The sequence below is a fragment of the Pithys albifrons genome, chromosome 2, assembly GCF_047495875.1.
Source record: "Pithys albifrons albifrons isolate INPA30051 chromosome 2, PitAlb_v1, whole genome shotgun sequence".
NCBI classification, from domain to species: domain Eukaryota; kingdom Metazoa; phylum Chordata; class Aves; order Passeriformes; family Thamnophilidae; genus Pithys; species Pithys albifrons.
The window spans coordinates 94,224,549-94,290,990 of NC_092459.1; the positions used below are offsets into that span (position 1 = coordinate 94,224,549).

Here is a 66,442-nt window from a genome sequence, read left to right on the forward strand (position 1 = left end):
AAATAAAGAAGTCAGAAACATTATCACCATGGAACTGTTTTGGATGGACTCTGTCTGAAATTGAAACCAAATCAGGAGCATTTTCAGCATGGTAGGCATTTTTTTAGCTTCCAGAAAAGAAAAATATGAGTCAACAGGCTAAAGAAATCACAGAAGCAGGTGGTGAGAGATGCTGTATGGAGTTCAGTATTTGTACAGTTGCTCTGGTCCTTACATAGGCCTGTTTTAAATGAACCAAAATACCTCTCTGTGCTTCTGGTTGGTATACATTCTCTGCCTTACAAGCAATGGACATCTACTATAGTTTCACTCCAGTGGTGTTTATTCCTTTAATAAGACAGTTCCTTAAATCTCCTCTCTACAACCTTTAGGAAAACCAAAGTGTGACCAAATTAACAAAAAAAAAAAAAAAAAGAAATCCCCCACATTCTTTTGGTTTGGTTGACTTTTTTTTTCTTATTCTTCTGGACATCAAAGAGAACAGAATGATGAAAACCCTTGAGCCTAACTGTTTCACTATCCCTCCTAATTGACTTGCACAGGAGTCTGTCTCTATGTCACTTTCAAGCTTCTTTAGCTAAATAGCTTCAGGATACAAGAGGTTAAAGCATCCTGCTGGGCAGAAAGCTTTTACTTTAAAGGTCTAACAGCCTTTCCCTTAATCTGCAGAGTGGAGCTGTGATCATACAACAGCTAAAGTCATGAGCTTGTTAATGGTACAATGACAGATGTTATAACAACAGGATATTTATTAAGTTTCCCATTACCCTGCTGGGTTCTCAGACCCCGATTTCTTTCCAAGACTGCTTTTTGGTTTTTTAATAACCAAAAGTTAACAGAAGTCTGTTTTCAGCTTTCTAACAAGAAGCCACACAAAAGAAAAAAATAAAAACCTAAACAGAAAACATTTAGAAACTGTCTCTGTCTCAGCTTGACTCCTGTTAAAGAAGGAAGCAGTACTAATTTTATCTGTCTTTTCTGCCTCCATGTTATGGTATAGATTTGGTTTAGAGTACGTGTAGTTTTAACCTTGTCTTCACTTAAGAATAGGTCTCAATGATCCTCATAGGTTCTTCCAACTCAGAATATTCTGTGATTCTGTAAACACTATACAGCATTGCATGAAAAGTCAGAGTTCATGTAATGCCAAAGTCCTGGAGACTTTAGTATCTATTAGCTATTTAGTGAAGCACTGCACACTCTCTTGTGGTGGGTGTTTTTTCCCCCATTACCAGATAAGGAAGCATCCAGCAGCCCTGCCTGGAGAAACCTCACCTGCATGCTCAGAGCTCTGCTGTGAGGGGACAACCCCTACCCAAGCAGTGCTTAGAAGTCATTGTGGGAAAAGTGGACAACCTAGAAAAGCCACCAGCACAAAGAAAGAAGAAGCAACCAGGTTTAAGCAGTTATTTCTGCATAAATTATGTTTCAAAACTCATTCATCAGTTCTAAACTCAGTAGCAGCACTAATCCTAGAACAACTGGAGTGGCTGTCCTGTATCAGAGTTGCTCTATCTCAGGTGGTGCCATTTTTGCCAGCCCATTGCTTCCTTTACACCTGAGCCACACCTGGATTTGGTGGTCTTTCACTGAGGGACAGTGCTCTGTGTGCACTTGTTAGATAGGTGTTTTGTCACAGGGGTTGCTGGGAGCACAAGTTGGCTGCCCTGCACTTGTCCCAGCTCATGGCTGTGATGCCCTCACTTCTCCTGTATGCTGTGGCCCTAAAATTGGGGCAGCACAAACAGGATTAGCTGACAGCAATCCAGGCCTCTCCTAGGAGGACTGCTGGTTTTCCATCCCTCAGGTTGGGTCTGCTTAGGGTGCAGTCAAAGGGAGAGTGACTTCTTTCCCTGGCATGGCTGGACTCCTGCTGGATACCTCTTGAGATTTCCACAAGCCACTTCCTATGCCTATTTTCAAGATCATCCTTAAACTGAAATTTTGGTTTATTGGGGAAACTGAAGTCCATATGGAGACAAATGAGACCATTCAGAGAACCACAGGTTCTACAAAGAAAGAGGTTACATTTTCTAGTTTCAGACAGTACTTTGTATTTCTTTAAACACTATCTAGCAATGTTTGATGAAAGAAAAGCATAGCAGAGGACAGGGCCCTGCATGTGCTATGAACAGAGAGCACTTTTCACCTGTCAGAGTCCCCAGTACTGTACCAGGACAGGCTCTTTAAATCATGATCTACTTATCACAGATGCTAAGAGATGGAAAACATGCGCTAAGGGGTCCTCTAACAACCATTACCGTCCTATTTAATTTACTTAGTAAACATCTTAGATCTACGAAAAAGCAGCTCATTGAAATTTCAGTGAAATTTCTATGAACCTTAAGCTTCTCTCCCTCTAAATATGAGCATCTCTGTTTGGGGTTAGTCACATTTACAGAAAGTAAAAAAAAAAACAACCAAAAACAAACAAACAAAAAAAAACAAAAACAAACCACAAAACAAACAAAAAACCAAAACAACAACAAAAACAAAACCCCCAAAAAACCAAACCATCATCAAACCAAGAACCCAACCTTTCTTAACAGAGGTTAAAGGTGTTGAGAATTAATCTAGCCTCATCTTCAGCACATTCTTCCACATTTCCAGGTCTTTGATATTCTTCATCTAGTTCATGACTTGGTTTAGTCTTTCCTACTGAGCACAGGAAAATACAGTGTTGCTGGCTCAGCCAGCCAGCACATGGCCCCTGAAGGCATAGTCATGGCAAGGCACTCTGAAGCCAGTCTGGTTAAAACATCCTCCTTCAAAAAGAACCTGTCAGCACAAAGTTCCTGTCAGAACAAAGTTGTTTGAAAATTAGGATGATTGTGTTTGGGTAATACACTGAACACTCTCTCACACTATTAAAAGAAGGAATGCATGTACTCCAAGGAGTAGCTGAGTGATGTACAGTCTGCAATTGCATCTAGCATGCTCTCCTCTCTTCCCCTACCATACTTTCACTGGCGGGATAAACCACTGCATAGGACAGGACCTAATTTGGTATTTTTGGAATAAAGTTATAATCACATGACCAGTATCTTGAAGGATTAGTTTTATAGGATGCTATGTATAGTACAAGATAAAAAGAAAGAACTGATACATTTTCTTATGTATCACTGAAGCAGCTTCTTCTTTGTGAAGTTCAAGCAAATATTTCTCCACCCTAATTTATTGCTGTGGTCCCTGTTCCTACATGTTTTACAGCTACTCAGAGCTCTACACAGTGCTGAAGTACTTGTTAGTTGTGAGTGACCTGCTACCAAAATTGTGTGGTTAGCTCACCTCTTTCTGAACTGAAATTTCCTTTCTTTCTATCTGATGTTAAAAAAACCCAACAACCACCATGTTAGGAAAAATTGGACAGGTTTTTGAAAGTGAAGTTTATTTCTATGTCCTGTGAACTACTTGGATTAGAAACAAGGATACAGAATTAGTAAATCATTTATAAAACACTTTATCAGAACTACTTATTTAGTTTGAAAACATCCTTAGTAATATTTAGTAATATCAAAAAATACTTGCATTTGAACATTAAAAGCATAGAAATATTTCTGTTACCTAGAGGAACTTTCGAACCTTCATCACCATCAAAATAAGTAAAATCTATTAAAATGTTGCTGGTTTCAGTAGTTGCAGATGCACTGCACTGCATTGACCTCAAATTTGCAATTTAAGGTTAAGGTTAAGAGATAAAGAGAAAGATGGCAGCAGTCCATCCTTGTTTATCTTGTTTAATTTTTGTCCTAGCCCAGACCAATTACTTTTACTCTCCAAAGCACTATTTCAAAAGGGGAATTCTCATATTGCATAAGGACTCCCTGCATTTGACTTTAAGTGATTTGGAGAAATACTGCTCTATCAGGGCTTTAACCATTGCCAGCGACAAAGCCTCGATGCAAAGACATTATTGTTGCCAAGCTGCATTCCCTTGCAGAGAAAGACTACTCCTCATATGCATGAGTGTGAAACAAAACTACTGTTACCTGACTTTCTACACCATTTCTGCGGCAGTGAGCTAAGCTTCATACTTGACCCTATTGTTTCCTGGTGTAACTGCTGAGGCTGTGCTGGCTGCCTTCTCAGTCTCAGGAAGGTAAAGGTCTCAGTTTCAGCTGTGATCTGTTTAAGCTTGTTTTCCATGTGTTTCACCAGCTTTGATTTGCACAGACACCACATGTAGGTCTCATAGTAATAAGCTGTTAAGCACTGCAGAGCTCTAGAGGAAGACCAAAAGAACTTGATTCCCTCACTAAAACAGCTGCAGGAGGGGGAAGAAATATAGCCACCCCAAAAGCAAAACCCATGCACACTCCATTGCTCATCTTTCTCCATTGATCCCATAATTTCATTTGCTCTCTGCTAATCAGTGACCACCACAGAAGTGATCATCCTTTCTGATCCTATCAAAGCTGACAGAACTTTTGCCAAGGACTTGTATATCATATTTTCTATTCTTATTTAAAAAAAAATCTAAAGAACTCCAGTGCCTGTCCCATTCTTTTTGCATATCACACTAATTGTTGGATGCACATGCCGTAATAGCTAAGGCAACTGTCCCAGCAGAGGCCAGCAAATAAGAGCACCACAGAAGGCAACTGCAGAAACTGTGGACTTCAGTATCTCACCAGTTTTTCAATACAGAAATCCTATTTTGACATTACCTTGGTTTTGCAGATACTTTTAGAAAGGGCACACAAAGTGCAATGGCATTCAAACTCTGGGTTAAATGGCACATTTATTTTCAGAGCAGCACACTGTGTTACAAGGCAGTTCAATTTCACACTCAGTAGTCTCCCTTCAGCTATGTGGTAAAACTTCTCTGCATTAAGGGAATGGGAAAAGGGGAAAAAATCCCATGAAAGTTTCAGCAAATGTTACTGAGCTTTTGAATAACACCTGCAGCTTGGGTGGTGCTCAGCTCTTCACATACTGCTGGTGACGTCACGCTGCGACTGTGACATCAGTGCAGTTCTGACAGAGGAGCTCTGCCCACGCAGCCTGACTCAATATTTAGTACTGTAGTTTTCCTGCTCCTTCAGAAAAAGATAACTGGGACATCATGGTGCCAAGTGTCATTCCACTTCCAAGCTCAAGCATATGCACCAAACACCTCCTTTTTAGTGATAGCTTGCTGACTAACTCAGCAATGTCTCTACTGTGCATTTACTGTATGCAAGGGAGAGTTTCGACTAACTGGAAACACACCTACCAAGGTTGGTTAATAATTCTTGTGATAATTAAACACAATTCTTACCTTCCTTTCTTTTTTTCTTTTTGAACAGCAATGTGAAAAGAGAAAAATCATTTCAAAACAGCATGACATAGAAATCTAAGACCTCTGCCATTATGGATATTTAGCATGAACTGCTTGAGCCTAGATTTTACCTGGTATTTAAAGCCAAGTGCTCCTAATGCTTAGCTGGAAGCATCCAGAATCAACACATCCACTTGGGTCAGAACCTTCCCACATGCCCACAAAAATACAAGTGAAAATTATCCCCCAAAGTTTGCTAATTCACATAATCCCTTTCTCAAGGGAAAAAGTGCTTGTCTGCAACTGACTGGGGGAGAGTCCCAGAGCACCCCATGATAAGAAAGATGGGCTGTGTCTCCAGACAACACTGCCTCATGAAAAACTCTTCAGGGAACAGCAATATGTACAGCCTCTCTCTGTGGCAGTGTTGTTCACTCCTAAACTAGGGTATGAGTGCCCAGATCAGGTAAGCAGCAATGACCCAGTTACCTGCAGAGACTCACTGTGCTGTACTCACTGCACTCGCAGCCAGAAGGATCACATGGTAACATCAAACCAAACCCTGACGCCAAATCCAGGTCTGCAGCAGGCCAGCAGCATCTGCTTACACTCAGCAGACATACTCTGAAGTAGGAAAGACTGGCAGCAAGTAAATATTTCACTCAGCTGAGGTTTTGCCTATAGTGCAGAATGCAACTGAAACAAGTGTGGGCCAACTCACAGCAGAGCTAATCCAACAAATTAAATATAACAGATCCACCCAGTGAGTCCAGCAGCGCTAGCAGGGGAAGATGAGGAGAACAGGCTTCAACCCAGGCCAGCAACACAAGCACAAATGCAGGAAGCCCAGCAGGTTGCACATCCTGTTCCACAGCATCACCATGGTTATTCTTAGCTGCAGGAGCTGGTGCAAGGAAAACGCTGGGAAGCCAACCAACACTGTAACTAGAAACAGAGCTTGGGTGATGGCAGGGGGTGGGGATTGCAATTTGGTTTCAGCACTAATTTAAGGTTTATGTGGATTGTCACCAAAATCAAAACCAAAACCACATATATATAAATGCTAAGCAAAGTTTCAGTGGCAGTGGTTTTATGCCAGGTTTGGGATGGATCAGACTGAGAAGGTGCCTGCTGAAAGAGCTTGTCTGCCTGGAATCAGACACTATTTCACTCCCACCCTGCCCTTCTCCTGTGGCATCAGCTCCTCCAATGCAAAAGCAGCAAGGAGTTGTTTTTCTGGGAGCTAGATCTGGTCCTTGAGGTGGTCAGGCAACTATCTGGTCTAGGAATGACATGGGTAAAGTTAGGTGTAAAAGCAAAAGTAAGGTACAGTTCTGAGGCTTTCCTTCTTATTAATTAAAATTTTCCAGAACAGAATGTCTCATAAGGGATGTTCATATTAAGTTTAAATCACATCTTTTTTATTATGAGGTAGAAGTAGCTTTGGAAAACAGCGAAACTCGTGCTCATGTGCAATGCTTACAGCACATCCAAACGCACCCTCCTGAGCATACAACTAATAATGTGGAATCACTTTTCCCTCTTGAAGCAGAAAAAGGAGCTTCTGAAGCTGCACTGGTGAAGAGCTCCAAAATGAACTCATCAGTGCAAGCTCATTAACAGCTCAAGACAGTTATTAGTAACCGTCTTGCCCTCTTCAGTACCAGTGCCGGAAGCTGCAGTCAGTTCTTTTCTCTCAACAAACTTTACAAACTGCAGTGTTTCTGAATTAAAACAAACGAAGTTGAAAAGCACTAACAGTAGCTTTCTTCTAAAGGCATTAAACAAAGTAGGACCAACTTCCATGAGGAAGCCTACCTTATTGACCCTTATGTTAGATATTTAACCACGGCCAATTATTATTTTATTCTTTTCTTTTCACATGATACCAGAACTGAGAAACTGTTATTTTAATTGCACCTGGAATCCAGACAGTTGGAGGCCAGCATTTCACAACCCATTTACTAACCTCCTCTTCTATTTGTGCTCTTTCGTTTCTGAGGTTCTGGGAGATGGTGAAAGTGCATTTCTACCAGTTAAATTCTTTCCTAGGAACTGATCTGAGAAAGAAATCCCAACTAAAAGCATTTGATATTCAGGAGCTACATTTATTTTCTCAGCACTTTAATACTTAGACAAAAAAAAAAAAAAAAAAAGAAAACCCCAAAAAATCCTAACCAACCAACACCCCCCTCCAAAAAAAAAAAAAAAAAAAGAACAAAACCCCTGAACATTATTATTTATTTTAAAATAAGGCAAAAAGAAATATCATCAATGAACAAGCTATGCCAATTATATTTTAACATTGTTCAGAAACAGGATCCAGGACATGAAAAAAAAGAAGGCAAATTAATCCCATGTGCTTTTTGGAGACATATAGATGAAAGATATTTTTCAGTTTTGTGGTTTTGCTCATCGACTAATTAGACCACATGGTGAATACAAAAAATATAAATGTGAGCCTGCTAAAACATAGTGCTGTACCTCATGGGCAGCTAACCACACAAAGCAAAGGTCACAAGGAATAATCAGACCCTTCTGTTATCAGCAAAGCTACGTTTGATTTGGAAAATTGTCAAGTCTGGCTTTAGCTCAAGCAAATGAAGCATCCACCTCTTTCCATCCAGCTGAGAAAGAAAAAACCAAAGATACTATGGAGCTGACAACTTAAATGCATACCTTAAAAGGGTGTAACTGATGCTATGCTATGAAACTAAAATAGTCAGAGCATATTTATATGCTTTTAAATATAGTTAGCAGTATTTCCTATTCCCTCCACATGGAACTTGGAACATGCAGTTAAAAAATTCACCCCCTCTGTTCCCCTGGTCTCTCCATAGCTGAAGAGATTAGAAAGTGCAGTCAAAGCAGGGGGCAGGGGAAGGAGAATGGCAAGAATCTTTATCCCTCCTCCCCAAACTCTACCAGGCAGTGTTTATAATAAATTCAGATGGCCCAGTTTCAGAAGCAAAAGGCAATGTCAGTTTAGCTAAACTTGTTAACAAGTCTTAGGACACTCAGAGAGCTTTTTTCCCTTTCTTTCTGGAGAATGGGGAAAATAAATAAATCCTGCAATTATATCAAACTGACATTATTTCTGCAGCAAATTTAGAAACGCCACAGTAGTCCTGATTTTAATACATCCATAAAATCGAGGTACTTCCACTCTTTAAAAGCCAGGCTGCACTGGCAGAAGCTTTGGACTCACTCCCACAAGTAATTCCTTGCATGCAAGTAAGTACTCGTCAGCCTGATGAAATTATTCAAGAATACAGATATTTTCAGGACTGAGCCCTTGCCATGACTTTTGGTGGAGCCACAAGCTGGGGCTGGTTCTTTTACATAAGTGTGTATCTGTCCATACCGCACACCGCGATGCGGCAGGAACAAACACTGCCAAAGGCCCACAGTGGATGTTGAAAGCAACTGAGCTAAAATTATTAGGAGTTCCAGAGAAACAATTTACTCTGCTAAAAAGGAAGCTTGGTGGTACTGTGGCTAGCCCACTGACTGTGTGAATCAGTTCTGCACTGCACCTTAGGTGCAGATATAATCTAAGAAGTGATTCCAAAACAGCATGTTCCTGGATGAGACATATAGTCAGTGTAAAGTGTTTCACTCACTGATGTTTGGTATATCTCTGACACATTTCATTGGAAGCCTAAATGATCTAGACAATGAAGTAAAAACTTATTTTTCCTTAAATTCAGTGTTCCATAGGTTTGTTTATTTTAAAAATTCAGGAATGTGATACACAATACAATTAGCTCCCCACCACTGCAGTGTTCACTTACATGAGATACACCAATTCCATGCTTTGGGGGCGGGGGGAGGGGGGAAGTGCAGTGTTTTTGAATGATCTCAGTATTCTGAAACTGTGATCTTCAGAACAAATCAAGTCTGTATAACCCCAGACAGATCAGGTTAAAAAAAAAAATCAAGCTCTATCACAAGCTAGCAGGCTACAGTCAGGTCTCACAGGCAGAACAGAACAATTTTGTTCCTGCTGCTGCACAGCCACCATCTTGACCTCACTAAACGTTTTCAGGAGATTCACCATTGAGTGCTAAAGAGACTAAAGGGCCCCGTTACAACCAGCTGGTGCTGCACGTGCAACACAGCACATGACAGAGAGGCCACGCAACTCCCCCTTCTGCCCCCATCACCATCATCATCGTCACATCTGCATCCTCTCCTGGTAATTAAAATAACAAGGGAGAGAGGTTTGAGTCTTTTAAGCTAGCCATTGCCTGCAATGGACACAGAAATAGAAAAATATGACTTCTGGCACAAAAAGAAAAGATTAAATAGTTTAAAATGGAATTAATGACTACAAATTCATCTATCCAATGCATTTACTGAGACTGTTAACCTGTGATGCCAACTGCAATGACTTAATAGTTGCTCTCTTTTCAGAAGAGCAACAAGTGAGAAGTCACAGTCAGTCACAGTACTGAAGAGCAGTAGTCCTATGGTGTATTAGTGATAAACAGCAGGACCTCAACTAAAGATTGAGACCAATTTTAAACTAGTGATCAAAATAATTAGTGAAAGTTTACCATAAAAAGCAGGATACACATTTTTAAAAAAAATAGTACTTTGTTCATTTCAAAAGTTACGTGCTTAATACTCTGTAGTACACTAGCAGTGGTAGCATATTCTGCAAATGTAGTCTCATACAAGATCTCATTTAACAGTCAACTCTAGATCATATACAGGTAACAGAAGGAGTTAAGATAATTGAGACAAAACAAAAACATATATAAATACTATATTAATATGTTTAAGTTAGTTTATGAGACTGTACAAGAAGCATAAACACAGAAAAAGGTGAGCAATGCTGATGGCTGCGAAGCACCAACATCCTCAAGCCAGCACAAAGCTGAACCGACCCATCCACAATCCGCAGCTTCCTGCAGATGATGTTAGCAGCCAAGAGGCAAAGTCACTGCCTGGTGCTGTGCTGCCCCAGGCCAACACACCCTGTGCCACAGGGCTCCTGTGCCACCCCACTGAGCGCCCCCCACCTTCCCAATGCCTGGGCACACAGCACCACTCGGCCAGTGCACGGGCACGCAATGCAGGGCCAGTCTGGGCTCTGCAGGCTGCACAGGTAATACACAACACTGGTAAATCCACCCATGGATAATCAAGAGTTGACTGCAATGCCCTGCTGAGAGGTTGGGTAAGACCACTGACATGACTTGGGCCAACGTAAGTCTGATGAGCAGCAGGGCCATTTTGAACTATTTAGGAGCAATAACGGTATGAGACACGTGTTAGAAACACAAACTAGTAAGGTGTTCTGTATCTGGAGGCAAAGCTACATTCCTTTCACTAACAAAACATTCTTTTTGTAAAAAAGCTACATTTAAATACTGTTATAAACCTGAAAACCACAGCATCAAAGAATTTATAAGGCCAAAACTATCCTCAGTTTCCTCTGTTTGTGCCTAGGTATTGCAGTACATTTGTAGAAATAGTAAATACCATGTAACCCAGCATCTTACACTCTCTCCAGTGCCTTCCAGTAACAGATCTCAGAGCTCTTCACACAAGAGTTAAGCCTCACAACACCCCTGTGAGGTAGGTATTATCCCCATTTTAAGACAGGGAAACAGAGGCAAAGTGTTTATCATGTCCAGATTCACACAGCAAACAATGAAAGATCTGAGTTGTTTTCCAGTTTTGAGCATAGGAGCAGTCAATTAATCACAAGACATTAGTTCCCATACATAATGAGAGTGGATTACAAGGGTCAGAGTTTTAGATCCATTTCTTGTATGTTTTAACTTCAACTCTCATCTAGTCTCTGCCAAATTCACAGCATCCACCGACCAGTTTCTCCTCTGCTAAGGTGTAAGTTGCCAGCACACTGTAACAGCTTCTTTAGTTGTCAATTAACTGAGTCAAGATATTAAACCGTGGATTTCGATACTTACTAAGTGAAATTATGTGATACATAAGTGGATGAAATCCTACTGCCTGCACCACTTCCTCAAAACTCATGGAGGGCTCCTGAGGACACAGCGGGGAACAGGATTGCAGTCACTACAAGTGCTTACACTCTACCAGAAGCAAAATGCACCACTATGTTACTTGTTGTGAAATTGCTGCCTGTGCTGGAAAACATGAATGATACTGTCGGTGCTTGGCAGATATTCCCCGACAGAGCACTTACTGACATAACTAATTATTTTATCTTAGTACACTCAGCATCAGTTAAACATGAAGCTCCAGCTCTTCATTCATTGCACTATGAGTCAAGGGTTCTTTAAATATTGGAGATTTCCAAGACACAACTTGGAAATAAGAGAAAACACCAGGAAATCCATGAAAGATTAAAGTATGTGTTACTGTATCAATTAGTCTCACATCTTGATCACACAGCAGAATACAGTATCTTGAACTTCCATTCTGACAGAAAAAAAACCCTTTCACATCTGTTGCTCTCAATTACTTCACCAAAAGGAGCAGGGACAATTTCTAACAATCACAAGATGTTCTCTTCAAAAAATGCAATAAATTCAGTTGAAAAGCCTTCACATTTATTATCATTAGACAGCTTTAAGAAAAATACGTGAAACTGCAGAGTGGTTTCCAGTTTTTAGTAGTTATATCTTCAAAAATGTTCTATGTACTTTGGTTTTCTTAGGGCTTCTAAATAAACAATATATTAAAATATCTACAAATCAAATATTAAAGGAAGAAGTAGGTCCAAGAAATATGTAACACAAATTGAGTTCCTACATGCTTATCCCTCAAATACCTTTTCGCTGGAAAAAAAAATCTCAATTTGAAGCACAGCAAAAAGTGTCTCTGCTGCAGTGCTGAAACTGGTTTTCTGAATTGTTACAGCATCGGTGCACTTTCTGTCTGTCTAAGTCAAACAAAGTCAACACAAACACATTGTATCATGACAGTGACATTATATTCTTTAAAACAAGCATTCTATATTTAGCAATATGACAAGAACAAGGACTTCAGCAATTACACTACTTGGCAAAATTGCATCTCAAACGTCTGTCTCTTCCTCTTGCAACACAGCTGTTGACAAAGTTACCACAGCTCAGGCAGCACCTTCAAGGAGTTACAAAGATGACTCAAATTGCTCATTTTGATCGGCGTTTGCCTCCAGCTTCACTGAAGGGATGCTCTCTGACTTAGTCCTCCTCGTTTTTGGAAATTCAATGACAACTTCTGAACAAGAAATACTAAGTGATGAAGATTTTTCTGTCTTCTTTGCAGTACTATCTTCTCCTGTTCCGCAACACTGCTTCAAAGCACACTGAGTCCTGCAAGGCAACTCACATTTCCCCCTCCCTGATTCAGAGCCAACACTGGCAAATTCAGGCTGGATGGTAGTTGCATGAATCCCCTCATCATGAAAGATCTCTTTGATGCGCTTTGCCACCATCATGTATGTGGAAGGGTCAGGACACTTGATGTGAGCAGTGCCAATGATCCTACTCCCTGCTAGTTGCCAAATGTGTAATTCATGGATTGCTTCAACTCCTTCCAGGGTACGTAACTTTGAGTTCAAAGAATGAACATCTATCTGTTTGGGAACAGTCTGCAGAAGTATAAGGGCTGACTCCCTAAGTAATGGGTAAGTTGTGTAAAGGAGTATACAGACCATAATCAAACAAAGGACGGGATCTAAATAAAGCAACCAGCAAGGACCAGCCACTGTAATGCTCTCCTGCTCAGACTTGTTAGCTCTGCCAAGTGCTTGGGATAAAGTAGCATTTTCCATGCAATGATTATTGACACATGGATTAAAGCAAGGCCCATCTTCAGGACATGGATTCCACAACCCATAAAAGAGCAAGGCATTCAATACCACAATTACTGAACCTAAGGCATCTCCAAAAACATGCAGAAAAACTCCACGCATATTAAGCTGTGCACTAGAGTCTTCTTCAACCTCCTCTTCATCCAGAGGATAATGGCCAGCATTCCCGTTCACTTGGAGGTCACTCATGTCATCTTTCATATCACCTGACAAGAAAACAACGAAACAGTTAGGCAGATGCTGTAACACCACACATTACTGTAATTTTTTATATAATAATATCCAACATCAAGCATGCCACTGAAAAGCTAGCAAGTCTAGCAACATTTAGCAACATTTTCTGTGGCTGAGAAATACTCGGTTGCCCCAGTAAGTGATCTAAATGGTCTAGAAGGCAACTGTTCCTACATGGAGCTTAAAGACGTAGAGTGGCAAAGAATGAAGATGACCGTGTTTTAATTGATTCTGCTGAAAAACTACTTTCACCTTTTCCAGCTGTTTAACCATTTGACTACTTGCTGTTTGTTTCTTAAACAAAATGCAGAACCACAGAGCACATGTAAAAAAACTGGTTACATTAGTTCCCTCTTTCAAAACACCAGAAGACTAATCACATTGCTTAAATCTCTCTTAAACCATAGGATTGCAGTGCTCTTTTATATTAAAACTTGAAGCCAGAAGCTCAAAATCTGTATGAATACAGCTGTATAGTGACTTTTTTCAGGTTTAGCAGTGTGTTTTCACAAGGCTTCTGAATTCAAGGAAAAGGAAGTTTTTCCGAGATGGCACATGGAGCCAGCAGGACCGTGAGAGACAATCAGCTGAGCTTTTAGGTCTAAAATGCAGAATTTATCAGCAGTATTGACTATAGGACAGTGTAAGTTATCACTGAAGCTCCTAGAGGCTATGAACCAGTGTTAGTTATATTTCAGAATATAATTTATAAATAAATAAGTGCCAAAATTACATTTTTTTATGTGAGATGAAGGTGTTGAGTGACATACAGCTTCTAATGTCCAAAGCCATATGTCATGGACTGTGCACAACATAAACAAACATTTCAGTACCCTCCTTTGTCCAAATTCTCTGCAATTTTTGCCACTCCAACACAGCTAACCACCTACATGGGAATAAATACACACATCATTACAAAGCATGTTTTCTGAAAGAAAATCATCTTCTGATGTTTAAATTTTGAAGAATTTTACTTGATTAACCCCTTGCTTTTCTTCAAAAGTTCTTCTTTGGACACTTCCAGTGCTAAAGAAATGCAGCAAGCACTGGGCCCTGGCCCAACAAACTGAGACAAGGAGCTCTTACTGCTTTTGACGTTATTCAGTTCAGAGCTTTGTAAACATTAACACATTAATAAGATCTGCAGCTTCTGCTGCTCTGCTCTCGTGGCTGCAATTCTGCAATAGTAAAGAGTGCACAAATCCTTTCCCCTCTGAAGAAGGGTGGGCTCCCAGAAGGCAGCTGAGCACTCATTTCCAAGCCCCAGGTCATTACCTCATGCATCCCATTTCTGCCCTAAAGCTCCAGCTACATTTTCCACACTACCTCTAGAAGCTGTGGAACATGGGACCTGTAACTTTCCAGGGAAGTCAATAAATTAGAGGGAAATATCTCAGGTTACAGAGTTCAGACCTCAAGGTCCATGATGGAAGCAAGGAAAGAGGAACACTATGCTCTGTACCAACTGCTTGGAATAAAGGAGAGCTGGAAAGTCAGTAGAGCTATCCATAAGAGAGGGTAACAGCAAACACAATTCCAGAAAGCTCTTGGGATTTTTTAAAATGGGAAATGGTTAAAACACATCCATCTGAAATATGCTTACTGAAATCTAACTATAAACTGATTACTTTACATAAAGTGTATGCACTTTAGAAAATGCCTGTGCAGGACTAGCCCCTAAGGCTATCCGTCGCTTTCCACTTCCACCTTAGGAAATCAGGGACTACCTCTCTTTGCAATTCCAGAGAAGGCACAGGACCACCCTAGTCTTCACCTATAGATCTTATATCTTTTCTCCCAAGTCTCCAATCACCTTTACCTGTAACTTTTTCATGGGTAAACTATGAATAACTCCATTCATTACATAATCATGACAGGGCAAAGAAGGAAATAAGAACTTATTTCAAAGTTTCACTGTGACCAAAATTATGCCCTATTACCATCTAAATACCCACAACAAATTATTTGTTATTGCCAGAAGCACATCCATGAGACATTCCAGACAAATTAGCTCAAAAGAGTATACATTGTAATCCATGCTATAAGGTAATCTTTTGGTCTAACTAGTCCAAAACCTGGCTAAAGGCACAACTTTTCACCATATACTTCCCAAGCTAAGATACCTGTCAGACCAATGGTTAAGGGAATTTTTAAGTTTCAAATTAATAATTGGGATATTGTTTTTGGAACTGAACCAACATTAAGAGCTTATTATGTGGTCAAGAAAATGGTGTAATTTATTGAGAGGATCTCTCCTATCCTCTTGCAAAACCTGTCTTTCCAAAGTCAACATCGAGTCAGAGAAACCGAAACTGTTAAGTTTCTCAAACTTATATTGGAAGCTCTGACCAGAGAAAAACCAAAACTATAGCAAAGTTCACTATGCCCAATTAAAGCTCCATTTAAGGTAAAACAATGGTCTCTTGATGTCATCCTGAAAATGAAGGAGAGAGACGTGGGTTCCGAAGTCTGAATGAAGCCCCTTCCTCCGGGTGACAAGGATGCCATAAGAATAAAGAAGCGGCAATCACGCACCTTTCCCTCTACCAGCATGCAGGACTTGGCTTCGACCAAGCACCTTCAAAATCCAGGCTTCTGGATCCATTAAAAAAATAACACAAGAAATTCCCACCCACGAAACAGACAGTTTGACCATGATTGGGAAGGGATGATTTTAAATTTATGTCTGCGCGCAGATGAGTGGGAAGGTGCATGCTTTAGAAAGCTAAAGAAAACTCATTCCAAGGCACCATTCGCGTGCTGTGACACCAGCGAGCTCCACACTCCGACTTCCACAGTTCTGACTGGCAATTTCCAAGGCTTCTGTTAATCCCGATGCCACGAAAAACCACAACATTACTGCAGTTGAATATACTTTAGCATGTTGCGTTGGTATGGAGAGCAGCTTCTCAGGTAGCTGATAACTGCCCCAACGGAGCGATGGAGCTGCCGGAACCAAAGCTCCATTTATTTGATGTGCAGCCAGTTCGGATGGAATTAGGGCAGCGTCTTGTGACAGCTCCTGTCGCTAGGCAAGAAACCCTTGTCATGTGCCTTCCCTACCAGAACCAACATTTCCCACGGCAAACTGCTTTATCCTAAGACACTCTGACCTGTGTGCGAGACATAACACGCAGCTCAGGGCATCTGAAGGAAAGGTGTGAGGCAGAGGTGCGACAGACGTGCGCCCAAGAGCGCCGCTGAGAAACTTTCTCGCCTCTTCCCCAGCCAGGGGGACGGGACAGGTGGTGCCCATACAGCCCGCACCGGCAGGGTGGGCCCAGGATGCTCCCGCCCTGCTGGGGGACAGGACCCCTCCCGCCTCCCCGTGCCCGGACGGGGCAGCGGCGCCGCGGGGCTTACCCAGCTTCTCCTGGCCGACCCCGTTGGAGCTGCTGCAGTTCTCCACCAAGGTGCTGGTCTCGTCGCGGTGCAGCGCAGCCTCGCCGTCCCCAGGCGGCTGCTCGGGCTTGGGGCCGGCGCGGGGGTGCTGCTGCCGGGCGCCGTGCGAGTGCCCGTGGGCGTGCCCGTGTCCCCCGACGCCGTGGTGGTTGAAGAGGCAGAGCCCCAGCAGGTTGATGATGAGCCCCGCCACCCCCACGGCGATGACCACGAGCGGCTGCTGGATCTCGTGGGGCTCGGTGAAACGCTCGATGGCCTCCAGCAGGATGGTGAAGCAGAGGGCGGTGAGGAACACGGCGTTGACGAGGGCGCCCATCACCTCGGCCCGCACCCACCCGAACGTGTTCTTCTTGGTGGCGCGGGTGCGCTGGGCGAAGCGCACGGCCACCAGCGCCACGACCAGGGCCATCACGTCCGAGAGCATGTGGAAGGAGTCGGAGAGCATGGCCAGCGAGGCCGTGACACGGCTCACCGCCACCTCCACCACGAAGAAGAGGAAGGTGAGCGCCAGCATGCATAGCAGCCGCGCCCGCCGGTTCTGCCAGCAGCGCGGCCCGCCGGGACCCCGCGCCGCCATCCCCCCGCACATCGCGGCTGCCCGGCGGGGGCGGTGGGAGCGCGGCGGGCGGTGGGAGCTCCGGGCGCTGTGGCGGCCGCTCCGCTCCGCTCCCCTCTCGGCGCCGCCGCCGCCGCTCCCTCCGCAGGCGCCGGGCGAGCAAACTTTGCACCCGAGCCCCCTCACTCTTTCCACACGGAACCCAAGCACCGCCTCGGCCACGCCCCCGCCCGCGCGCCATTGGCCGCCGCGCCCCCCGCGCCCGGCCGTGCCCTCCCGCCCCCGCGCGCGGCCCCGCGCGCCATTGGCCCGCGCGCCCTCGCGACAGGCGGGCCCCGCCCCGCCCGGTAACGCCCATTGAGCCGCCCGGGCACGGGCCGCGGAGGGGGGCGGGGCCACGCCGATGCGCCCGAGAACGACGTCGCCGATTGGCTGAGCGCGCCGGCTCGCCCCTCCCGCCCCGCCCCCGCAGGCCCCGCCCGCGGCGAGCGGGACTCGTGCAAAAGGTGCGCTTCACACGGCCCGGCCGGCGCGCGCCCGGGGGCGGGGCCCGGCGTGGGGGCGGTGACGTCACGCGCCCCGGGCAGCGATCGCGGCGGGGAGCGGCATTTTTGGGGGAAAACTGGCCCGTTTGGCGGGGGATGGTCACTGAATTCTTCAACCACTCGGGCCACTGAGGGCAGTGAGATGAGTGGTGCGGCGATCAGTAACTGAAAACAAAATTGAGAGAGAAGAAAAAAGGAGTTTTGCAAGAAGTTTTGAAAAGCTGTAGTATATAACAGAATAAGATGGAATAATCTATTATGATAATAATTGTTAGTATATTAAATAATTGTTATAACATTGTATCATAATTAATAAAGAAAAAATGTGTCAATGCTAAGAAGGTCCATCCCTGGATGTGTACGTATATATATGTATGGCCAAACTTCGCGAACGAAGATTTGGGAAGGGCTCTCCCCACGTGGGTGAGCCCTCCCAGCCTGCACAGTGGATTTTTTAGGTGAGGCACAGCGTGCACAGAACTGGCCCCACCGTTTAAGTCCTGAGGTCCATTTGCCACGGCTGAGCGAGCTTGGACAGTGACAGGGAAGTCCTCAGGACTGTCACAGCACCCGGTACTGACCGGGACTGACCCTGCTGAGCATCCGAGATGTGACGGGATGGGATGGCAGGGAGGCATTGAACTGCCAAGGGACGGTCCCACTGAGACTCGAACTCAGGTCCTTGGGATTCAGAGTCCAGAGTGCTCTCCTTTACACCATGGGACTGCCTCCATCCCTGGATACTGTTTGCCTTATTACACTTGTATTTAGGAAAGGGAAAGCAAGTGTTTTGAGGTATCCAGACAAAAAAAGACCCACAAAAATATAGTTAAAAGATAGAACTGAGTTCCTACTTTGCCCATGGTGTTCCTGGGAGCCAACAAACACGGCAACCAGAGACAGTGCTGAGGAATATTTCATAAGAAGAGAGAGGGCATGACCATCCCCAGCTGTTTGCAGCTGTAGAGGTGTCGCTGTGTGTGTGAATAGGGGCAGGCAGGAAGGAAAATGGTGCCCTGAGAAGGAAAATCCAACAAGAATGCTAAAGCCTATTGCTATGCAATGTGATTCGGGGTCTGTGCAAAGACTCCTGACTTCATTTCACTAGTAAAATGACAGAGAGAGTTCATATTTTGACAAGGAAAGATTTATCAGCAGGTGTAACTGGGGGCAGTAATTCAGAGCAGGCTTCCCCTGAGCTTGGCAGCATTCCTGTGAGCCCACACCTGGACACCACGCTGCTCCAATCTCTGTGTACCATTCCCTCACTTTTGCTTAACCTTTTCTACATGACAGACATGGCTTGGACACCACAGGCACTCCTCTACTGACCTGTGACCCCTAACCCTGTTTTCTGTGAGATTATCCCTGTGTCAAAATCCAGGTCTGCCATGTGCATAGCATAGTGGTAGGGATGCACAGGGAATGCTTTAATGACTATTGTAAAGAGAGTCAGCAATTAGATTGCTGTAAAATTCTCTTCACCTGCCTGGCTTTCCACATGCCCTTACGTCACTTACTAAGAGGTAAATCATCCGGAAGTCAACCGGCAATTACAAAGGAACGGAACATGCCCATGTCCTCTCCTCCTCACTCCCACACAAGACCTTTAGTTGACAAGGAGGAATTACCCAAATTAAGGATATATGGGTCAAAGAAACTGGTACAGCTCAAATCTCTATTTCCTGTAGGTGAGGTTGGTTACCATTTTACAGGGATTGGTGTTAATCCTGTGGAATTTAGCTAGGAAGGCAGGGAGGACAAGGGATTTAAAATCTCTCATTGGCTTGACCTCAGGAACTTCTGAAACTGAACAGTAGTTGGTTGCCCCTGTGATGTCATCGTAGTTTTCTTGATTAAAAGTACTCAATCCCCTCCTGAGGGAAATACACAGGATATCGTTATCAATACCATCCTGTTAAAACTTTACCAGCATTAAACATAAACTGTGTCAAGAGCTCTGCTTGACTTGAGGAGGGGAGTTAGGGCTTTTTGGACTTCTTTCTTGGTATGTCCAGATCAATTTGTGACCATTTTAACATTTCACTGCAAGACTTCCTAATCTGCTCAAGGATGCCCATACCCCGGTCAGTGTGCTGCAGTCTTCCCCTTAAAGGATGGCATGCTCTTGATCCTTACCCATGTCCAGGAATAGCCTTTTTTCCTACTATACCAGGCTGAATGATGAATTCCTCTTGGGGCCAAAAGCCACAAGACATGGATCATATACCTCAGGAGAGTGGGAGGGGATGGTTTCTTCCCAGGCGGGGAGTAGTAATGTTTCCTCAGGCCTTCCGCTGCTCCCCGATGAATGGGGCTGCTGTGTAGTTTTGACCCAGCAGCTATCGTTGTCTCCAGGGGCTTCAAACACAGGGACTTTCATGAATAATCCCCTTGTGGCAACTCAGTCCCTCTGCTGGACATTCCAGGCATGGACCAGCATCTGGGCCACACAGGAGTTCACATTGCTACCTCTTCCCTGGACTCCTTCTCATAAACCAGTGTGCTGTACATTGCTGTTTTCAGACCTTTCTGTTATATTGCCATACACCAGCAGCCAAGAGGAACACGGATAGTTCCTAAATTTAGGGTTGTCCATCTGGCAACACTTAATCAATTTTAAGATTATTGGGAAAGTGACTGATAAAGGTACCTAATGATGTCATAAATGGAGTTTTAGAGAGGGACATTTTGTTCCTGCTTATGCTTTTGAGGGTAATACTTTGTCTTCAGAATGGGGAGGACTCTGGTATTTTTTTTGTGTTTTCTTTTTTAGGCTTCCAGGCATTGTTTGTGACTCACACAATTCTTTCTCGGCTCAGCTTCCGGTCCACACATGTGGAAGAACCCATCTAAAATCTGTTTACTTATCGTAAATGCTCTGTGTTCCAAGGGGAGAAGTAACTCTGGATCTCTGCCACGCAGCTTCATATCACCCCAGAACCAGGTGCCAGGGCTGAAAAGAAAGCTGCTGCTTGTCGCCTGTTCTGAGGGGAAATGTTTCAGACTGAGTGCTGCAGCGCTCCTGAGCCAGATGAGCACTGTGGGAGAACAGGGCTTTGGTTGGGAGTCTTGGTATTACTCAGCATGTTTGCTGAGTAAATAAAGTTACTGCTTTTTCCCTTTGAATTTCTGCGCAGGTTTGCAAGTAGAGAGATCTCCACTATGGAGTGCTCTTCATCACCCTGTGCCTTCCCACTTGGAAAAGGTGAAACCCTGCATATAACTCGCTGATGCAGTCACATATTAGAGAGCACACTGCCTCCTTTTGACTCCTAACTTTTCCCCTTTCTGTGCAGTCATCAGACCTGTCTGCTTTTAATGTAGGCTTGTGGGACTCTGGCAAATATGACTCCATCTGTCTGTGCCACTTCAAGGCTGTCAGTGTTCATTTTAGGCTATGTTTTTTGCAGGCAGTGGCTCTCTATGGTAGCTGTCCTTACAAGGTTTCTTCAGATTAGATCCAGTCAGCAACATCAAAGCCAACAGAAACATTCACTGTTCAGTTATCTGCATAAACAAGTTAATTCCTTGTAATGAAAAATAAAACAAATGAAAAGTGAATATTACTGTTCACATTGTTCTGCGTGAAATTCACTGTTCTGCCCTGATTCAGGGAAGCAGCTTTATCAAGGAAGGGACTTAGACTTGTGTTTGCAGTTAATTAAAAGGCCTTCTTTGAACAGAGGTGAGTTAAGCATGTGCTTACATGCTTTTGTTTGTGACCTAGGAAGAAAGACTATAGCTGTAATTTGCATTAAGATAGGAAATGAAGGACACCTTACTCTATAAAGAGATTTCTTCTTCTACCTGATTACCATGTCTGTGAAATGTGAATTCTTTGGAAGTGGCAGAGCTTCCGACAAGTTCAAAGTGTCAGTATATCATCTGCTATACTTCTTCTGAAACTTGCAAAGCAGATTAAAACCCTTACTTTTTTCATCTCCAAAATATTTTCTCCCTAATAATGAAACAACTGTTTTTTAAAATATGCCTTTCTTATGTCCAGTTTTGATCTTTCCTTTCCAGGTTAGTTGGATCCAATAGCATTTGGCAGCCTGTAACTGCTTCAGGACTTCTGGCAGAATTAACCTCATGGCCAATCTGTAACTCTTCTAATGAACAGACATGACTTTTTGGTGGACTTTAGAGCATTTCCTGGCTGCTTTGATTACCAGTTTGTCTGCTTGTGATACAACTAGTGTTAAAATCCACAAGTAGGCAGGCAAAACAGTTGCTCTAATCAGCTGTGAAGTTAATGCTAATAAGGTATTAGTTACAGCTAATGCCTTATTCACCCAATGCTCAAGTGGGTTCTACTAGAAAAATCACCACATATTAATCATTAAAGGAAAAAAGTCAAGGAAAACTTGTAGTGTTATTCACTATTGCACACAGTGTGGCTTTCTGCTGGAAAGACAGTAACAATGATTCAACAGGGATAGGAAAATTCTGCAAATATGGAATTCTGGAATTAAAAAAGTCTTTGCAGGTGATTGGTTGGAAACATTTTGAATTGTTATGGAAATAAATTTTCTTTCATATGGCATTTTTAATAATGCCATAAGCTCTGCCTTATTACCCTTAGAAAGAATATGAGATCGCTCCCAGTAACCCAAGCCAGTTCTCTTGGATCTGTGGCAGTGGATACCAATGAATCAATGCACAATTGCCAAGGACAGACACTGAGAGATCTGTGCTAATCGCTGTGGTGCCTATTTCACCCACCTACAGCATCAGGCCCTGTCAGAGAATGTACAATACTTTCTGGCATCCAAGTGGGTTAATTTGGGGCAGGGGTTTCCACTGTCACTACAGGATGCTGGAGTTCATTGGTGTAGGATCTCTGGGCCTCTTGTTGGAAAAAGATCACTCAAGTCCTTTGAGGTAAGTCCCTACAAGAACATGTAATAGGAAATCATTAACGTGCATGTTCTGACATTGGAAAAGTCCATTCAAAACTCATTCAACAAGTGCAGCTTTGAATTGTGTGAGACTGCAGAGCATGTCCCTGTAATGCTGCCAAAGAAGAAGAGCCCTATGGTGGCACGTTTTGCCCTGAGAAATGGGGCTACTCTGGTACACCTCCGTGTCTCCTGGGAGCTGAGTGACACCAAGGGAACCCTGTGCAAAGACCTGGCATTGGTCCCAGGGACTGAAGTAGGCAAAGTAAGGACATGGTATGAGAACAGTATTGGCCCAGAAGAGGAAGATCCTCAGGCAAACTGGAATGGAAGCCATCATGCTGGTTGTGTATATACAGAGCTTACAGGGTGGTTTCTGGAACAGCCATGAGCACAGGATGCAGCACATCCTATAATTTCTGCTCTGTAAGACAGGATTGCCTGCAGCATGGCAAAGAGCCTGGTGGCACAGGACATGTAGGGCATGCTCAGGCACGGAGGCCCCTGCGCAACACACTTTGACAGGCTCCCTACTCTGACCTGGTGCCAACAGGTCTGATCTGGAGGGCAGCCTTAGGCTCACACTCCACTGGCAATCCAGGTACTCCTGGTGTTTCCAGTCAACTCGCCTACCCACACAACTGCTGCTCCTGCTGCCACAACACACATCAGGCAAGAGCTCCATCCTTCTCTCTTGACATGGTGGTTTTTGTGTAAAGGCATTCAAATGGCTGAGCAATAGCATACTTATCATTTTAGCAGTTGTATATTAGATATTAACTGTACCAGCTTGACATGGATTAATTTCTCTTTATTACACAATAAGTGCAATCCTGACTCTGAGACCTGCTGGACACTGCTCCTTTTCCCTGACACCAAATGTGACCTTCACATAAGGACAGTCATGAAGGCCTCCTTTTAAGGATCAATTGTATCTGATGTTTGTCAAATCATATCCTGAAGCAGTTAAGCATTGACATGTTAACTTTATGTTCTGGAACTACATCTATTCATTTTCAGAACTGCCTTCCCCACAGAGGCCATTTTGTGGTCAGCTTAAGCTGGTCTAAATAAAAGCTGGTGCCCAAAAGGGCCACCACAGTTCCTTTTCAGAAATTACATTCCTGTGCCCAACCAGGCCTCAGATCTAGAAATTAGGGCATATGTTGCCATGAGGGTCATCAGCTTTGCCTGACAGTGCAACCAAAACCAAATTCTTTTTCTTCATCATTACTTTTCAGCCAGTTCAGCAAGTTAATCCTATTTACCTAGGGCTGCAGGATTGCTAGAGTTGAAACACAGAACCATGTGATTGGGGCAGGGGAAAGTGTGTGACTGTATGCTGGCAACAGCTGATTCTGATCCTGAAACCACAGCCTCAACTGGACAACAAGAAAGCGATTCATGTTTGGGAATTGGTACCTAATACACAAACATCTTCAGATCACAGTCTCCCTTTAGAGTCAGCAGAGATCTAATCAGATTTGTCAGTGCAGTCTGCAAGGTAGTTTATCTCCTCCTACAGTGATATGTACTTGATGAGATGAATCCCATCCTTAGAGTGCGCATTTCTGTGTGGATTATAAAGGAAGCCTGGTGTGAATTGCTTGGAGATTAGGTCAATGGGTAATGAGTGACTCCTGCCTCCAAGTGTTAGTTCTGCCCCTTATAAGGCAACAATTTTTCTTACTCATATGTTAAAGTATGAATTCAGTGAGCTCTTTAATGTCACAAACTGAATAATGTCAGAAGAAAGAGTAGAATCCAATGGTCTGTCCTGCTAATACTAAGGCTTATGCCAATATATTAAAATTGTCATGTTCAGAGCTGTGTCTCCAAGCTAAACTTCACAGGCATAGAGGCAGTGTTTTGATTTAATCAATCCTGGGCAGTGGACAGTTCCCTCAGAAGCAAACATAAGGTCTGGCTGCTTTTGAAAAACAGGTCATTTTATGTAGGTGATTAAGCATGGAGGAACCTCACTTGGAGCATGAGTTTCCAAAACACCATCATCTAAGTCTTATAAGCTAATTCTATACAGTTCATTATGAATGCCTATTTGCATAGCAAAATAGCAACTATGAGCATTGCTTCCTGCAAGTTTTATTTGTGTTGGCCTGCTTTTTATCTAGCCCAATGTTTCTGTCTTAGTGTTCTGGGAAACAAGAGTTCACACAGGCATGGGTGGATTAAATTATGTGCTACAGTAGCTGCAGAGCCAATGGAGGGAACCCATTTCTATCACCGCTAAGATGACAAAGCAATTATTAAACACAGCAGTTACCGTGGCTGTCCCAGGAAGGACTTGTCAGTCAAGTTTCCAAGTAGTGTGTTTGTGAAATACGTACTCCGTCTCCCTTACTGGCTAACAATGTATATTATCTGTAGTTAACTGTGGGGATAAAGGTCTTTTTTCCTGTCATTTCTCAAGCTGTTGTGCAAAAAGCTGCAGTTAAACTGTGTATGACCTTAGGATCCTGAACAGTGCCAACTAAAGTTCTAGGAATATGCTTATTCAGGTTTTTATTAGCTACATGTAATAGACAAACTTTGTGCCTTTGCCAATTAGATAAACCAGAGCCTATCTCTTTCTTGGAAATTTCCCTATAGAAAGATATTCCCCTTGTAAAAATGGAAATATGTAAGTAAGCAAAATACATGCTCATTTGATGAGTAGCATCACAGCACACCACTGTTGTTAATGCACTGGTACAGGCATTTTATACCACTGTAGTGACATAAAGTCACCATAAATGCTATCAAAATACATATAGACACTAACTATTCAAAATCAATGAATTAGTAGATCTTTTTCAACTGGTCTTCAGAGCTTCTCTGTTGTTAATAAATATAGCAAACACCTTTGTAGCTAATCCTAAGTGGGAAAAATGTTTCCCACATGATACTTCATAGAATCATAAAATAGAATCATAGAATCTGCTAGGTTGGAAAAGAACTCTGGGATCATCAAGTCCAGCCTTTGACCCAATACATCTCTGCCTACTAGACCATGGCACTAAGTACCACATGCAATCTCTTCCTTCGGACTCATGGAGTCTCGATTGCAGCTTATAAGCACGCAGAAAGGCAGCCAATAGTGTTTGTGTGTTCACATTTCCCCAAGGAGTTGTAACAGGCTGGGCTGACACAGTCCACCATGGGAGACAACCATACCAGTGGATTGCCCTCTAGGACACCGCGTGGGTGAACAAGGATTTAGGGTGTGTGCGTGTATGGCAGCTCCTGAAGTCTTCTGTATGGTGACATACAGGCACTGTGTAGGCAGGGAAGTGTTTCAGGGGGAGAGAAGGAGCTGCTTGACCTCTGACAATGTAATTTGCCATAGGTGTATGTGATTGGAATTCCTGGCATTGACTCTGGCCTGCTCTATAAGTCGGGGCACAGGGGCAGCCTGGCAGTGCCACATGGCCCAGCACTTCCTACGAGGGCATGTAGCATGACTGAGCCTTCCCTTTACTGAGGTGACTCATCCTAGCCCCACATACCATAGCATCTTCCTGACCTCCTTTGTGCTCCTGACCTCCTTAGTCTGACTCTGACGTGCTGTAACTGTCTCCCACAGCCTGTTTGTGCTGATTGGGATGGTGTCACAGCTCCCAGGCATTGCTCTCTGGCAGCCAAAACCCACTGCTCAGCCTGCCCATGGCAGGGACCAACCAACTACAGGTGCTGTACCCTCTGGCTGATATGCCCCAGTGTATTCCCAGATGGAGGAAGCTCTGTTCCATGTTTCTTTGTTATCTGCTCCACCCAGCAAGGGAACCCTCTGGATCAGTGGGGGACCATTGGTGCTTAGAGACCCTCCTGCCTGCAACACAGCCACCAGCTCCCTATATTCACTCCTGCACAGGTGTTTTTATGGGAGAGATGGAGCCTTTTGAGGGAAATGGTAATCTCCAGCTCTTCCATTCAAGACAGCCTGCACAGCCTTTGGGTGTGCCTGAGTGCTGTGATCTGCAAAGTCTGCTGAAGTCATCAAGGTGGCAAAACAGCTAATAATTAAACCTGCTTTTTCAGTTTTACTGCTGTAGAAATGCTTCTGTGGCAAAGCACTGAGAAGAGCACAATACTCCTTTCACATCAAAAGAATATGCAGATACCCAAGGTAAATATTGGCCTGCATTGAGCACACTAATTTCTGTGCTGCTATCTACTTACCCTGATGGTTTCAGTGAACTGAGTTCTTCAGGCCTCAAAGCAGTTCTCAGAACAGCAGTCAAACAAACAATGTAATATTTTGGATTTTATTTGTTCCAGAAAAAAAAAAGTAAATGAAAAATACAAAGGAAATGGAATAGAGAGTCAAGATGGAACAAAAACAGCAAGAAGGGGAAAAATTCAAAAGCCAGTAATAGGCAGAGTTAGATTTAGTAATTTCTACTAATTCCAAAGTTCTTGCTTCCTTCTGTCAGCCTCACTAGATTGTAGGCATTGTGGGCAGTTTCAACAGTTTTCTCTTTAGTTAAAAAGATTTGTTTATAAGACATATTATTTGTAATAAACATAAGGGTATCACTTTGTAAAAACTTTCTTCTTCAGGAAGTAATAAAACACTTGCTCAGTTTAAAGTCTTTCCTGAAGTGTTTTTGCTGGATGGGTGTTATACTCATGTGGCTTTACTCCACTGAATCATCCCCAGGGAGAGTGGAAATGAGGGATGGTGGAGAAAGAGATTTGGAAACAAATAAACACTCTAAATAAAAAAGACAGGACTTTGTATGCAACCCAGGCCACAGTAGCATCAATGGCTCCCACAGGGCCAGGATTCCTCCTGCATTTACAATCCAAGGACAAAACATAATAATCTCGCCCTAGCTTTGCATACTGCAGCAACTTGACTTGGTCGTTTGCAAGCCTCAGTTTGTCAGTGCCTGACGTACGGCAGATGTTGCCCAGAGCTGTGGAACACCAACACTATTATTCTTCTGCATCACTCACACCCAAAACTTACAGAACTTATCTGTGGGGAAGTGGGGGAAATGCATTTATTGTCAGCTTTTAGTAGAATAGTTCTTAGTAGGTTATGTATTTTGGGATTAAGAACAGGTTTCTTTGGGAATTCCCCATTCTTCCTAGATGCTCTAAGAAGGATGAAAGAAAATTTGCAGAAAGTCTTAAGGACAGGTTCTCAAATTACTGCTCAAAGGTTGATCATTAGGAACTGCAGCACTGATATAACTTCAAGCACTGACTCAGAGATTCTCACAGCAGAGACTCCTGCCTAAATTGTGTACTGACTTTTTGAAACCTAGCCAGCAGTGATGGAAAAGTTTTGGGTCATGGGTAAGCCAAGTCATTAGTCAGTATCTCAGCCCTGCCATTTGCCTATCCCCTGGCTGCAAGTGTCTTCTGGCAAGAGCAGCCCCAGTCACTAAAGTCCACATACTGGAAAGGTTTCAGATGTAGATAAAGAAAATATTAATGAGGATCAATACAAGAGAAAATCCAGAAGCAATACTCTACAAAGAGATGGCCCTAATAAACAGCTGGGGGTCAATGGACTTTTTATTATGATACTAAGCCCAGATTTTGAAAAAGTTTCTCCATCACTCACAGAGGAGGATGTAATTGTGAATTGGGTACTAAAATAAAATTCCCATTTATAACACATGCCTTGTGAAGGGAATTACATGGAAATTCTTTGCTCCCAATGATGTTGAATTAATGTTTCTACCAGAAAAATTACAGTGAAATGCTAAGCACCTGTAAATAAACTACTGTTGTTTTAACAGCCACTCTCCCTTCTGTACCAAAAGACAATTAACTTAGATAAAGTAAAAAAAAAGGAAAGTATATCAATGATACCTATTTAAAATTATCCTTCCTCTTGTTTTTAAGAAGTAACCACTTCACAAAACAGATAAGCAAAAGTGGCACTAATCTGACCAACCTTCATAAGAAAGCAGAGCACTGAGTGCATGTAGAGACAAGTTCACCTTGTTAATTCAAAGCGAATTTCCTCTTGTCAGATCAGGTACTGGGGTTAATTTAAGTAATAAAGTTAAAGGGGTAGATGTTGCCACGGAGATATTTCCAGTTTACCTAGTGACCTGCATTGATTTGTTGTGAGGGACCCAACAGCCATGCAAAGACAATATGCCAGCATGGGTTTGTTCCTACTGGCTACATGCTTAAAACCTGCCAAAGACCTCACTGTCAGGTATTAAAAGTCCTAAATATTAGTTTCCTTAGAATAAATCACAAGTTAAGAAATGTCTAGTGGATGTATTTATTTCATGCGTTATTGTATTTATATTATATATTTATGATATTGTCATCATGGCTAGGCTTTGCAAACGAAGGTTTGGGAAGGGCTCTCCCCACACTTGCTGCAAGCATTCTGGTTGCTAAAAAGACCACTGTGGGATGGGTAAGTCCAGTCACAAAAGGCACAGGGAAAGTCTCCTTTGGCAATATTGGCAAGGAACGGTTCTTTCTGCGTTGCCTTTTCTCCTCAGGACTGACTCTGTGTGCGTTCTCAAAGGAAGCAGCAGAATCATGAATGGTGTGTCTCCATGAATCCCGATTGGAGGCCAGAGTGGACCATTGATGGCAGTCAATATGGCCAAGGCTGAGGTGTTGTTTCAGGGAGTCCTTGTATCTCTTCTTTGGGGATGCTCTCTTGCGTCAGACAGTGGCGAGTTCACCATAGAGCACAATCTTTGGGAGGCAGTGGGTGATCCTCCATCCCGGAGACGTGCCCTGCCCAGCACAGCTGCGTTCTCATCAGCATGACCTCGATACTGGTGACCCCTGCCTGTTCGAGTGCAGACACATTAGTCACATGATCAGTCCAGTGGATGTTTAGGATTGTACAGAAGCAGCGCTGATGGAAGCGTTCGAGGAGCTGCAGGTGGTGGTAGATGACCCATGAGTCAGAGCCATATAAAAGAGTAGACAGTACAATGACTCTGTAGACACTGATCTTTGTACTTTTCTTCAGGTGTTTATTGGACCAGACTCTTATATGGAGTCTTCCAAAAGATCTGTATGCCTTTGCTAGCCTGTTGTCTATCTCTTTGTTGATCTTACTGTCCAAGGAAATGATGCTTCCCAGATAGGTGAACTGCTGGACTGACTTAAGCTCTCATTTGCTTGTGGTGATGTGTGAATGATGGAAGAATTCCTGAGGTGCAGGTTGGTAGAGAACTTCCGTCTTCTTCAAGCTGACTTCCAGCCCAAAAAGCTCAGCAGCCTCTGCAAAGCAGGATGTTAAGCTTCTGTGTGAGCAACGAGGGTGGCATCATCAGCAAAAAGCAGCTCACGGACAAGGTGATTCAGGGTCTTGGTGTGGGCCTTCAGTCACCTTAGGTTGAATAGGCTTCCATCACTACAATATCGTATGTAGATGCCGTTCTTTTCATCGAGGTCTGCTGTGGCTCTTTTTGACCATCATGCTGAAGAAGATTGTGAATAGAGTTGGTACAAGAACGCAACCTTGTTTCACACCATTGGTCATTGGAAAGGGCTCAGAGAGTACATCACCATATTTGACTCATCCACGCTGATCCTCATGTAGCAGGATGATCATTTTGAGGAACTTGGGGGGACATCCTAAATGTTTGACACTCCGCCACAGGTCTTTTCTGCTCACAGTGTCAAAAGCTTTGGGGAGGTCAACCAAAGTTACATAGAGTCCTTTTTTCTGTTCCCTACACTTCTCTTGCAGTTGTCTGAGAACAAATACCATGTCTGTGGTGCTCCTATTGGCTCTGAAACCACACTGGCCTTCAAGTAGAAGTTCTTCTGCGACAGCAGGTACTAATCTTCTGCGATAGCAGGTACTAATCTATGGATTTTGCCAGCCATGGAGAGCAAAGTAATACATCAGTAATTTGAGCAGTCTGATTTTTCTCCTTTCTTCCCGTACAGGGTGATGTTGACTGCATCACAGAGATCTGGTGGCAGTTTGTCTTGTTCCCAGCAATGCACAACAAGCTTGTGAAATTTAGCATGGAGTGCTTGACCTCCGTGCTTCCAAACCTTGGGTGGAATTCCATCAACCCCAGTTACCTTGCCATTTTTACACCTGTTGTTTGGCCTTAAGTGTCTCTCCTATAGTAGGGGCTTATCTATTAGACATTATATTTTATATACTTACATATAATATTATATTATCTATGATAGTCATCCTTATTTCATTCTTTTATTATTATTTGCCAAGGACAGGAAGCGACCTCACTAGTAGTTGGGGCTCTTACCCATGTTACATGCAGTCAGGAACTTGTGGTACTGAGGCTGGGTACATGTCCTATTAGTCAGCACTGCTGAAGCTGAGAGAAGACAGGATCATTTACATCATGGTAAGGAGTTCTGGCATTAAAGAAGTGAGCAGGTACTATTCTTCCAGGCTGAGCCTGTAAATGGGGGTTAAGGATAATTGTTCTGTGTTTGATTACTAAAAAGGAGAGTATCAGACAAATCTGTGTTTACATATACTGAAAGCTGTCCTTAGCATTGCAAAGATTCAATTTTATTCAATGCTTTTCTTGCTGATGCTTCTGATTTTCTATAAGAGAACAACTGGTGATTCTACTTCAGAATCCTTAAAAAATATTCATTCACAGCTTGATATTGTGAGATACTGGATTAGGACTGAAGTTGACAGCATCTTTAGTAGTACATGTTTGTATAATAATAACTCTAATAAATTCATGCAAAACATACACAGTTTTTCTCATTTTGTACCATTTGTTTATGTACAGTATATACTAACATGCCCACTAATAACTCTAAAGTTAGGAAGAGTTAAATAGCATTAACATCTAAACAGCATCTCATCATTGTTGAAAGTGTCATCTAGCTCATCTTCCTGCTTCTCTAGATGGGTACTTGAACTTGTGGCAGGGGGAGAATAATAGTGTTGGGAGATTGCAGGTGGGACACGAGCATCCCACTCTTGAAGCTATGGAGAAGGTTGATCTCTCAAGGGTAGCTGGAGGAAGTGGCAAATGTCCCTCTATCCTGCTCTCTTCCAAAACAGAGAATTGACTGGGAGATTGGACCTAACTCTGAGCACACGCAGCATGGCCTGGGCACTGCAAACCCTGATAGAGGGTGGACAGGAGCCTTTTTCCACTGCCTAGTGATTTCTGGTTTCTCTCTTCAGAGCACCAGCACCTCATCAGATGGTGTTTTTCCATGCATCCCCTGCACAGGCCATCATTGGAAGACATTCTCAACCATTTTTAGTTACAGGATGTTCACCTGCCCCAGAAGACAGCAGAAGTCCATCCCCGTGAACATCAGGATCCAGGAGTCCAGCAAGTAACAGTTCCACACGACTCATGGCATTAAGAAGCAAAGAAAATCAGGCTGTCTTCCTGCAACCATAGCACTGAGTAGGGATCACAGAGGACAACATGCTTCCACCTGTCCTGGGGGAAGTTGCAGATGAAGGTGGCTAAGTGATTCCATCATATTTGAGAAGTCATGGCAGTTCAATGAAGTTCCCACAGACTGGAAAAGGGGAAACATCCCCTCTACTGCCCAATAGCATTGTGGTTCCCTGCAACTCAGAGCACAGCTGTGGCATCCTGCCATGTGACATCAAGCTGGAGAACACCATCCTTGGCTGGCCAGTGGTAGGGTGAAGCTGATTGACTTTAGTTGTGGCACCTTCCTCAAGGGCACATTCTATATCCAGATGAAACTGTGATGAGTCCACACCCAGTGGGGGGATGCTCCCAATCCCAGGCATCAAAGGGCCCAGTCTAGCTGGGCAGTGGAGGTTTCCCTCTTTGCTGGGGAAGGGCAGAATTAATTTTTCAGCTGGCTGCCAAATTGCTTTTTGAAAAGGGGAGGGTATGGATGTTGTGGAAAGGGACCAGCTCCCATCTTTCTGACAGTGTCCACCACCCACCCTGGCCTGGACTGGGACTGGGGGAGCCAACATAGCAAAAACATTCACCTGGGAGGGTGGTAGAGGGGGGAGTCCCGAACCTGTGCACCAGCTGGTTTGCTTTGCAGGCAAGGAAGGCCTTGGGCTGGGGGAGGGAAAGGTGCTGGTTTCCCCCACCTGTGGATAGGTTTATTCCTTGCATGCAGCAGACAACTTTCCCCAGACCTTGATACAGTGATAATATTTTACCTTTTTCTTGTTTCCAGTTTTGTTTTTAATTTTCTTTCTTGCATTTTTATTTGTTTTTTAAAAGATGATTTTACCTGGTGTCTGGACCAGATTGGGAAGAGCTTGAACTGGCTGCCAGTGTTACCCCAGCCGTGGTCTGTGAGGACATCCCCTTCAAAATGGAAAAGGACACCATCCAGGGTCAGCTCCTCCTCCAGCAGTGGGTCTCTTGAGGTGCGTACCCAGCTTCATGGCATGGTAAGATAGCGGGTTTTGCAGGATGGTAGTGGGCACACAAGCATCCCACTCTTGCAGCTACAGAGGAGGTTGGTATTGCATGGTTAGCTGGAGAAGGTGGCACACGTTCTGCCATCCTGTTCTCTTTCAATGTGGAAAATCGACTGGGATGCTTGTCTGCAGCTCTGAGCACACCCAGTGTGGTCTGGACACTTCGGACCTGGTAGAGGGTGGACAGGAGCCTTCTCCTGCTGACCAGTGGTTTCTGGTTTAGTACCAACACCTCATCACATTGAAGCAGCATCACTCATCTTATGAGTTTGGAGGACAGAGGTGGAAGAGTGATGTCTTTATGGTGAGGAAACATTTCATTCACTGTCAAAAATAAACTACGTGCTTTTGATCCCCTTCATCCAGGGTGGTATTTTTGTGTCCTTACTCACCGGCTTCGTTGCAGTTAGGAGGGAGTTAAGCAACACAAAAAATGAAACAGCAGCTACTTCAGTGACCGTGAAATGCCACCCAGGCAGGAGTGCATTCAAAAGGTGAGTGGGTTGTAGGGACATATGTGCTGGTTTAAAGGCGAACCAGGAGGGAAAATGAACTCACCATGAGACAGATTATAAGTCAGACCTAAAATTTATTAATAATATTACAATAAATACACTGACACAAAAGGAAAATTGCTTTCAACTCACAAAACCCGGCAGTATAACCCAGTGTCCTGGGGCACAAACCCAAGGGGGTTTGTTAAGCCCTTGTGCTGAGACCCCTGTGGCCCCCCCAAGTCCAGAGGAAAAGGAAATGAAAAACCTGTTGGTGCAGGCGAGGGCTGTGGTCTGGGTGAGAGCGGTGATCTCCTCCTGTCAAGGGCCTGCTGCTCCTCTGGATCCGACAAGAAGTTCCTGAGGTCTTACCCACCACTTATATACCCTCAGGGAGCACCCAGTCCCTCCCCCTGGGCGGGGACTCACACAATGGGTGATTAACTCTGGGAGCCAGGGGGTATTTTTGAACTGTTCATGGCCCATGAGCAGCTCCGCCCCCTCAGGCTGGGTGTGAAGGTGATAATGGCGCCCTGGGCAGCTGCTGCTAATGGTCCATTGTCCTTGGGGAATGAATAGAGGGGGTAGAATACACAGCTTTGATCACCCCACGCACAGTGTTAACTGGTCCCTCCTGCTGAACTAGGACAACATAGATCTCGCCTCCCTGTAGAAGCTGTGAGGAAATCAGAAATGGCAAAATGGCATTTCAGCTCAAGTCCTGCCCAAACTCTACCTCTTCCCTCACCCAAAATGGGCAGGTAGGGCTGGGCTCCAGCAAGGCTTAATTTTAAGGGCTTTGTTCTCCCTGGTGTATAAGTTGTCAAATAAACTACCATATGTATTGATTGGAATATGGCTACTGAAGGAGGAAAGGGAATGTCAGGAGACATTGTTAGAGAGAAATGCCCACACTGGGTTTACATCTGATCCCTCCCCACCCACCTCTTCCCTCACTCCAGTGTCTGATCCATTCTGTGGGCCTTGTTAGCTAAACTAAGAGGAGTCCCAGTATCAATCAACACACACTCCCGCACACAGCAGGAGAAAACACTGTGTGGAGTGGGAGGTATTGATCCCTGTATCATCTTGATCCCACACACTCCACTCTCCCCAACCAAAGATACCAAAGGATCCACAGGAACCCCACCAGATCCCAGAAGCCCTCCCTCCTAGTCCTTGGTGACCTCAGAGATGCTGCATAACCATGCAGCTGCAGGACAGCTTTTCCAGGACCACTCCTGCTGTGTGCAAGCAGCACACAAGATGCAGCTCCACATTCAGAGTGTAAAGCCGAATCATCACTGCACACGAACAAGAACTGGGGTTTCATGCCTGGCAGGATAAGCATTAATATCCTCACTGCCTGTTTTCCCCATGATAACGCCAGTGAAATCTGGACTGCCCTTGTCCAGGCAGATATTGATAAGGTTTGACTTGTGCTGCTCACATTTTCTAGATGGTAGCTGCCAATTCCTCAAGTTTTCCTTCAAAATGACTGCGGCTTTTACTGTTTTTACTATTTCAACACTTTCTATGGGTGAGTAACCACCACAAATGCTCATTTTCAAACCCTTGAGGTGCTACCCAGCCCTATTTCAGCCTCATGTGTGTGTGCTTTCACTATCTTGCATGGCCCTACAGTATAAATCTCCTCACAGCTCTCTCCAACAACTTGGCAAGTTCTGAAAAGTCTGAGTGCACAGAAAGATGCTGACAAAACCAGGTCTTACATGACAGAGATGAACTCTGGAGATTACAGATCTTACTTCAGGGGCAGAGTTTGAGAGTTGCATCTTTCAGGAGCTTATAATTTACTCTAGGAAGCCAAGAAATGCTAAACATAGGCTGTGAATCTTAACAAAAAAGCAAGAAGCCTGAGATCACAAGGATAGATAAACCATAGGTCCTGGATCACAGCAATACTGTATAATTCATAAACTATTGGCAATCTATGGCAAATACTGAAGACTAAACCATCAATGCTATGCAATAATCACTAAAAATGGATGAAAACCTCAAAACACTGTTTTACAACCTTTTTTTAGGGGTAAAGAATATGCAGAAAACAGTAGCTTCTGTCTGCAAGATGGTATTTCTGAGGAATCTGATACACTGTTACACATATACTCTGTTAAGACCTCTGCGTGGGGAAGGTACTGGACCTGTGGAATAGCATCAGGTCCACTGGAGGAATTGTGGTCCTCCTGCATATTTTACACATGCCTTTCTTGGAGTGGGAAATGAGCTACAGCCAATTGGCTACCACTTCTGGAGAAGCACACATGAGCACTATGGAGAAAACCCACCTGGGGTGAGGAGGCCACACTTGCCACTGGGACCCAAAGGGATCAAATCTCAGAAGTGGCATCTCCCATTTTTACTCAGCTTGATGGTCCTCTACGTTTATGTCTGATTTTCTCTAAGCATTTTGTCTGCCCACCACTTTCACTGTTTAAGCAATCTAGTCACATGGAATGTCCTGTTCAACTGGCTGCAGAGGGGACACTCGACCAGGCTGATCAATAAATAAATTATTTTGGTAACTCACCATTATTTCCCCTGTAAATTCCATTTCCTACTAAATGCACACCTGTCTGAAGTAGGAGACCACAGTGGTTACACCACTGTCACCAAAACTCTGCCCGAATGCAGAGCTGTAAAGCATCCCAGTGCTATCCCTGGGCACCCTGCTGCAACAAGACTGCTACACATGGGACCTAAGGCTTGGGACAGGGTCTTGATAAAGGTCACACAAGACTGAAAATCAAGAAACTGGTCCAAAATTTTCAAAAATGATGCAACTTTCCCTCTAGACTATCCTTGAGCTAAACTATGTTCTTATGCATATAAAGAATCTGTAATTTTGAGGTGCTCACAACTAATATTATTAAAATTCCTGACATATATATTAAACATTAATTAATCTTACAACATTCCTCAGTGTAGACCATTGTTATCATCCTATAAAGCTTAAGCTGTGCCATATCCATATGTACAAACTTACCTTCCTTTAAGGATGGCAATGTTTTGCAAGCACTCTATAGGCAGTCACTTTTTCCATAAATATTCTATTTATGAATGTTATATTTCCTGAATATGTTTGCAAATTGCATCCTGAATGCAATTCCAATGCTACACACATCCTATTTGAAAAACAACTACACCCTTGCAGAAAAATGTCCGTTTCAGGATTCCAAAGCAAAAATTCTGAGAGAGAACAAAGACCATCTCCAGGATGCCTTTCCTTACATTTGACACATATTGATAGGAAGTTCTTATTTCAAAGCCCTCAAGAAACACTGCATTTATCATATTAGAGTGATAATTCTTTGAGAAGACATTGCAAGTAATGCAGTTAAATAGCTTAATACTACAGCTGTAACTTCAGCTCAATTATCACTGCCATTGTGATGATACAGTTTGCACTCTCTGTAGCATTTTGTATTCATAATAGCGTAAGTGTTAACTGGGACTTTGATTCAAATATTTTTATGAAACATTCATAAAAGTTGCAAACTGGCAAATCAGAGATAATTACAATTAATTACACCAGCAAATACCCATCAGTAACCTAAGTAAACCTGGATCTTGCAGCAACATGCTTAGAAAAAAACAGGTAAAAATATATTTATATCAGATATTAAATTTTGGACGAATATCTCATAAAAGAGATTCTCAACAAAGCCAAGGCAATAGTGCCACCTTGAGGTCGCTAGGGAATTAAAAGACAAGGAAAGCTCCAGGCTAAAGTTACTTTCCTTTTAAATGCAGAAATTATTTGTTCCAAGAGGAAAGAAAAGTCATCTCAAGCCATTTTCTTGCCTTGATCTTGTTGTAGATGTTCCCTAGATGGTCCTTGGCAGTGTTCAAAGCCAGGCTGGATGGAGCTCTGAGCAGTCTGGTCTAGTGAAAGATGTCCCTGTCCATGGCAGGGAGTTTGGGACTAGATGATCTTTAAGGTTCTTTCCAAAGTGGGCCACTCTATGATTCTACGCATACAATTTTTCAGGAATCATTAATTATTAATTTATTTTCTTTACTGCTTGGTTTCCTGCTTCCACTAATTGACACCTGCATTTTACAGATGACAACGCATACAACATTCTTGCAACCTATGCATTTTTTCAGATTGGACTCACATCTCTGCACATCAACCACTTTAATGTTTTATGGGTGTCCTAGTTACAGAGGTCGGGACCAGTTTATCACTGCGTGGGTATAACCAAAACTGTGTATTTTAACACCTTCTATGTCATTTCTCATGAACTGTCAATAATGGATTGTTTGTAGCAGCTGCCCAGGGCACACCTGACAGCTCAGGCTACAAGCTGGGTGTTAGAGAACCCTGTGAGACAGGGAAGTGTTCCTGTATTCACAACCGTGACTCAGCTGTGATAACTCCCCTCCAGGGAGGCATTAGAAGCTTCACACGGAGCCTCAGGGGTCATGTCTGCTGAGGGGCCATTAGGGACTGGCACAATAGGCAGCTGCAATGACCCAAACTATCAGAGATTCCAAAATATTCCATGACTCACTGAGTTAAATCACTCACTATGGAACTCCCTGCCCTGGGCAAGGTACTGGGCATTCCCACCTGAACCTGAGTGTATATAATCTTGGGGTTTGGGGACTTCTGGTACCACTTGTCGGATCCAGAGGAGGACCAGAACCTCAACAGAACTGTGACTGCCACTCTTAACCAGACTGCGACCATCATGCTCACCAACAAGTCTCCTTTCCTTTCACTTTGGACTCCAGGGGACCACATGGCGCTCAATCCAGGGGCTAATGAACACCGTTCTGTTCATGCCCCAGGGTGCTGGGTTATACAACTGCTTTTTTGTGGGTTAAAACCAGTTTTTATTCTGTATCTTTGTATATATTATAATCTTTTTAGTAAATCATAACTCTGATTTGCAATGTCTCTTGAGTTGGGTTCATTTCTCCTGCCGCTTTACCTTTAAACCAGCACAATGGGTTATACCATAAAGATCCACATGAAGGCCGTAGACCTGCATTGGTCAGGTCTTCTGACTGAGACACAGAACAGAAAAATCAGAGTGTACAAACATGTTGAGAAGCAGGAATTCATCCTCCACATGTGTGAGAAGCTTCCGGAATATGAAAAAATGCAGAGGGAAACTTGCACTGACGCACATGGCACAGTCACTCTGACTGTGCATTGGCACCTGCCAAACATTCCCACCACCCCTAGGGCTGGGGAATGACCACCAGAATGGTGGGAGTTTTAGACTGGCAAACAAAATGGTCCTCTGCTAATTCTTTTAGGCAAAGGTTGTGGTGAAAACAGTAAACTCTGTGCAAGCAAATATGGTAAGTTCTGCTGGGTGGGTAAGAATATGCTAGACCAGAACTATTGTTTGGTGACACAAGTACTTGTCCAAGAGCAAATCACAGAATGGTTTGTGTTGGAAGGGACCCTTAAGATCATCCAGTACATCAAATTAAATGGATGTTTCAAACAAGGTTCTCTCTTAGGAAGTAAAAACCATCTTGAATACCTCCTTAAATAACATCCATAGCCCAATAAGGAAAAAACTGTTTTGAAAACAAGCTGTTTTCTAAGAATGGATGTTTTATGGCATTTCAATCCAGAGAGAAAAAAATCTTTATATAAAACATATGCCAGACATCACAGTTTCAAATAATATATTTAGATTCACAAGTCCAAGTTAGTGCATGAAATTTACACCACCTTTTAAGAGAGCAACTGCTATTCTGGCAGAGAATTGTTAAGGGTAAGATGGAGATACCTCATAAGCTTCAAGAAAATAAGGATTTTTCCATTCAAAGTACAGCTGTCCCTCTGCAATACACAGATCTTAATACCCTGGATGGTGTCCCATCCTGGATAGCAGTCTAGGGATCAGTTTATAACAGTTTTAAGGCACAGCAAAGGTGTTATTTCAAGTGCCATTCCCTGAAGGTCTTTCAGGAGCCACTGGAGAAGACATTCAGCTGCTCAGGCAGAAAGGAATATAAACTCATAAATTATGTTATGCTGACCCATCACACTCATTAAGTCAAAGACTTTAAATTAGAAGTAGACTGCTTTGATAGGTCACTCAGTAGGAAGTGATAGCATAAAATCTTTTAGCTCTTTTGTTAAAAAATATTTACAAGCACAGAAAAAAGTCAGTTTTTCCACATTTACAGAATATCAGTACTTCCTTTATCAATAACTGTACATTACATACAGCATCATTTTACCCTACAGTTTGCAAAACTGTACATTTTTCATCTGAAATTTTCCCCCTCAGATTTTAAACAAATTATTTATATATATATTCATTATTTATATTTCTAGAAGAGTAATGTATGGTAAAAAGAAGAAGGACCAAAATATTTTTTCTTTAATAATACAATTATATCAAAAGCACCTATTTTCATAATATAACATTTCATGCTTTTATCATAAAATACCTATCACAAACTAAGAATTTGTACAACCATGAAAATAATTTTTAATAGTTTCCAGCATAAAAGAGGGAGGCACAAGTATTTAATCATCTTTTAAAAGATAAACACATCTGTTATGGTTTCAACGCATGCCTAAGATTTGTCTGCTCTTTAGTTGATACTTTTTTTCCAGCTCAGACAGTGCTTGAGCCCGTAGATTTGCGGCATAGAGACGTTTTTTGAGATCAGAGCTTTTCCCTTTAGGAAAGAGATAGTTTTCCATGTTATGGGGAGACACAGTTTTCTTTTCACTTCCATCAAAGTGTATCTTCTTCTGGGTTTTAGAAAAGGGAAGCAGGAGTGGGTTATCTAAAGAAATCAAAAAGGAAATACAGAATTAGCACATCTTCCAGCATTTATTGCTTTTAACCCTGTTACACATTCTGTCATCTGCCTATGGCTTTGAGTGATCTAATTAAATGCATTTCAGTTAATAGCAAAAATTCTTTGCTACTTTTTTGAGGAAAAATTAAAGCAAGGCTTTTAAATTATTGTAGTAAAAGAATATATGCCACAGTAGTTTTTAGTGCACATCCCAACTCCAAAGGAAATTAGTTGACATAAGGAGGAAAGACATGATGTTTCTTCTGAAGGACAGATGAAGCAGTAACTTAATTTGGTTCCAAAAGGAAACAGAGAAGTAGGCTCTCAGCTACTGAAAAGGAATTGTCTTTCTTTCATAGCAGGGGCAGACCCAACCTGTCCAGTGGTCTTTCTACATTACCCACATTGTTCCACTTCTATCTTTGTACTAAGTCGATGGGGTACAAACTGGGCTCTGACTTGATGAGTAGTGAGTTTAGGTGCATTAAAAACTAACAAGCTACTTTCACTGCAGTCTCCAGAATAGGAATTCTCAGAGTGTAACTTACAGCGTGCCACAATCAGTTTGTGTTTAATTACTCAAGAGTATAAAAAAGACAGTAAAAAGCTATTGTAACAGCTGAGTCGGCTCTCATAAGAGCCAACTTCACAATATTCAATTTAAGGTGTGATTTTTATTTTTATTTAATCAAAGGTCTAACTATTCTAATTTTAACACTGCTGAAGCCCTAATTTTCAGTTTATTAGGCTACAGCAAGGATGCAATAAACACAAAAGAGCACGAAGGAACTGAGAAGCCAGTGAATATTTCAGCATTTTGTAGTTTCACAGCAGTAAGCCACATCTGTTTTAACATTAAATGCTTTACTAAGAATTAGAAAACTCGTGTAAAACAAGGTAGAGTCTAGGTAACTGTCTTATAAACAAGGAATTTTGGTATTCCATTTCACTGTGAAGGGAACCACACAATAGACTTCAAGGAGAAATTAGGGATCTGAGAGATGTGTGAGATGCAATCCAGCTGGGAAAACTATAGTAATGTTTGAGCAACTGAGGATAAAGAGCAAGTGATCTTGGTACCATACTGGGAAACACTTAGTCCATTCATATGAGAATTATTACAAAGAGCACCATGGAATGAATGGGAAGAGTAGCAAACCAAGTGCTCTACAGATATTGAAAGATTTGATCAGTCTTGTAATAACTATGTTTTCTGCATTATCTATCTTGAAGTATTAACCACCCAAAGTAGTTTTTTTGCCTATCTTCAAAAACTAATACTCCTGATAAGGTCAAAATATTATGTAAAAGGGTGGGAAATGCAGGGAGAACAGGAGCAAGAGCTGAAGCTCATTTGCCTTCAATCATCCAGCGTTAGATGCAACATCAGAAAGCCAAAAGCAAGTTTCTTCTCAAATGAAATTCTTGAATGTATCAAAGTCGGACAATATGTTGAAAGACAGGTGGAATTTTCAAAGTTTACAGAAGTGTAAGAAGTAGCTCAAGTATCACTCAATTCTAGGGGCATTTTACTTGTGCTCTCTCCTGCTGTGATAGCTACTTCAGTTTTATTTGTACTGGAGGCAGAGACAGGCTTATCTTGCTTTATGGGACCAAAACTGAATGAAGAGTGTTGCTGCATGTAAACATGTCTTTGTTCTAGAGTGCTACTTCGGACCCAGCCACTCACTATTCCCATTGCTATTTCAAAATGCATTTAGAGGCTTGAATAATTTCTAATAGCAAAAGACAGGTGCAATGAACAGGTGATAGTTCCTCTTATGATAACAAGGACTGAACAAAGGCCAAAGAGAGTATCAAATATTACTGTAAAACCAGAGCCAAGAAGCATTATACCACATTTTCAAAACTGTTTTTTTTTTTCTGTACTAACAGTTTGCATTCTTTCTGGATCATATGATGAACCAATCACAGCTGGGTCACTTGCAACAAATAATATTTCCCATGTTGAAGTCTTTGGAAGTTTGTATGGCCAGAGATTTAGGAAGGGCTCTCCTCACGTGGGTGAGCCCTCCCAGCCTGCACAGTGGATTTTTTAGGTGAGGCACAGCGTGCACAGAACTGGCCCCACTGTTTAAGTCCTGAGGTCCATCTGCCACGGCCGAGCGAGCTTGGACAGTGACAGGGAAGTCCTCGGGACTGTCACAGCACCCGGTACTGACCGGGGCTGACCCTGCTGAGCATCCGAGATGTGACGGGATGGGATGGCAGGGAGGCATTGAACTGCCAGGGGACGGTCCCCTCTGAGACTCAAACTCAGGACCTCGGGATTTGGAGTCCAGAGTGCTCTCCTTTACACCACAGGACTGCCCTTTGGAGGTTTAATAAAAGCTGAATTGATCAGACATATGCAATTTTATTAAAATTAAATAAATCAAAGGACTATAAAAAAACATCCATATGTAAAATAAGCACAGCTCTAAGCTGTTTGGGTTACAAGCAGGCACTTCCCTTAGTTTGCCACAAGAACCTAATTTCCAAAACAGCACAAGACTGCAGTGTTAACAGTGGTAACTCAGACTTATGGCTGAGCATCCCTCCTGAAGTCCTTTTGCAAAGCAGCAAATCCCAACCACGCAGCAATAGTTGGGCTTTGTATTGCCCTGATGGGACTACGTACAGCATGTTTAGCATCAGGGGCATTCTTCTGGCCATGCCTGCCTGCATTTATGTGTGCAAGTGGATTCCTGCACATTTGCGTACCTGGGCCATCTGCATAAGTTACTTCCCGCAGCTGCTTGAAGACATCGTAGCTCCTCATCATGTTTTCGGCTCTGTTTTGGAAACAGAAATTCAAACTTTTTGTTGTAAGATTGTAGATTTTCTACTGTAGACAAATTATAGGTTAGTAAGATACCTACCTAGCAAGTTTGTCCTCTGCCAGTCTCTCTCGAACGCAGAGCTCCCGTTCTCTCTCTGCAAGTAGAAATATGGGGTAGTATGTAGTGTTACAATGTTCAAGTTAGACTGATTGCTTGCAGGAAAAGTTTGGCAGTAACAGCCAGATGCATCCATATTTCTGATTCTATGGCTCTAAACAAAGGTAACTGCTGTGTAGATACATCTTTATTAATTCACTAATAGAGCACTAGATCAGTATTCTGAAATGCCAGGCATGCTTTTGTTCCCAACCCCTGACATACCTGCAACAATTAAGTGATGGCAGCTTTCTATTCTATTCTGCACATTAACTCATGGCACACCTGACACCAGATTTAAATATTTATATACCAGATACAGTAGTTCAGCTGTAACTAAACACCCTGTTTACAACAGTAGCAGCTGTGATTCAGGCTCAGAAAAAAGATACATATAGTTAATAACTGTATTGCAGGTCAACCCACCACAAGAGCTTACTGTATATGCAAAGAGATATTTCATGTGGGCAGGAAATGCCAACACCTGAGGACCAGCCATCCATACAGATTCAAAGGTAAGCTACCTGCAGGGTGCAGCTTTTATAAAAGCAGTTGAACAGTTTACTCAAAGATGTTTTTCTCCAACATCAGGCTCACCTTAGGTTACATGTTAGTACAGCCAGTGGTAATTTACACAGTGGGTGAAAAGCAACATACACAGCACACTGCAAAACAATATATTCAGACCCCATTTTTCTGTATACTTTCCTAATTGCCACTCATGTTCAATAATCTTCACAAACCAAACTTCCATATCTACTCTGCCAATTATATCTTAGTAATTTAACCCTAAAGCTAGTACAGATGAGTAAACCCCATGCATTCTTACTTTGGTCTTTAGACACAATTCTAGCAGTGAATGCAGGAGTACAATGCCCTAGTGCATTAAAATGAGGGTGGTGAAAACTGTCTACCTTTCTTTCCCCCAACTGAATCAGAATGCCATCGCCCCCCGTTCCCACAATGGTGTATCTTACGCTCCAAATGTTGCTCTCTCTCTTTAATGGCTTGTTCTCGCTCCTGTAGTTGTTGTTCCTTCTGTTTCAGCTCATTCACTGCAGCATCTGAGTACTGCAGCTTTTCTGACTCCAATGATTTCCAGCATCTTCTATCAGAATTTTGTTTTTGTTCTTCTGTCACCAGGTCTTCTATCAAGGGGTGCCGCAGAATATCTTCAACAGAAGGTCGGCAATAATCCTAAAGGGAAGGCAATACCAACAGATTCCATCTGTAACCAAGAAACATTAAGGCCAGAGATCCTGAAGCAAGACCAGTGAAGAAGAGGTTGGAGAAAAATGGAATTAGGAAGGGGTAGCACACCCAGATGACAAAAGCTAAGAGAGAAGGCTGTTATCAGCCTTCAGATTCAGAGCTGCAAGTCTGTCTCTCCCAGCCCAGGTATCTCCTCCTTTCAGATCCAGAATGGGGTGAGCGAGCCTACAGGGGCAACTGTCAGTAGATTCTGGAGCTAACACGCTACATCTCTGCCAATCCCTTGATTCCTAAAGGATCCATACCTGCTGGAGACTTGGGTGCCTATTACAGCTTTGTTGTGCCATGCAATATTCTTCTCAACACCCCACCAGCAGTGGGGAGCAAGTTGTACATTAACCATATAAAGCAAAACCCAAAATGAAGACAAAACAACCCCTTCCAAATTCCAGACACACTGGAATCATTTTAACCCTGAAATCATAAGGCCTCAATAAGCAGGCTGTTAGGAAATCCTGTACAAGCCAATACTGAGGCAGTCTTTCTGCATCCTGTGAACCCAGCACAAAGCCTGAACTGCTGCCTTTGTTTAATGGACTCAAAGCACAACTCCACACTCCTTCCCCTACAAGTGACACTGCCAGAGACAATGTGACAGCAACCACTGCTTGAGGTTTGTTCCATAATTGAGAAGAAACACTGGTATTGCAGGATTAGTTCAAATAACAGGTGGAAAAATTAGCAACTGATTCGTACCTTTACATTCAACATCTCTTTGAGAAGTTCGTTCAACTGCTCTGAGTAACGATATGGTATTCGTCTGAACTTCCCTTCCCTTATCTTTTCTGCCAGTTCCTTTTGGTTGTAAGCTGTAAATGGAGGCCTGAAAAAGAAAGTTTATAGAAGTTATTTTCAGACAAAGTATCAAACTAAAAAGCTGCAATCAAAGGTTTGTTTTGACTACCTAATGTCAAGACCAATAGAGAGAAAAATCTAGAACTACTCTCTGAAATCTTTAAGCTTTCATCTATACAAAATTTAATCATTCCTGCATTAACAGCTGTATTTCCACATTTATTACCACACTACCATACTTACGAAAGAGCACATAATTCATAGAGAAGGCATCCTAGAGACCAGATGTCAGACTTTTCATTGTATGACATGTAGTTCATTTGTTCCTAAAGAAAGAGAACAATCTTAGGTTTATTAACAAAGACAGTGTTCCACTAATGCAGGATAATTGGCTACTATTCAAACCTGATTTAAGTAATTACTTACTGGGGTTACTTCTAAGACTGCATTTTAATAGATTTCCACATTTAATCATACCAGCAGGATTTTAATAAGTTGTGGCAATACTCCATTGCAGAAGACTGAGGTGTTGCACCAATCTTTAGTTAGTACAAATCTATTTCAGTCCAAATTAATATTTCCCCCAAGAAATGCACTAATGAGGGAAACAAGTGATTCCTGCTCATTTCACTGCAAATAAAATCCTACCATCATGAGGTAACTTAACTTCTTTACCTGTTTCTTTTCAACATACTCCAACATCTGTGAGATCCCAAGATCATAACACAATTTATACAGTGAAGAGCAACTTTAATTAGAAGGCAGTTGACTATATGGGGAAGAAAGGAAATGAAAATAACAGCAAAATAACCTTGTGTTCAGAATATATAAAGTCTATGAAAGTCATCTGCAATTAAGACTAGTAAGTCTTCACTGAAACCTCTCAAACATTTATGGACTCTGAGACCAACACTGTAGAAAACACACCTTGGAGGGGCAAAAGGGAAGGTAAGGGATACGAGAGAGGTCTTACTGGAGACATATAATACGGAGTTCCAACAAACGTTTTGGCAAAGTTGGTGTCATGGTGCAATATTCTAGCCAGTCCAAAATCTCCAAGTTTCACATTCTGTTTGCCATCCAGAAAGACATTTGCTGGTTTTAGGTCACGATGCACAGTGACTCCATCACTCCGCCTGTGACACTCCTTCAAGGCCAGCGTTAACTGAGTCAATACCCGGAGCACAAAGCTTTCGTCCAAGAAACGCCTGAAAGATGAACACGTTTTTAACTGTCGGATTTTCTGAACATACATCAGCTCAAGCTGCTGCTGCCAGTCTCAGTTCTGTAACTTTTTTAATACCCCTATTACAAAACATCACTGAAACAACCACTATCAGCAACAGGTATCTATCTATGCAATCTATTTCGAAAATGAATTTTTTTTTAAATCATTGCAATTATGTTAGAAGACATTTATACTTTTGTTGCAGAATCCCTGTAATATTTCCTTCCTCCCCCAAAGTCTATTAAATACATAACATTTTTATTACTTAGTACACAAATATCAATTTGATACTTTTGTGATTTTATCAGTCCCTCTGATCACTTAAGGTAAGTGTCAAGTGTTTATAATGAGCAACATATGAAAACAGAGCCAAGACACGGCTAAATTTTTAATATAAACCTCCTTAAATGAAAACAGTGATTTTGGGGAGCAGCTGTAGTACTATTTTAGACTATTCTCACAAAGTAACAGTGGTGTCCATGTACTTGTTTAATCTAAAAATGTGAAAACTGATGCTGCACTTAAGCAGGCTTTGAAGTCTAAGATTAGATCAAGGAGACGCCTTATCAGCCTGACATCTCCCCAAGCTTCATATGCAGGCAACATAAAGTAGCTTTGCACATTGCGTTCAAAATCACTTTTCCCTTCCACGTATTTTTGTGTTCTAATACAACACAGTCTCCAAGTAGTTTTACTGACAGGGAAGTCAGAACTCACAGACCAAACTGCCTGTCTACAAGAGCTATGACTTGCTGGTTTATGTTTTCAACCCCATGCAAAGCCAGAAACCCCTCAGCAGCTTCGGTCTCCCAGAAGAGCTCCTTTTTTACTATTTCAGCATCGACATCCAGCCTGCAGGTGCATTCAGTCGCACAATTCCCATCGCTGCTGTAATTTTGCACAAAACCTTTCACATTCGAGAAGAACTGTTGGGTCTAAAGGGTTAAACCCAAAGCCGCTCGGAAGTTCCGTCTCCCTTCCCCCTGGGTTGTCGCTGACACCTCGAGCAAGATATCCCAAGCGTGCCACAAGCAGGTTTCACGTGCCTTTCTCTCGCGCACTTGGCAATCAGGCTAGCCAGGTCTCCACCATCGCAGTACTCCATCACGATGTACAGGGTCGTGCTGCTCCTGTCGATGATCCGATCGTAGTACCGGACGATGTTGGGGTGCCGTAGCTCTCTCAGCAGGTTCACCTCCGACACCAACATCTGTTTCTCTGACTCCGTCATCGTGCCGTAGTCGAGCTCCTTCCATACCAGGATCTAGGAAGGAAGAAACACCTTAGGGAGAGACTGGGACGCCAGCCAGAGCCGCTGGCTCGCGTATCCCGGAGAGGCACCGGGCTGGGGGCAACGTCAACGGCAAAGCCGCGCTGCAGCTGCCGCTGCCGCCGCCTCCGCCTCCTCCTCCTCACCTTGCCGTCAGCCTTGCGGCGCACCTTGCGGCATTTCCCGTAGGAGCCGACGCCGATGGTGAGCAGCACCTCATAGTCGTCAGGGCGGCCGGGCATGGCGGGCACGGCCCCGGCTCGGCTGTGCTCGGGCCGCTCCGCCCGCGCCGTTCAAACGCACCGCCCCGGCCGCCCATTGGCCGCGCCGCGCGAGCCCCGCTCGCCCATTGGCTGCGCAGCCGTAAACAACGCCCGCCGCGGCGCGACGGGTAACGGCCGTTACGGGCGGCCCTGCCCCGGGCGGTGCGAGGGCAGCGGCGGAACCACCCGGCCCGGCCCGGCCCGCGGGGTGTCTCCGCACCGCCCCCGCACCGCCCCCGCACCGCCCCCGCACCGCCCCCGCACCGCCCCCCGCGACACCTCTGCGTGTCTGCCCCGCTTCCCCCCTCAGCACCCTTTGCGTTTTTCTCTATGTTATTCTATTTTTTCCTTTTTTCCCTTTCCACATCCTTTTTTCTTTTTTCACCTCTTTTTTTTCTTTTCCCTCTTTTTTCTTTTTTTTTTCTTCTTTTTTTTCTCTTTTCTTTTTCTCTTTTCTGGTTTTTTCTTTTTTTCACTTTTATTTTTTTCTCTTTTTCTCTTTTCTTCTCTTTTTTCTCTTTTTTCCTCTTTTTTCTCTTCTCTTTATTCTCTTTCCTTTTCTTCTCTTTTGTCTCTTCTCTTTTTTCTTTTTTCTTCTCTTTTCTCTTTTTTCTTCTTTTTTCTCTTTTTTCTTCTTTTTTCTCTTTTTTCTTCTTTTTTCTCTTTTTTCTTCTTTTTTCTCTTTTTTCTTCTTTTTCCTCTTTTTTCTTTTTTCCTCTTTTTTCTTTTTTCCTCTTTTTTTCTCTTTTCTCTCCCTTTTCTCTTTCTCTCTTTTTTATCCTTCTCTCTTTTTTCTCTTTCTCTCTTTTTTCTCTTTCTTTTTTCTCTTTCTCTCTTTTTTCTTTTTCTCTTTTTTCTCTTTTTCTGGTTATTTTTTATTTTTTCTCTTTTTCTGTTTGGTTTTTTTTTCTCTTTTTTCTCTTTTATTTTTCTCTTTTCTTTTTCTCATTTTTCCTCTTTTGCCTTTTCTTCTTTCTTCCCTTTTTCTTTCCCTTCCCTCCCTTTTTTCCCTTCCCTCCCTTTTTTCCCTTCCCCCCCCCTTTTTCCCTTTCCCCCCCTTTTTCCCTTTCCCCCCCTTTTTCCCTTTCCCCCCCTTTTTCCCTTTCCCCCCCTTTTTTCCCTTCCCCCCCTTTTTTCCCTTCCCCCCCTTTTTTTAACCTTCCCCCCCTTTTTTTAACCTTCCCCCCCTTTTTTTTTCCCTTTCCCCCCCTTTTTCCTTTCCCCTCCTCTTTCCCCTCCTCTTTCCCCTCCTCTTTCCCCTCCTCTTCTCCTTTTCCTTCCCTTTGTCCTGATCAGATAAACCACCAGGCCTGCAGGTATCAATAACTCACATATGTATAGCTCCTTACAAAGAGACACCTTTTTTCATTAAAAATAGCACTTCCTGAAATACTTGTGTCTGTTGAACAGATAGTGACAGAAAATTGGAAGATCTTAGCAGGTGTTTTTTAATACTGAGAAGTGCTTAAAAAAAACCTTCAAGCTATTTAAAATATTAATCTGTTCTGGATTTATTGCAGTTACAACTTCCTTGTGAGGGGAAGAGGAGGGACAGGCGCTGATCTCTTCTCTGTGGTGAGCAGTGACAGAATCTGAGGGAATGGCCTGAAGTTGTGTCAGGGGAGGTTTAGGCTGGATCGTGGAAAAAGGCTCTTCCCCCAGAGGGTGGTTGGGCACTGGAACAGCCTCCCCATGGAGAGTGGTCACAGCACCAAGCCTGACAAGAGTTCAAGGAGCAATTGAATTATAGGCACATGGTGTGACTTTTGGGGATGGTCCTGTGCAGGGCTAAGGGTTGGACGTGGTGATCCTTGCAGGTCCCTTTCAATTCAGAGTATTCTGTGAGAATTGTCCTTTAAAACCAGTGAGGCAAATGCCACATGATTAATAAAAACTCTGTTTGCCATGGCAGCCGTGCTGTCACCACATACAATCACCCGTGTTACACCATATCCAAAACACCTGTTGAAAATAAGCCAAATAATGTAATGGCTTAAAATGTAAAATTTGAACAGAGGAATGTGTGGGTCCATATCCAAATCTTAAGCCAGTAAATACTATGGTTACATTAAATGGCACTGAGTAACACCACAATATATAATGACATTATAGAAATTTGAAGAATCATAGAATTGATTGGGTTGGAAAAGACCTCTGAGACCATCAAGTCCAACCCTTGGTCCAACTCCAGTCCATTTACCAGATCATGGCACTCAGTGCCACATCCAAGCTCAGTTTAAAAACCTCCAGGGATGGGGAATCCACCACCTCTCTGGGCAGGCCATTCCAATGCCTGATCACTCTCTCTGGAAAGAATTTTTTTCTGATCTCCAACTTAAATTTCCCCTGGCAGAGCTTTAGCCCGTGCCCCCTTGTCCTATTGCTGAGTGCCTGGGAGAAGAGACCAACCCCCACCTGGCTAGAATTTCCCTTCAGGTAGTTATAGAGAGGCATACAGTGTTTCTTAGCATTTATAATTCTGGAGTGATGCCAGGGTGAAGTTCTGGATTCAGTTTAATCTCTTTCCATGAGGAAATGGCTATGGCTGAAACAAGAACTTCTAATTCTTTAGCAAAAAATCATAACACACTGGTATAATCATAGAATCCTAGAATAGCCTGGCTTGCAAGGGACCCTAAAGATCATTTAGTTCCAACCCCCCCTTGTCGTGGGCAGGGACACCTTTTCCTGAACAATGTGTGAAAGGGAATAGTTGTATTTGTTGACCTGGAAATTCAGCAAAAGGACAGAGTAGTTTCTCATACTGCATCTCTATATGTTCTCAATTTTGTTTCAGGCTTTGAAATAGGTTTGGTGACAGGAGGTGTCATGCTATGGCTGAATATTTATGAAATAGTCTTTAGAAAAATCTAAACCTTTCATTTCATCATCAGGAGGCACAACAGCTCCTGCTGTCCATTATAAAAGTCATATAAGCTTTCTGTCTGTAGGTAATGTCTGTTCATTACAGGAAAAAAATAAGCAAATAAATTATACAGTGTGAAGATGTTTTGTTGTTAATGAGTAACAAGGTGATCTAAAGAGTTCATTTTTATCACCAGTTTCAATTACCTTAAAAGAAAATCCTCAGATACAACATTAGTATAGTAAATAAATTATGGCTTTGTACAATAAAAATGACCAACAGTACAATATGTATTATTCAGAGTGTAAGCTTCATTTCTGGTTTCAAATATCTCCATTTCAAACTTCTGTACTTTCAAATTAGCAAAAGGTGGTCATGTGTTCCCATTGCTATCAATGGGAGCCTTCATATTTCCAAAGAACTAGTTTTTCAATACTGTGTTTTCTCTAGGGACTATCTTGAAAGTTTCTTTAGAAATGTTGGTTTGAATCACCAAAATGTCAAAGTTTCATGCTTTAAAAACCAGTAGAAATTTCATTTTTTTATACTTATTTTAATGAGCTGACTAATTTTAAGAAAAATGCACTTCTAAAAGTGTTCATTAACATTCTCAACAGGCATTCCATTTTGTTTCTTTCTGAATTTCACACTTGTAGGAATTATACAATTTTTTTCTCTTATATATGGCCATATAAGTGAAACAAGATGCCAATTATTCAAAAAATATATTGAGTTTTAAATGGGGGCCTCCTTTGTCAGGTGTTGTATTTTCAACTCTGATCTCCAGTTCAGGAGCAGCTCTCAGACTTCTAGTCTTGCAAATGCATGTGCTGACCTGAGGTCTTTGAAAACCACCAAATAGTTTTCAATAACCTATTTATAATATTGCTTGTAATATTTTATTCTGCCTTTTTTTTTAACATCAGATGGCTGAAATAATTTCCCAAAACTCAAACAAAAAATTAACTCTAGAGTTCTCCACCAAAGTTGTGAGTTTTGGTGACACATCTTCTTTGTGGTGTAAAGGTTGCACAGCTTCAGAAACCTTAAAAAAGCTCCTTAGGAAAAGCATTGAAAATAAAACCAGAAAGATGATGAATAATGAAAAATATATACTCTTTATAAAAATAATTAGAAAAATAGCTGATAAAAACCTTGTGGTTTCTGTTCAAATAGGTCAAAGATGCATTAAATCAGATTTCAGGATCTCAGAAATGTGCCAAAGTCTTCTAGCAAAAAGGAGGAATAGAGTCCTTGATATAAATAAGGTAAGGTATCTTAAGATTGCTTTTACATGACAACCAGAGGAATTATAAATATTGGAGTGACTGAGAAGTAAGAGTTTCATTTTAGGTCATTTTGCCACGAAAGTAGTTTGAGTTTTTTAATATTCAATTGCATTTGTCCTTACATGTCTTTATGCACATTGGGGTTTTTTCCTTATTTTCTCTCCTTTGTTCCATGCCCAGAAATTTTAAATTTACCAAGTGCTGCTGTACACAGGTGAGAACCTTTTTTTTTCTAATGTTCTATTTACTGACTTTAATGTCAAAACTCATATATAGGACTAACAAAAACATATAAAATACTGGGATATTAGACAGGAAAACTCTGAAAAGCACCAGAGGATAAAATTTCTCACTACTTTACCTCTATTGCTTTGTGAGGCAATCAAGGAACACGTTAATTGAAGAATTCTGTACAATACAGCTGGGGATAGGACAGCAAAGGAACAAAACTTAGCAGCATTAATTACAGTCCTTGAGACCATGATACTTTTCATCTTGTGTAAAGTTTGGATTCAAAGGAAAGATATTGAGGTGCTGGAGCGGGTCCAGAGAAGAGCAACAAGGCTGGTGAAGGGACTGGAGCACAAGTCCTGTGGGGAGAGGCTGAGGGAGCTGGGGGTGTTCAGCCTGGAGAAGAGGAGGCTCAGAGGTGACCTCAGCACTGTCTAGAACTACCTGAAGGGAAGTTCTAACCAGGTAGGGGTTGGTCTCTTCTCCCAGGCACTCAGCAATAGGACAAGGGGGCACAGGCTCAAGCTCTGCCAGGGGAAATTTAACTTGGAGATCAGAAAAAAATTCTTTCCAGAGAGAGTGATCAGGCATTGGAATGGGCTGCCCAGAGAGGTGGTGGATTCCCCATCCCTGGAGGTTTTTAAACTGAGCTTGGCCGTGGCGCTGAGTGCCATGATCTGGTAAATGGACTGGAGTTGGACCAAGGGTTGGACCTGATGGTCTCAGAGGTCTTTTCCAACCCAATCGATTCTATGATTCTATGAAATGTGAGTGAGACTCCAAAAGCAATGTATGCAGCAAGGAAAGCTTCAATAAGGAGTTGGTTGCAGCAGCTGTACCTTCATGGGTTTGTGTTACAAACCATTCAAATGAGGGAAACATAAACCCACATAAAATAAATTCAACAGCAGGTCAAGTCTTTACATGAACAACTGAAAAACTTGAAAGGTGCCAATATGGGAATTAATGATGAAGAGACCAAGCAGAGTAAAAAAGACACATTTTTGAACTCAGAGAGGCAGCACAGGAATTCTACTAAATCCAGGTTTGCTTTATTATCCATTCCTTATGTTCTGTAAAGTAATATTTAAATACAACACATGGCTGGACATTTTGAAAGTATGTAATTACTTGTCTCTCTTTCTTATAATAAAACTAACAGCCCTATCTATTATATGTCTTCATATATATGCTAATTTTCAAAATAGTACTCATTAACTTTAGAAACAGAAAGTGCTTGAATTGATCTTTAAAACCACTGTTTAACCTGACTAAAAGACCAATTATGTGAGGTGCATAGAACTTCAAAGGTGAAATTCCAGGGTGTCCTTAAATCCTTAAATAATCAAAATCTGAAGGATTGGAATTTTCTCTAAGGAAGGATTCTGGTATGACAATCTATGATTTCTGTTCTTGATTGGCTTACTAACTCATTCCTAGGAATGAGTGGACAAGTTCAGGATTTGTGCCTTCATTTCTCCTTTTTGAAAGGGAGATACGTATGGTTCTACATTTCAGATTAAAGTTTATAGCTGGTAGCTCTCAAAGTATTCGTCAAAAAATGCTTTAAGTGATACAATAAGTATATATTTTGCTGACTTGAGCTGCCCAATTTTTTTAAAAGCAACAATATTTGGGTTTTTATTGTGGAACAGCTGGTCTCAAATGTTTTTCTGTTAACTTATTTGTACTTACAGTCCCTTTAGATGTATTGGGAGAAAGGTGTTCAAGTACAGCCATCACCAGATCTACATGCACCATTATTGTCACAGATTATCATTATCAGGTCAGTCACTATTTCTCTAATTCCCAATGTCTACGGACTCATCCTATAATACGAATAAGATTTTCCTCTGCCTTGTTCTCCTGTAGAAGAAAAACACAGAGAAATCTCATTAAAGTGATACCACTAGCAAAGATGGCAGAATCTCTTTCACATTCTCTCACAGGTCACCACACCAGCAAAATGTTGTGCAGTTCAGGCTTGCCCTGAATCCAACACCTTTCTGTACACTCAGAAGGCACTAAGGCAGACAGTGTGCACTTACAGCCAAATATCTCCTGCCTTACAAGCCAGCATGCCTGGAAAAGCAGGCAGCAGAGCCTTCAAATGGAGGGCTTCAGTGTACTTTGAGGCATCCTTTAATGACAGTAAAGCTTCTGCAAAGTCTTAATATTACTCAGCTTTTAAGCTTGGAGGGCAGCCAAGCCCTCTCCAGTTACATTAACACCATACTTTGCTTTGCTAATACTTCCACTCAAGGACCAAAATCTTAAAAAACCTGACTACAAGCAGAGACACAGTGTGACCCCTCTTCCTACTCTGTTTAGACAAAGGCAGAGTTTAGTACTCATCAGTCCTACATTTTGTTTATTTTGTAGTGAAAGAAGACAAAACTTTAGGTGTAGGTTTAGTTTACCTGCAGAATACCTGCTTCAGGTAAGTTTTTCGGTAGCAGATACCGAAGGAATCGGTTTGCATACCATACTGACCTCAGATTACAAAGCTTAGTTTTATTTGGGCATTGCCCATAATACACAGTCAGATTTTGTGATGTTAAAGGTTACCAGTGCATTAGATGAAGTGTTAGAGACAGTATTTTCCATGGAGCAAGACCCATAAACAGTTGTAGAAGTGTTTAAACAGGTGGCACCTGTCACTGTGGGTACCCGTGACAGTACAAGTACATGATATATGATAGCTCCTGGTAGAAACATGCCGACCTCATAACAATCCTTTGCTTTGAGGGATGAATAAATTCTTGTGCCAGGAATATTGTTTGTATCTGATGTAACTGATAGGAAAAACTGGCCATGTAGTTGTAGCAGAGGACGGGGAGACAGAAATTTTTTGCAGAAGGCAAATACTCTGGTACCATAGGATACAGAACTCCTTGGTGTCCCTAAGATCAGTCATGAGAAACTGACTGCCTGGTTTTCAACAGGGAAGATTTGAATTTTGGAGCTGCTGCACAACTGTAACACCCATTGCCTTAGTGGGGATCTTGTCATGTGGGTTTCCAAATGACAATAACAAAAATAGATTTTGGAAACAAGACTGGTTAAATGGAACCATCTGGAGTGGTATTTCCCACTGCAAAGGTTTAAAAGCCAGTGTTTACTTTGCATAGTTTGCATATATTTTTGGTCTAGTTATTTTCTATGAAAATAAAACTTATCTGTTCATATAATCTATGTATTTCTCTCAGTCTCTATATCTCTTCTCCTTCTATAAGTTCCAAGAAAATAACTGAGCAAAGAGGGAAGAAACATCCTAAAGTACTCAACTACATTATTAGAACAGAGAGTCCACATGGATGATGATGATGATGGTGGTGATGATGATGATGATGATGATGATGAATGGGTTCACTGCTGGGAAAACCTTTAATTATTGTGTTTTGTTTGATATTTGCTCTTGAGACATCAGAGAATCTAACTATGAGATATAACTCCACAGGGAAAAAAACTTCATTAGCTCCACTGCTTCCTGAACTACATGTGTTTTTTTTCAGGCTGTCATGTATTATTTTGAAACCAAACTGAAATACAGTCCTGCTTATATTACAGTAAGATGATTACAGTGAATAAATGCTTTCATGTGGAGAAAATGCCTGATACTTACAAGCTCTTTAGACTAATGGAGAAAGGTGCAACATGAATTGATTTTTGGAAGATGAAGTCAGATAAATTAGAGGAAAAGGCACTGATATTTAGCTGAGAAAGCAAGTAACCTTAGGAACAGATGACTAATTTTTTGTTTACAAGTCAGGACAGTGTTTCTTTTGAAATATAAACTTTAAATCATAAACACATTATTAAGTTCTATCCATGTTGGCAGAATGGACTCTTCTAGTCAGGAAGTTAGACCAGGTGGCAGCGTGTTTCTTTCTGACTTAAACTTCATGAGCAAACAAGAGATGGGCACTGAGGCTTATAGAGGCACTGCCATCAGTGGAAATAACAGAAGGGAAATAAGTCTGAACATAACCCTTTAAATAACTCACTGCCTCGGCACATCCCTTGTGTAAGGCAGGATCCATCTATGCCTGTAGAACATTTTGCACCTGACTGATACAGTTTAAAAAATTTTGCTTTCACGCTCAAATATGTTTAAATATTTTCTGCTGTCCTCATTTGAAACTGTTTAACAAACACAGTGATTAGATACAAGTATTTAAAGAGCTAGGTGGCCACCCTACTTTTTTTTTCCTCCATTTTTAAGCTTTATTTCTGTAGGAGTCTTCCAGAATGATACTTAATTACATCAGTATGATCTCTTGCCTAGGGAGCACCAACTTCTGAGTGGAACTCATTATGGGTAAGACAGACATGACACATTCAGGTTAATTGGAGAAAGCAGGAAGCCAGCTACTGCAGAACTGGTACAGCCAATATCATTATGAAATCCTGTCCTTTGCTTCAGATTTTGTTCATACAGAAATACCTTCAGAAGGAGCACTTCAAAACAGAAATATATCTATATCTATCTATCTATCTATCTATCTATCTATCTATCTATCTATCTATACTTATATACATATATATATATATTTCTTATGCAAACAAATATTTGTTCACCTTCAGTGGGAATCACTTGGGCTGTGTCTTAAAATTAGTACAGCCCTTTAAAGTCGGATTCTCCAATACTCACCATGTAGTTGACTTTTCTATACTTCACCCATGATTCTGAACGCCATCCTGTAGCAACAGCCTGATTTATCCTCTGAGAGCTCATACTGATGTGCTTCTTAGACATGGATTAAGCTCACTGCAGAGAAGAGATGTGAGGCCAAGACTGGGAAATCAGGCTCAGAATGGTTCGGTGATCACAGGTGGGAGAACTTTTGCAGTTTCTGTGTAGCCACAGGCATCAAGCAGGCTCAGCACTAAGGCCACAGCTCTATGACTTGCTACCTACCACAACTTGCCAAACAGTGAGACTGAGCTGCTGGTGGCAGCATTGGAAGTTCAAGGCTAATCTTCCAAGGGGAAGAGAGGAAACACCGCAATTTTCCAGGTCAGTGAAGCTGTTCCTGTCGTGTTGAGATGGGAGTTGTTTTGGCACTCAGCAAATTCAACAACAGAAAATGTCAAAATCTACCTGGAAATATGTGTGACCAGGGGGAGAACCTGCTCAGGACTGATATTCCTTTCCAGGGGATTACCTATTCAGTTTGATTATTTGCCCTCAGCTCTGTGACAGACCACAGGGGGGAAAAAAGTCACTGCAACACAGAGTAGTTTTATATCCAGATAAAACAATCTTTTGCCAGGCTTTACTGGAAAAACTACTATACCATCAGAAATTAGAGTGCTTAAGTAAAATGTGCAGGAGGAACATAATTCACTTACAGATGACAGATGGCTGTGCTTCGATTACCTGTTCATGGAGTGGACCCTCAAACAGAGCAAGAGCACCTATAAAAAGAGCAGAACTGTCTAAAGAGGCTAAATGCATCAGGAATGACTGTATGAGTTTTGAGTGAGGACAAGCTAAGACAGCATCCTAAACCAGCATCAGTCCTTGGCATTCATTTCTTAATATTTGAGAGAGGATTATTTCAGAATCATGTCTGGCTGCCACATTTCATGCTAAGCCCACTGCTAAGAATGACTGGGAAACATAAAAAGCAACTCACCTGTGTTTTGCTCCTACCCCTTAGTGCTGTTTCAGAGTTTAGATACTGTTTCTGGGGAGGAATGAATTTCATCTGGGGACAGTTGATGGAATGACTCACATACCTGAAAGACCACAAAGCCCATCATGAAAGACTCCAAGCTGGTGAAGCACCTTTGTAAAAGATGCTGGCTGTATAGGTGTCTTCTGCTGATGAAAGGCCCAGCTGCCTTAAGAACCTCTGCTGGATGTCAGGTTTCCAGAGGTAAAGCAACCATACCCCTTTCTTTCTTCAAGGATGCCTTTGTATTTAGAAACCTTATGCCCTTCAATCTGACAATCACCCTGTCCACCTGCTGGGGTTATGGGGAAAGCCAGTCTTGGATATGTCAGGTCCAAGAGGATGTCCCTCCAGCTGCTGTTAACAGGTCTGTAGGTTCTCATGTTTAAATTATACAAACTCCTTTTTTTTTCCCACACGCATACCCAAGACCTAAACCTTTCTTGGTTTTTCATGACAATTGTCTAATGATACATCCAATAATTTGGGATAGTCTGGCCATTTAGCAAGTCCAGGTGGTACACAGCCTCCCTCCTGCTTCTATTGACATGCATTGCAGCAGAAAATGGGAGAGTTGCATGCCTGGGATTTTAAACATGGTAGCATAGCAAAGAGCTGGGGTCTTCCCTCAGACCATGATTGTGTAACCCCCTTCCAAAGGACTCCAGGTAGCCACAGGCTCCTGAGCCCCTGCTGTGCATGGCATGATGCCTTGGTCACCATTCTCAGCTATTGGGCCAGAATTTTGGGCTGACCAGCAGCACTCCTGGCTACAAACAGAGTCACCAGTTGATGTCCTTGGCTTCATGGTGCCTGCCAAGGCTCTTTCTAAAGGACCCTGTAGATCTACCTGCTGTGTCAAACAGCCTCCATAGTAAGCTCCATCTGCAGTTTGTAGTAACATACAACTGGCACTCCATCAAAAGTCAATTTGATAGGAGCTGTGGTTGTTGTCACAACCCAAGTTCTTGCCTGCAAGTCTTGTGGAAAACATTTAGGAGGCCTCTGTGAATGGGATCATATTTTCTGAAAGCCTCTGCAAAGCAGTTTTAAAATGTCTTAAAAAAAAAAAGAAAGAAAGAAAAGAAAAAAGAAAAAGATGTTCCTATCTTTGAGGGAATTTATTCCCATTTAAGAAGTCTTAGTGATGGAAAATTTTTTCATTATTTCTTTCATTCAGGATTATTTTCTGGCCTGTCAGAGACCCTTTAAATGCTAATGATAGTTCTTCATTGTCCTTGCTATCTGTCACCTCCAAAATACTTAACAGTAACTGTAACTACCTATCAGCTGTTACAGAACCATCTGTGCAACCTTTACTGGTGCTTGGGTTTTTTTATTCCAGATTGCTACCATCTTTCTGGAAAGAAGGAGTGTGACAAAATGTTCCAGTGGTGCTCTACAGTAGGACAATTTATTGTGAGTGGCTACAGTATAAAAGAGACAAAGAGTTGACACCTCAGGCAGTCTACAGTCCCCAGGTCTGCAAAATTAGGATGGTAAAAATTATTGTGGTATGAGAGAGACAAATACTTAAATCCATGGAGAGTTTTTCTCTCTGAATGTGAAATCTGATTTCTACAAGTCCTCATTCAGTTTTGGAGGGACTGAAGCTCAGAATCTCAGACTATTTCATTTGTTTCCATTTTTGTGATTTCAGTACCGCCTCAAACTTAGCTTGAAGACTGGAAATCTGTAATAAAAATCCATATTGGAATGCAATTTTATGGATTAAATTGATCTGTAATTGCCCTCTATTTTTCTACTTGCAAACAAAAAGAAAACTTCACTTGTACCTGTATTCTTAGATACAATTTGTTTCATGAGCCTGATTACTTCTGTCTGTCATTCTGTTAGAAGCCTATCTCATCATTAAAAAGGATGAAGAGACATTACAGGCTCTGAAGATCAAAATTCAAGAGCAGCCACACAGATTACTGATTATTTAAATCAGAAAAAAAACGGGAAATTTTTTAACAAATAGATGAAGGGTTTCCATGAGAAAAAGATGCAATCCTGATGCAGGTTTGCAAGGTCAGTTAAAAATAACATTTTTTGTGGTCAAATGTATGTTTAGTTAATTAGATCATTTGATTCACAGAATATTACTTTGAATAAATATAGGGCTCCAGAGTTCTCCAAAGCTCATTCCCTTTTGTCCTCAGAGAAGTACCTACATGGTGTAATCCCAGAGAAGACAGACAGCAGCTTTGCCCAGGTCCCTGGGGCATGGTTCTCATCCCTCAGCACACGTGAGTGCATGAAGTTCCTTACTGTCTGCCATCCTGAGAAGCTGCTAATTCAATTTCCCAGCATCTTTCAACCTTCTCTCTGATCTTTTAATCTTGAGAGTTCAAGGAGTTAATGTGTTCTCTGTGAGAGGTGATTATTATGTTAATTACTCATGCTCCAAGGCTTTATATGGGTAAGACTGAATTAACACTCAGAAGTTACAATGCCACCTCCTAGAATTATGTCAAAGTAACTCTGCAAATAAAATCTTCCCGGGGGGTTGCTCATCACAGAAAAAGCGATTCTCCCTCTGGCCACAGGGAGCCACACAGGCACCGCTATGAGCCAGGGGAAGAAAGCAAGCAAGGGAGAGGGCAAAATCCGTAGCCTGTAAACTCTGTGCCAGGGGAGTTTAGGACAGAGAATGCTTTCTCCTTGAGTTTTCCCTACCAGTTGCACCTGGGTTCCAGTTATCTGTTTTCTCAGCACCTGCTGAGGGTTTTGCACTGTTTTTAGCCAGACATATAGAATGCATATGCTTGCACCAGCTTGCACACAAACGGAGTATTTAGTGCAGACTGTTATCATAATTTCTAAATTCCTTTTTGACTACAATTTTAAGGTCACCTTGCAAGATTTAGGATGACCATTAATCTGTGAAACCTTAAACAGCTACAGCAGTTGCTTGACCCCAGAGAATAACCCAGGTTTTGTGCAATCAACTCTAACATATGACTCTGAAACATTTAATTCTCGCAGTATTGGTATCATTCTCACCACTAATATCATAGATCAGAAAGCCTACTCAATATCTCACACTCCATACATCTAAGGCAGTTCTGGTATTAGTGTGCAGGCCTGCTAGCACTCAGCTTCATTGTGCTTTCTAGACAAGGCCATCATATTAAACTCTTTCAGAACCTTTATCTTCTTTCTCAAGACCTTTACTGGCTCACAGAGGCAGAGCTTGTGCTGCATCTTCCCAGTCTTCTTCAATGTATTTCCACAGAACCTCAATTCGGTAAGCTGTGGGATTCAAGAAAAGCTCCTGTAGATCTTCAAGTGAAGGAAGGAAACAAAACCAGGTGTCCAGGGAATAATTTACTAAGGTCCACCGAGGGATCAGTTTCCTTTGTTTTCAGTACATGCTTATCTTTTCCTTTCTCTAGACACAATTCATGCACTACAAAGGTAGAAACAAACTTCTTTGGGGATTTTAATTCTAACTAGGCATCTAAATAGACATTCTTTCAATTATTCAGATACTTAACACTTACTGTCATGCAATCTCATTTATCAGAGTGCATAAACACATGTCAAGATATTGCCTAAGGGTTCAAATACTGAGACAGTTAGTTTGGACTAGAAGGTCTGCTGCACTGATTCTCACTGTGTTGGATTAGAGAAGGAGTGTTGATAATGCCGTGTGTCACATGCCCAGTTAGTTAATTGTTTATCTAGAAATCAAGCTGCTAACTGAATTTCAGTCTTGTCCCATCTACTGTTCTTTGCTGCTCTCCAATCATAAGTATAGCTGCTTGGAGGTGCACATTTGGTCTGTAAAACCAAATTAAATTGTCTCAGTCCAAATGTAGCTTCAACTCCAAACATCCTCAGCTTTGTCTGAAAGCTGATACTTCCTAAATGAAAAGTTCCCTCTGTTTCATATCTCTAGTGGAGATTGAGTATACAGAACAAGGACTATTCCTTGGAGGACTTTAAAAACACTCTTTGACCAGATGATATTTGACATTTCCTTTGCCACTCTGCAAAGCTCCTTGAAGGGCTGAGCTACTCTCATTTCTGCCACAGAAGCAAAGCCACCATTACACTTCCCTCAAGCTAAACAGTGTATGATGGGCAACAATTCAGAATTAATTTGACAGTAATGGAGTTGACAACTATTACTGTGAGGTATTTCTGCTATGAACATTGTCATCCTGTCCTCATTTCACACATACCCCACATCCCCCCTTCAAGTTTTTGGTTTTACAGGGAGTCTCTGAGCAGTGGATAACCCCACACATACAATGCATACACATAATCCCTGCTGTCCGGGCACAGCAGCAACCTGAGGCTTGGCTTCTTTGGATGCAGCATCTCCAGCATGGAGACAGAGCAGCCCCATCACCATGAGGCTACAAAGTGCATAACACACACAGGCCAATGGGAAGTGGCAATTCCTTCTAAACAGGAGTTAGGCATAGAGTCATAGATGAATTTTGGCTGGAATGGATTTTTGGAGTTCATGTGTTCCAACACCTTGCTAAAATCATGAGATCTCTAAGGCAAGAATGCTTCTTATTTTCTTAATGGCTCTATTTCTACCTAAAGTGCCAAAACCAAACTGGTGGTAAAAGGATGCATTCTGTGTACATAGCTAGAAAAAATAGCGCAGGTTAAATCTGAAATATATGTGTAATTCCTTTCTTTCTGACACAGGTATAAATGTAAAATGAATAGCACTGAGATCAACATGATAAAAAACACAGGCATGACTGGCTACAACCACTACACAGTACCAGAGTGGATCTATAATGATTTGATATATTAATATACAATCAGTAATTTAGGTCTTGCAAACCTGAGAATGAGGGCAAAGTCCTGAAATAATGAATGGCCCAGGGTGAAGAAAACTGATCAGCAGTCCCTTTCTACCACATTCAATACAGCTTCAGCTCCCTTTGACTTCTCTTCCTCTTTCTAAAATGGGATATGATTTCAACATTCCTTGTATGAGTTTGGCTCCTGCCATGCCAGATATCTCCAGTCAGCGGAGAGCTGCATTCCATCCAGCCTTGTACACTTACCCACAGAAAGCACAGCACAGAGCTGCTCCAGCCTCAGTGAGTCAGACTTGGCCTCTCCTTGATTCCAACCTGCTGTACATAAACAGTTTGTGCCCTTTCTGTGGAGAGCCAGGCTAAAGGCAGGTCATGGGGCTGGCCACTGAAGGAACCCAAACATGGCAAAATTGCCAAGATGTGTGAAGACAGATATTGCAGCCAAGACAGAAGCAGATAAATGCTTGTGGAGAACAAGCTTGTGAGTTTGGTCTCATCTGCTCCTAACTCATTGCCCTGATAACTTCCTATTAGCTCAGAAAACATTTTAGGGTTATTCATATTTTTACAAAAAAACATGGACAGATTCCTATCCAACTGATGAAAGAAATTTCTGTAGCATTTAACATCTTAACAGCTGAATCTGTAAAATCAGAACTTAATGTTCTACCAAGGTATTAATACGAAGTCTCAGCTGCATTCAAGTCAACAGGCGCCTCATCTCTGGCTTCACTCTGAATAGCTACTGTAGGCTTATTTTAGCAAGGAGTCCTGTATCAAAGCAACTATAATAAAATGACATGATGTATAAAAATAAATTTGAATATGATACTTGGAAAATTTCAGGAAACAAGATGATTCCAATGGGCTTCCATAAATGTAGCTTCTACAAGCATAAAAACATCTCTTTCTTGGTCTAATTTAATAAGCAACGTTTGCCAGTTCCAGGTAGCAATTATTTCAGCAGGCTCAACCAGAACACAGTCATCCAGCTTCAGTTCTGAGTAACTCCTTCCTTTCCTTTAAACATGGACAACAGGAACATTAGTTTATCCACATGCTGCAGTTAAAAATGGTGAGACTTGTTTTTACTGAAACACTCCCTACTGGTTTTCCTGTCGCCACGGGCAAGTCAGGCAGCTGTGTCACTTCTGTTTCTCTGGAATGAAATGAGCTCTGCTACCAGCTTCTCAGGAGACAGGTAGTGATCAAGATTTTGATCTTTTGACTGGCTGCAGCACAGGAGAGTGAGATGCTTTCATTGTTAATATTCTCATACATTTATCCTATAATAATTTATGGCACCAGCCAAAAATTATTCCTCAAAGAAATGTAGAAGATAAATCTTCTCAAGCTGTTCTCAGAGCAGAAGAGCCAGCTGGATTCCTACAGATTTGAGATCTTTGCCTCCTAAAGTCTGCTCTCTGCCCATAGCAGCAGCTCTGCTGCCTGTTCCCTGCAGGGCCCACTGGGCAGGCACAGCACACGCTGCAGCCATACTCGCACTGACTAGCTGACCTGCTTATATGAAATGCCTGTGCTCTGCCTACTTTTTCTTCATGGTGGCCATTTAAGCTGGGAAGTCTGTCCTCCCCGCAGATGTCATTTTTTCAGTAAAAAAAACCCTCTAAGGGTCACACTGGAGACTTGTGCAGGATTTAAATGCAGCTGATTTAAAGGTTCTTACCCTGGGCCAGGGTAAGAACAGATGGATCAACCACAAAAATCTTCTCTCCTCAGGAAACTGGGGATGTTTCTCCCACCCCTAATGTGTGGGATGAAAATGCGATATCAAGACTCCCAGACAACCTTCTGTTTTATGGCAATAAAATGCAATACAAAAAGCTAAAGATATTTTCATGTTTTAAAGATAATTTCCCCATGTTGTCATGGCAGGGCTGAATCCTTTTTCTTGTTGCAGATAAGCATTTAACAATCTTGTATCTTAATATGATCATTCTAGATTTTCAAACCTCTTGGTTTGGGAATAACTCAACATTCCTGTAGCATATTTTATTGCAAATTGCTAATATGATGGAGTGGATAGAGACTGCAATTTAGTTTATAAATTTCATAAGGAAAAATGTCATATATTTATTAACTATGTTTCTTATGCCTTAAAAATAGAAAGTATTGAGCCTAATTCTAAAGCTGTCCTTTTTACAATTGAATTTAGCTCTTCAGTCTGAAGATCAGTATTCCATTAAGACACAGACTGATGAAAGTGTAGGTAAAAGTGGAAGCAGCCTGTTCTTTGGCCTGGCTAGCTGCAGACAGTCCAAATAGTTACTTTAATGCATCTTACTGCCTAGGAGAATTATAGTGTCATGCATTTGTGCTTACAACATCAGCACTGACAGGAAGGTCATAGGTAAGTTCAGTTTTTCATCTGAGTGTGCTTTTACTTAAGCCAACAGCAACAGTCAGGAAGACCTGACTGCTGTACATGCACCAAGAGGGGGTAGTGGTGCTGTGAGAGTGCCAGAGATGTTGGTCACCTCAGCTAAGTCAGTCAATGTAAAATGTTGTTTATGGAGGTGAAGTGCTAAGCTGACGTGTCCAGCTGGATGTGGCCAATGACTCACCTCAGAGGCAAAGGAGCAAGGCTACAATTTAAATGGACTTTTAAGATGAACTTTTGGAAATAAACCACTAAAATATCTTCTTTTTCTTACATTAATGTCCCTATCAGAAATGGCCTTTCAATCACCTTCTTACACGTTAAGCTTCCTTGTAGGTGCAGCACACTTGCCTTGCCTTGTTGCTTGCTTTCCTTAGTGTGTAAAAAAATCTAAAAATGAATTCTTAACTTTTTATAGATCATTCCAACTACATCAATATGACTCAGGCATGATTGTATGAAGAGACAGCATCTTTTATTATTCAGTCTAGTAAAATAAATTACTTTTCCCAAGAGGCCTGTCCTAACATCTTCCATGGAAAAACATGCCATATATACATGCAGCTCCTAATTAACAAGAATTGTCTCTGAATTCTGCTTAAGATGTGCTGGCCTGCACTGCTATAAACTGACAGTTTTAATTCCTTCTCTTCAGTAATGGTATGACTTTTTGCTTCTCAGTGGGACAGACCCATGACTTCTGCGCAGTGCCTGTGATATCAATCAATCCTGTCTCCTGTTGGCTCACACAGACAGCTCAGTCAGCTCCAATGAAAGGCTTCATTTTTTAAATAAAAAATTCAGATGAAGATTGCTGCTTTAGCTGTCTGTGATTCAACTGCTTGTGAAAAATAGTAATGTCCTCTAATGTTCATTGTTTGAATAGTACTCTTATACTGGAGTCATAATCAAAGTAAGATGGATTGCAATTCTGAGTGAAAATGAAGTATCTGTGTCTAGAAGATCTGAAGACACAGTTCATGGTTGCATGGGACATCCAAGAAGAAAAGAAAACCTAGAAGACATACCACAAGTG

The 66,442-nt window shown here is 42.1% G+C and overlaps 2 protein-coding genes across 2 annotated transcripts; both read right to left on the bottom strand.

Annotated features, from left to right (window-relative positions):
* Nucleotides 1-7,484: 7,484 nt before the first annotated feature.
* Nucleotides 7,485-17,449, bottom strand: SLC30A1 (solute carrier family 30 member 1). Its single transcript, XM_071578091.1, has 2 exons — nt 16,653-17,449; nt 7,485-13,261 (listed from the first exon to the last, which is right to left on the bottom strand). Exons 1-2 carry the CDS (start codon nt 17,278-17,280, stop codon nt 12,351-12,353), a joined length of 1,539 nt encoding a protein of 512 aa, XP_071434192.1. The 5' UTR covers nt 17,281-17,449; the 3' UTR covers nt 7,485-12,350.
* Nucleotides 17,450-39,249: 21,800 nt separating this feature from the next.
* NEK2 (NIMA related kinase 2) lies at nt 39,250-48,131 on the bottom strand. The gene is made up of 9 exons (XM_071548048.1): nt 48,026-48,131; nt 47,656-47,873; nt 46,355-46,589; nt 45,625-45,707; nt 45,283-45,409; nt 44,292-44,511; nt 43,258-43,312; nt 43,100-43,170; nt 39,250-40,360 (listed from the first exon to the last, which is right to left on the bottom strand). Exons 1-9 carry the CDS (start codon nt 48,119-48,121, stop codon nt 40,134-40,136), a joined length of 1,332 nt encoding a protein of 443 aa, XP_071404149.1. The 5' UTR covers nt 48,122-48,131; the 3' UTR covers nt 39,250-40,133.
* Between the last annotated feature and the right edge of the window lie 18,311 nt (nt 48,132-66,442).

Excerpts from the sequence above, each read along its gene's own strand:
- SLC30A1 (XM_071578091.1), bottom strand. The coding sequence starts at position 17,280 with ATGTGCGGGGGGATGGCGGCGCGGGGTCCCGGCGGGCCGCGCTGCTGG. Across the intron at positions 13,262-16,652 it reads GGTCGGCCAGGAGAAGCTGG|GTGATATGAAAGATGACATG; the intron begins GTAAGCCCCGCG and ends TTTTCTTGTCAG.
- NEK2 (XM_071548048.1), bottom strand. The coding sequence starts at position 48,121 with ATGCCCGGCCGCCCTGACGACTATGAGGTGCTGCTCACCATCGGCGTC. Across the intron at positions 43,171-43,257 it reads GCAGAGGACAAACTTGCTAG|AGCCGAAAACATGATGAGGA; the intron begins GTAGGTATCTTA and ends TTTCCAAAACAG. Across the intron at positions 40,361-43,099 it reads AACTTATGCAGATGGCCCAG|ATAACCCACTCCTGCTTCCC; the intron begins GTACGCAAATGT and ends TGATTTCTTTAG.